The following is a 70,045-nucleotide window of genomic DNA, read 5'->3' as shown; positions in this document are numbered from 1 at the left end:
AGGCCCTCCCAGGTGGTCCTTTAGGTCTGAGGCCTTCCCCATTGAATCACCTAGTCTTAAATCTTTACCCAGTTTTTCTCTGTAGGCTAATGTATTACAGAGGGTCTCACTGATGCCTAAAATTCTCCCCATTTTTCACAGTGTTTATAACATCTGCAACACTGGATCTGAAGACATACCCATGTTATCACTATTCTCTCTGGATCTGAAGGCCTTTTCTAGGTTCTAACTGTTCTCTGAGGCCTTCTTGAAAGTCTCTTTGAGGCCTAGGAGCTACCCTGGGTTCTCAACATTCTACAGTTACTCACTAGGTCCATCTCCAATGTCACATTGCATTGCAACTGTGGCCTATAACCTTGTCCCAGTTTTCATTTGAGATTCAAGCATATTTCAGGGTCTTGATGGGGCCTGTGGTCTTTTCCACATTCTCTCTGGGTCTGAAAGCTTCCTGAGTCTCTCCTTTGGGCCTATGTCCTATCCAATGTTTTAACCAAGGCCTATGTCTTCCCAGATTTTTGATAGTACCTAAGGCCCTCCCAGATTATTACTGGTATCACAGGCCATGTCAGGTTGTCTCTAGGCCATAAGTCTTTCCACATATTTCCACGGGGCCTGATGCCCTGTCTAGCTTCACACTGGATCCTAGAACATTCTAAAGAGTCTTGCTATGCCTAAGATGTTTCCCAAGCTCTCACTGGCTCTACCAGGCCTTGCATAGATTTTTATTGGTTCTTAAGACCTTCCCCGTGTTCTCAATGTTCTCAAAACTTTCTCCATGTTCTCACTGAATGAGAAGTCCTTCTCCAAGTATCTACTGCAGTCTAAGAAGGCTTTCCCCAAAGTCTCCTTGAGAACTGAGGCTATTGGCAAATTCTCACTGGACTTTTGCATTTTCCAAATCATCACTGGTATCTAAGATCTTGTGCATGTTTTTCTTGGGCCTAAGACCTTCCTAGTTTGTTGCTGGGTCTCAAAACCTTGCCTGGGTTCTCATTGTAGCCTAAGGCATAACCTAAAGATTCACTGTGGCCTAAATATATCCCCAAGTCTTCACAGGGTCTAGAAAGCCTTCACCAGGATTTCACTGAAGCTGAAGAATTTCTCCTTGTTCTCACTGTGGCCTAAAATTTTCTGTACATTTTTGCTGGGGTCCAAGGCTTTCTGCAAGTTCTCATCTGGGTCTGAGATCTTCTGTAAATTTTTGAGAGGTTTCCATCACTCCTCCACCCCCAGTAGTGACAGAATCTAAAATTTTCAACAGATTCTCACTGATTCTTCATGGTTTCTCCAGATTTTTTTGCTAACTAAGGATATCCCCCAAAGTATCAGTGAAGACTCAGGTACCCCTAGGTGAAATCACTGGGGCCTAAATGCTTCTCCATGTTGTCAATTGGGCCTAAGACCTTCTGCAGGTTGCCACTGGATCTAAGACCTTCCCAGATTCTCACCGCTGTCTAAGGCCTTGCTCAGGTTCTCACTGGGACTTAATCTTTGACAAGTACTCTATGTGTCTAAAGGCCTTCTCTGTGGTTTTACTTCAGTCTAAGGCTCTGACCAGTCCCATTGACATCTTAGACATATCAGAGATTCCCATTGTGGTCTAAAAACTTCTAATGGTTCTCCCTAGAGTTTAAAGCATCCCTCAGAATCTCAGTAGGGGCTCAGATTTTCCTTATGCTCTCACTGTGCCTTACAGATCACCTAGGATGTCACTGAAGCCTACATCCTTTCCCAGGTTATCCACTGGTCCTGAGGTCTTCCAAGGATTTCACTCTGATGTGAGGTCCTCTCAGGTTCTTACTAGTTCTTAGAGGCCTTCTGAAGGTTCTTCCTGGAGAGGAAGGCCTTCCCAGGTAGCCACTGGTGGCTAAGGCCTTCTCCATGTTCTCTTTGACTCTTCATTTCTACAAGCACCTGAAGCATCACCCCAATCTCACTGGAGGCTGAAAATTTGCTCCAGTTCTCACAAGTTCTATAAGGTCTTCCATTGGACTCACTGGAGTATAAAGGCTATCCCCATGTTCTCATTAAGGCCTCAAACTTACTGCAGGGTCTCTTGGCACATAAGACCTTCTCCAGGTTCTGATTCTGATCAGAGACCTTCTCCAATGTCTTCTTCACATTCTGAGTAGAGCAGAAATATTTTATAGGTTCCCAATGGGGCTCAGGAACTCCACCAGGTTTTCCCCTCTGTTTAAGGCCTTGGCCAAAGGAGCATCATGCATTAGAGAATCCACAGGATGCAATTATCACTGGTGCTTAAGGCCTTTTTCTGCTTGTTCCTGGGTCTTTAAGTTTGGGTTCAGGTTTTCCCTGGATCTTAAAGCCAGACTTTCACCTGGACCTAAAAATTTGCCATGGTTTCATACCATCAAAATTACCTGTAGCAGGTTTTTACCTGGCCTGGATAAGTTCCTCCTGTTCCCACTGTACCCACCAGCACTCTACAGGTTCTCAAGGGGGTACAGGTCTTCCTCAAATTCTTACTGAGGCCATTCTGCCTGCTTCTCCCAGGTTCACACTGGAATCTAATTCTTCTACAAATTCTCACTGGAGCTCTGGCTTTTCAGAGTTTCTCACTGTTAATTAAGGACTTCCCGAAATACTCAAGGAGGCCTGTGCATTCCCCAGGTTTTCACTGGGGATCAGAGGAACATCATGGGTTATCTCTGGAGCCTGAAACCTTCCAAGATATTCCTTGGAGCCTAAGACCTTCCCAGATTCTCCTTGGTGGCTGAGGCTTTATACATGTCCTCGATCAGTCTTAAGATCTTGTCAGGATGTCAAAGGGGTCTCAAGTCTTCCCCATGGTCTGCCTGCATCTACAAATATGCCCAGGTTCTCAGTGGAGCCTAACAAACCCTTTCTCAGAGTCTCACAGGGGCTGCAACATTACACGATTTCTCTCTCTTGCCTAAAACATTCCTTAGTTTCTCCCTTAGGCCTCAAACATCTTACAGGTTCTTAATGGGACTCAAAGTTTTTCTCCATCCACATTTGGATCAAAACCCATGTCCTATGTCACATTGCAGACAGTCCTGTCAGAACTTGGGAAACTTGTTTTTCCTTTTTTTTATTAAGATACTTTCTATTCATTTTACATATCAACCACAGAGTCCAATCCTTGGGTAATATTTTAGCCTTTACTTAGAATTTGGGCAAGGATTTAAGACCCTTTGATAACACAGAAAAGACCTTAGTCCCCAGTTTCAAATTGGGAAGCCTTAATCTCCAGTTAGTACATGTAGAAGGTTTTAGGCCCCAGTGAGAACATGGGAAATGCCTGAGGCCTCAATGACACTGAGGAGAAGTGCTTAGATATCATTGAGAACACAGAGAAGACCTTAAGCCAAAATGAGAATGTGGTGAAAGTTCTAGGCTACAGTGAGAACATGGGAAGGGCTTCAGACCCAGACAAAAGCTTTCATATGTCTTATAGAACCTGCATGAACTTAGGATAATTTTGGCCACCCTGAAACCCTGGGTAATACCTTAGGCTCCAGTGAGAATTGGGGCAAGAATTTAACACAGGTGAGAACATAGGGAATGCCTTAGGCCTTAGTGAGTACTGTAGGAGGTTTTTGGTTCCTGTGAGAATCTGGGAATGGCTTAGTCCCCTGTGACAACCTGGAATGGCCTTAGGCACCAGTTATTACCTTGAAAAAGCCTTAGGTCCTGGTGAGAACCTGAAGAATGCTTTAGTCCACATTGAGATTTTGGAGAAGATTTTAGATCACAGTTACAACCTTAAGAAGGCCTTAAGCTCCAGTGATAACATGTTGGAGCTTTTGGGCCACTGTGAGAACATGGTGACTGTCTTCAGACCTAGTAGAGACCTATCAAAGGCCTAATTTGTAACCTGTGAGAATGTGTGAAAATTTTTAGGTAGCTTGAGACACAAAGTAATTCCTTAGGTTTCAGTGAAAACCTATGCAAAGCTTTAAGATCCATTGAGAACATGAGGAATGTCTTAGACCCCAGTGACAACTGGTGAAGGCTTTGGGCCATATACCAATCTATGGAATGCCTTCAACATTGCTGTAGAAGTAACCGTTTTATTCAATAAGAAACACAGAACCAATGCAAAGAAGAAAGCCAAGAGGTCAGAGCTAAGAGCTAAAAACCTTACCCTTCCTCTTGTGGTGGTCCTACCTCTCCAAAAGAGACATACTTCCTGTGTGTCTGTCTTTATAAAGACTTTCTGTTCTGCCTTCTCATTGGTTGTAAACCCAACCACATGACCGCCTCATCACTGCCTGTCTGTACAGACCTCCAGGTCTTCCATGGTTGGTATTGAGATTAAAGGCATGTGTATCCAATACTGGCTGTATCCTTGAACATACAGAGATCTACCTAGCTCTGCCTACCAGGTGCTGGGATTAAAGGCGTGCACCACCACTGCCTAGCTTTCCTATGGCTTGCTAATAGCTCTGATCCCCAGGCAACTTTATTTATTAACATATAAATAACATTTTAGTACAAATAAAATATCACTATACACTGTGACAACCTGGGAAGGTTTAGGCCCCAGAGATAACTTGAGCAAAGCCTTAGCCCTCAATGAAACTGTGAGGAAGGCCTTAGATCATAGTGAGAACCTAGAGAAGGCCTCAAGCATGAGTGAGAATTTGGAGAACATTTTAGCTCTAATAAGAACACAAAGAAGGTCTCAGGCCTCAATTAGACATTGGAGAAAGCCTTTGATCTCAGTGAAAATCAACAGAAGGTTTGAGGCCACAGTGAGAACATGGGGGAAAGTCTTTAGACACAGTGAAAATCTGATGAAGGATTTATAGAACCTGTGAGAACATGGAAAAATTATGGGGCCCCATGAATTCCATGGGTATTACCTTAGGCTCCATTGCGAGCTTAGGCCAGGCTTTAAGACCCAGTGAGAACATGGGGAACACTGTAGACCATAGTGACAACCTGAGAAGTCCTAAGGCCCCCGTGAGAATCTCAGAAGGCCTTAGGTCCCAATGACAATCTAGGAAGGCCTTAAACCCCAGTGAAAAACTAAGAAACGCCTTAGTCCCCAGTAAGAACCTTGGGAAGGCTTTATGCCCCTGAGAGAACCTGTAGGAAGTTTCAGGCTCCAGTGATAACCTAGGGGAGGCTTAGGGCTCAGTGAGACCTTCAGAATTTCTTAGATCTCAGTCAGAATCTGCAGAAGGCCTTTAGGCCTGCTGAGAAACTCTAGAAGTTGTTAGGCCATAGAGAGAACCTGGGGAAGGTTATAGGTTCCAGTGAGAACCTGGGGAAGGACAAAGGCTTCAATGACACATTGGAGAAATCCCCAGATCACAGTGAGAACCTGGAGACTTCAAGCCACAGTGAAAACATGGTGAAGCCTTACACCCCAGTGACAACCTGAGAAAGCCTTAGGCTACAGTAAGAAACTGCAAAAGGACTTCAAAAATGTGAGAATCTGGGAAGACTTTAGGCCCCACTGACAACCTGTGAAGACCTTAGTACCCACTGATAATCTCACAGAGGCTTTAAATTACACTGAGAAACTGGAGCAGATTTAAGGGCCACTGAGAACATGAGAAGACCTTAGCCACATTTAGACCCTAAGGAATATATTAAACTCCAGTGAGAATCTGTAGAAGGTTTTCGGCCACAGTGAGAACTAGAAAAGGCCTCAATGAGAATTTAGGGAAGGTCTCATTGAAATGAAAATTTAGGGTAAGCCTTATTTCATAGTGAAAAACTGGAGAACTTAATCCCCAGTGAGAACCTGTAGAAAGTTTTAGGTTCCAGTGAGATCCTTAAAAAGTCTTAAGACCTCAAAGAAACCTAGAGAAGACCTTAGATCCCAGTGAGAACCTGAAGAATGCCATTAGCTCCAGTGAGAAAACTGTAGAAGGTAGTAGACCACAGGGAGAACATGGAGAAAGTCTTTAGACACAGTGAGAACCTGTCAAAAACCTTAGAGACATTTCGAGAACTTTGGGAAAATGTAGGCACCCGTAAGATCCTAGGTAATGTCTTAGCACCAGTGAGAACCTCTAGAAACTTTTAAGTCACCATGAGAACATGCAGAAGGGCTACAAACCTAACAAAGACTTTCTGAATGCCTTTGTAGACTTAGTCAGAATTTGACAAAATTATTATATCTCAGTAAGACCCTGGCAATGCCTTAAGCTCCAGTGAAAACCAGGGCAAAGGTTTAAGCATCAGTGAGAACATGTGAAAAATCTTCAGACCCAGAGAAAATATAAAGGTCTTACAGACCCTGTGAGAACTTGGGAAAGATTTTTGGCAGCAGTGAAGCCCTGTGGAAAGACTTAGGCTTCAGTGAGAATATGGGCAAAGTTTGAAGACTCATTGAGAACATGAGGAAGGACTTAGACTCCAGTGACAACCTAGAAAGACCCTAAGCCACTGTCAGAAGCTGTAGACTGCTTTAGGTCTCCGTGATAACTTGGAGAAAGTGTTATGTCTCAATGAGATTTTAGGGAAGGCCTTGGATCACAGTGAGAACCTGGTTAATTCCTTTAGACCCAGTTAATACCTATAGAAAGCCAGAGTGAGAACATGAGGAAAGCCTTCAGACATAGTAAAAACATGTTGAGGGTTTTATAGAAACAAGGGGAACTTGAGAAATATTTTAGGTTCCAGTGAGACCCTGGGTAATACCTTAGGCTCCTGTGAGAAGCTAGACAGGGCTTTAAGACCCATTCAGAACCTGGAGAAGACCTTAAGCCCTGCTGACAACCTAGGAAAGGCATTAGGCCCTAGTGAGAAACTGAAAAATCTTTAAGAACCAGTGAGAACATGGGAAAGACCTTAGGTCCCATTGAGATCCTGATGAATGCCTTAGAATTCAATGAGAGCCTGGGCAAGGATTTTTGACCCAGTGAGTACATGGGAAAGGCCTTATATACCAGTTAAATCCTAGAAAGACCTTAGTCCCCAGGGAGAACCTTTAGAAGATTTTAGATTTCAGTGAAACCTGGAGAAAACAGAAAGCATCAATGAGACTTTGGAAAAGGCTTTAGATACTAGTGAGTACCTAAAAAAGGACTTCAGCACCGGTGAGAATCTGGAGGCCTTCAGACATAGTAAAAACATGTTGAAGACCTTATAGAACCAGTGTGAAATTGAGAAAATTTTTAGGCACCAGTGAGTTCCAGGGTAATACCTTGGGCTCCTGTGAAAACCTGAACAAGGCTTTAAGACACATTGAGAACATGGGAAGGACTTAGACCCCAGTGAGTGTCTGTAGAAAATTTTAGGCACCAGTGAATACATGGGGAAGACCTAAGGCATCAGTGAGACTTTGGAGAAGGCCTCAGATACCTATGAGAACCTGGGAAGGTTTTATGCCAAAGTGAGAATGGGTTCTTTAGACCCAGTGAAAACTAGTTGGAGGCTTTAAAGACCCTGGGAAACCTAGCAAAAAGTTTTGGGTGCTAATGAGACACTCAGTAATGCCTTTGTCTCCAGTGAGAACCTAGGAAAGGCTTTAAGACCCAGTGAGAACACTAGTAAAACATGGGAAGGCCTTGGGCCCCAGTGAGAACCTGCAAAAGGCCTTGGACACAAGTAAGAAATAGGAAGGCACTATGCCCGTGTGACAACAGAGGAAGTCCTTAGGTGCCACTGATAACCTAGGAAAAGCCTTACACCACAGGGAGAACCTGGGGGAAGTTTTAACACTCAATTAGAACATAGGAAAAACCTTAGGCCTCATTGAAACACTCAGGAATGCCTTAAGCTCCAGTGAGAAACTTAGACACTCCTAGGCCTCAGTGAGAACCTGGAGAAGGCCTTATTCCTCAATGAGATTTTGAGGAAGCCTTTAGATTGCAGTAAGAACCTGAGAATGCCCATTAACTCCAGTGAGAACCTATAGAAAGTTTTAGGCACCAGTGAAAACCTGTGGAAGGCCTAAGGCCTCAATGAGACTTTGAAGAAATCCTTAGATGCCTGTGAAGATCTAAGGAAGGCCTTAATTCCCTGAAAGAACCTGTAGAAGGTTTTATGCCAAAGTGAGAACACAGAGAAGATCTAAAGACTCAGTGAAAACTAGTCAAAGGCTTTAAGGACCCTGTGAGACCTAGGAAATTTTTTTAGGTCCTCATAAGACACTTGGGAATGCCTTCGTCTCCAGTGAGAGTGTGGGCAAGATTTAAGACCTACTGAGAACACAAGAAAGGTCTTAGGCCCTAGTGATAACCTGAGTAGGCTTCTGGCTCAGTGAGAACCTGTGAAATGCCTTAAACACCAATGAGAAACAGGAAGGCCCTATGCCCAAGTGGCAACCTGGGAAGGCCTTAGGATGCCACTGATAACTGGAGGAAAGCTTTAGGCCCCAATGAGAACCTGGTGGAAGATTTAAGAACCAGTGAGAATGTAAGAAAGACTTTCGGTCCCACTGAGTACCTGAGGAATGCATTAAGCTCTAGTGAGAAAATGTAGAAGGTTTTAGGCCATGGTGAGTACATGGAGAAGGCCTTCAGACACAGTGAAAATATATTGAAGGCTTATAAACCTTGTGAGAACATGCAGAAATTTTAAGGTTCCTATGAGACACTTACTGATGCCTTTTGTCTCCAGTGAAACCTGGGCAAATCTTTAAAATACAGTGAGAACATGGGGAATGACATAATTTCCAGTTAAAAGCTGGAAAGGCGTTGGGCCTCAGTAAGAACCTGTAGAAGGTTTTAGGCACCAATGAGAAGCTGGGGAAGGCTGTAGGCCTCAATGAAACTATGAAAAAGGACTTAGATCACACTGAGAACATAGAGAATGCCCATCAGTGGGAAGCTGTAGAAGGTTTAGGCCACAGTGAGAAAATGGGGAAGTCTTCAGATGCAAGGAAAATCTGTCAAAGTCTTCTAGACTCTGTGATAACATGGAAAACAATTTAAGCACCATTGAGACCCTAGGTAATGCCTCAGGCACCAGAAGAGACTTGGCAAGGCTTTAAGATTCAGTGATAACATGGGCAAGGCCTTAGACCTCAGTTACAACCTGGAAAGGCCTTAGGCATTAGGCCACAATGAGAACCTGCAGAATATTTTAGGACAGAGTAAGAACCAAGGGAAGGTCTTGAGATCCAGTGAAAACCTGTCAATAGCCTTATAGAACTTGTGAGAACTCATGAAATTTTTATGTATCAGTGAGAACTTGGGTAATGCCTTAATTTCCCATTGAGAACCTGAGCAAGGCTGTAAGACCCAGTGGAAACTTGCATAAGATGTCAGATCCCAGTGAGAACATGGGGAAGGCTTTAGACCACAGTGACAACCTTCAGAAGACTGAAGGCTCCAGTTAGAACCTGTAGTAGGTTTTAGGCTCCACTGAGAACCTGGGGAAGACCAAAGCCTCAATGAGACTTTGGAGAGAGGCTTTGGTCCTGTGAGAATCTCCAGAAGGATTAAACCCCACTGAGAACATTTAGAAGATTAAAATCCACAATGAGAACATGGGGAAGATCTTCAGACCCAGTGAAAATCTGTCAAAGGCCTTAGAAACCCTCTGAGAATGGGAGAAAAATTGCAGGGCCCAGTGAGATCCTGGGTAATGCCTTAGGTTCCAGTGAGAACCCGGGAAGGCCTTGGTCCCTATTGATAACTTGGGGAAGGCCTTAGGTCCTAGTAAGAACCTGAAGCTTTCAGATGCTGTGAGAATATGGGAAAGACCTTAGGCACCATTGAGACACTGAGGAATGCCTTAACCTTCAGTAAGAACCTATAGAATGTTTTAGGCCACAGTGGGAGCATAGGAAAGGCTTTATCCCTCAATGAGACTTTGGGGAAGGCCTTAGATTGCAGTGATAATCTATAAAAGGCCTTAAGTCCCAGTGAGAACCTGTTGAAGATTTTAGGCCACAGTCAAAACATGAGGGAGGTGTAGCTGGAGTTATCTCCAGTCCTGCCTGGGTCCACAGCCACTCAGATCCAAATAAACACACAGATGCTTTTATTAATTAAACTGTTTGGGCTAATAGCTCAGGCTCCTTGCTATCTAGTTCTTACATCTTAAATTAACCCATTTCTATTAATCTATAAGTTGCCATGTGGTTTGTGGCTTGCCAGTACTTTATACAGCTTACCTCTCATGGCGGTGGTAACTGGCAGCATCTCCTGACTCAGCCTTCCACTTCCAAGAATTCTCTTCTCTGCCTATCCTGCCTATACTGTACTTCCTGTCTAGCAACTGGCCAATCAGTGCTCTATCCATCAACCAAACCAGAGCAACACATTCATGGCACACAGAGCCATAATCACAACAGGGAGGCATTCAAACCTAGTAAAAACATGTTGAAGGCCTTACAGTACCTGTAAGAACTTGAGAAAAATTTAGGCACCAGAGAGACCCTGGCTCCTGTGTGAACTTGGTCAATGCTCTAAGACCCATTGAGAACATGAGGAAGGACTTAGATCCTAGTGACAATCTGGGATTGTCACTTGGGCCTCAGTGATAACCTGGAGAAACTTTAGGTCCCAGTGAGACCATGGGAAAGGCCTTAGGCCCCACCAAGACCCTGAGGAATGCCTTAGACTCTAATGAGAACCTAGGCAAGGATTTAAGGCCCAGTGAGAACATGAGCAAAGCCTTAGATTCCAGTGACAACTTGTGAAGGCCTTGAGCCCCCATGAAAACCTGTAAAAGTTTTAGGCTCCAGAGAATACCTGGGGAAGATCTAACTAAGACTTTGGGAAAGGCCTTAAATTGTAAGGGTCTGAGGAAACACTGAAGGAGACCATTGATCCAACTTTCATGAGTTCCCTCTAGTTTGGTTTGGTTGTCCCTGCATGTTTTCCCATCATGATCCTGCTGCACTTGCTCATAGAATCCCTCCTCTCTCTCTCTTTGACTGGACTCCTGGAGCTCTATCTAGTGATTGGATGTGGATTTCTACATCTGCTTCCATCAGTCATTGGAGAAAAGTTCTGTGATGATAGGATATTCACTGATCCGATCTCTGGGGCAAGTCAGTTCAGCTCAGGCACCCTCTCCACTATTGCTAGTAACTCAAGTTGGGGTCATCCTTGGGGATTCCTGGCAACTTCCCTAGCACCGGGTTTCTCTCTATCCCCATGATGTCTTTCTCTATCATGGTATCTCTTTCATTGCTTTTCCCCTCCCTCCCTGTTCCAGCTCAACCATCCCATTCCCTTATGTTCTTTTTTTTCTTTTGTTTTTAAAAGATTTATTAATTTATTATGTATACAGTATTCTGCCTGCATGTGTCCCTGCACGCCAGAAGAGGGCACCAGATCTCATTACAAGTGGTTGTGAGCCACCATGTGGTTGCTGGGAATTGAACTCAGGACCTCTGGAAGAGCAGTTGGTGCTCTTAACCACTGAGCCATCTCTCCAGCCCCTCCCTTATGTTCTTATTCCCTACCCCCTACCCTCCATTGTCCATCCCTCCTCCCCAATTTACTCATGGAGCTCTCATCTATTTCCCCTTCCTAGGGTGGTCCATGCATCCCTCTTTGGATCTGGAGGTGAGTGACTCCTCTCTCACCCAGAGAGTCCGGCCTCTGGAAGCCAGGCCCTGGGACACAGCCAGTCCCTGGGAACCGACACCCAACTCTGCCCCAGTTGCTGGCTTGGGCTTTTGATAATCTCAAAGCCCACTCTCAGTGACACATCCTCCAATAAGGCCACACCTACACTAACAAGCCACACTCCCTAATCCTTTCAGATAGTGCCACTCCATGGGGACAAAGCATTCAAGTATATGAGCCTATGGTGGCCATTCTTATTCATTCAAATCATCACACAGTGAAAACCCATTAAAGGTTTTAAAGACCCTGTGTGAACTAGGAAAAATTTTCAGGCCCAGCGAGACCCTGGGTAATGTCTTAGTACCAGTGAGAACCTGGGCAAGGATTTAAGATCCAGTGAGAACATGGGGAAGGCCTTAGACCTCAGTGTGAACCTATAGAAGGCTAAGTGAGAACGTGAAGAAAACATAAGGCCTCAATGGAACTTTGGGGAAGCCCTTAGGTCCCAGTGAGAACCAGGAGAAGGCTTTTAACCACCAGTGAAAACATGTAGAAACTTTTAGGATAAATGAGAACAGTTGTAAGGCCTAGAGACCCAGTGAAAACAGTTAAAGGTGTTGTAAGAACTTGGGAAATATTTAGTTCCTGGTGAGAGCCTGGGTAATGTCTTAGGCTCCAGTGAGAACCTGGGCAAGGATTTAAGACTCGCTGAGAACACCGGGAAGGCCTTAATATCCAGTGACAACCTGGGAAGGCTTTAAGCCCCAGTAGCAATCTAAGAAAGTTTTAGGCTCCACTGACAATGTGGGGGAGATCAAAAGACTCTAGAGAAAGCCTTAGGTCCTGGGGCTTAGGCCTCTGTGAGAACTGGGAGAAGACCTTAAGCCCCAGTAACAATCTTTAGAAGGTTTTAGGACACAGTGAGAATATGGAGAATGTTTTCAGACCTGCTGAAAACATGTTAAAGGCCTTATAGGCCCTGTGAGAACTTGGAAAAAAATTAGGTCTCTTAGGAGCCTGGGTAATGCCTTAGGCTCCAGTGAGAACCTGGGAAAGGTTTTAAGACCCAGTGAGAATATGTGGAAGGCCTTAATATCCAGTAACAACATGGGAAGACCTTAGGCCCCAGTGATAACTGGGAAATTCTTAAGCCTCAGAGAAAACCTGAAGAAAGCCCTAGACTCCAGAAAGTCCCAGCAGAGGCCTTCAGCTCCATTGAGAATATGGAGAAGGCCTCAGGTCCAGAGAGAACCTGAATAAAGCCTTAGGACCCAGTGAAGACCTGGTAAAGACATTAGGCCCCCATGGGAATGCAATGTAGCCCTTAAGCCATAGAGCAAAAGCCTTAGACCTCAGTAAGTACTGGTAGAAAGCCTTAGGCTCCAGTCAGAATCTGAGAAGGCCTTAGGCCCCAGTGAGAATATGGGGAAGGACTAGAGTGTGTGATACATAAAGTGTGATAACATAAGATCTTGGTCCTCTGTGATATCTTGGATAAGTCTTCAATATCTGTGACATCCTGGAGTTTTCCATTATAAACCTTGGAGGGATGGAGGCCCCTGAGGAAAGCCTGAGTCCTGGAGAGACACTGTGCAGATCTTAAACCACAGAATGGCCCTGAAGAAAACCTTTGACCTCTGTGAGACCCTGGGAATTCATCACGTACCATTAGAATTTGGAGATAAACTTCAGCCACCTTGAGACCCCGTGCAAGATACTATAATCCTGAAGTTGTTATATTCTGGAAAGGCCCAAGGCCCAGGTGAGATCCTGAGGAAGGCTTTAGCTAAGGATGTTATTTGGAGAAATCCTTATGCCTCAGTGAGAATGTGGGAAGATGTTATGTTCTGTTGGGAGGCTTTAAGCACTAGTCAAGTCAGGAAGGCCCAGTGAGACCCTGGTAAAGTCCTTGGGCCCTAGAGTGATCCTGGAGATGCCTTATGTTCCAGAAAGACCTTACTGAATGCCTTAGATCCCCAGAGAGACCATAGAAAGATCTTGAGTCCAGTAAGACCCTGGGAAGTCCTTATACCTTACTGAAGCCCTGAGAAACTCTTAAGCTCAAATCAAACTTTGAAAAAGACCTTAGATCCCAGTGAGTTCCTAGGGAAAGTATAAGGCAAGTTTAAATCCTGGAGACAGCTTTAGGCTCCACCTAGACCTTGGGGAAGACCTGGGATCTCAGAGAGAATCTGGAGAAGACCTCAGGCCCTAGTTAATCCCTTCAGGCCTGAAGGCCTAATGGTAAACTAGGGAAGGTCTTCAAAGTCAGTAATAAGCTAGTGAAAGCATTAAGACCCACTGAGTACCTGGGAAAACCTTAATGAGACCCAGTGAGACTCTCAGAAGTTGCTAAGACCCAGTGAGGCCATCTGGATAGGGCTTCAGACCAGAGAGGGCCTGCAAAATGTCTTAGGCCTTGGTGCAAAGCTGGGAAGGCCTTGAGCCCTAGTACAAATCTGGGAAAGCCTTTGGGCCCAGTGAGAACCTGAGAAAGGTCTTAAGCTCCAGTGAGAACCTGGGGAGAAGGTCTGCTACCCCAGTAAGTACCAGGAGAATGTCTTAGGTCCCAGTCAGATCCTGAGAACACCTTAGGCCCCAGTGAGAATACAGGGAAAGCCTTAGGTGCAATGATACCTGATGTAAGATCTTAATCCTCTGTGATAGTTCAGATAAGTTCAAGGTCTCACACCCCGGAGAAGTTCTCTGCCCCATTACAACTCTTGTAGGATGTAGGCTCCTGGGAAAACTTGGATAAGGATTGTGCCCCAGCGAGACCATGGGAAGGCTTTAGGCTGTAGTGACCCCAGGGGAACCTTTGGAATTAGTGAGACCCTGCTAAGATATTAGACCCCATTTAGACCCTGGTGATAACATTTGGCCACAGTGAGATCCTGAGGAAAGCCTTTGGCTACAGTTAGGCTCTAAGAAAAGCCTTTGGCTTCAGTAAGTTCCTGGAGAAAATCTTAGGCCCCACTGAGAACCTGGTAAAGCCTGGTCCCAATGAGTCTCTGTGAAAGGCCTTAGTGTTTCTGAGACCATGAGGAAGTCCCTTAGGCTCCCATTCAGTCCTTGGAAAGGACTTAGGCCCTGGTAAGTCCATCTACAGGTTTTAGGCTTAAGTGATACCCTTGGGAAGGTTTAACAAGTACTGACATCTGAGCTTAACAAGATGGCTCAGCTTGTACTGGTTACTAAGCCTGATAACCTGTGCTTGCCCCTAGGACTCATTCTATGGAAAGAGGGACCCATGCCCTGTAGATTGTCATTTGACTTCCACATTTGGAAGTAAACAGACAAACAATTCATTAGTTAAAACACAGAGATAAAAGAAGAAGAAAAAGTGCTAAGACTTCAGGCAAGTCTGAGTTTTCCTGAGGCCATGGGATCTTGGACCATGAAAGCCCACAGATACTCTAGAGAAAGTCATCTTCCCTATTGAGACACTTACATAGTGTTTGAGTACTGCTGAGACTCTAGAAGATTCTCATGGTCTGCTGAGGCCTTGGAAAGGGTTGTGAGGCTACTGAGCCCCTGAGGAGGGAGGAGAACACCTTTAGAACACTATAGAAGGGCCTCAAACCTCAGAGATTCTTTTAAAAACCCATGGGCCCCACTGAGACCTGGAGGAGTACCAGGAACAATGTTAAATTTTGAGCAAGCCCTTCAATCCCACGTGATCCAGAGGAAGACTAGCCTTTCCTGAGATCCTAGGGAAGTCTTTGTGTGTGTGTGTGTGTGTGTGTGTGTGTGTGTGTGTGTGTGTGTGTGTGTGTCTGTGTGATTGTTTGATTTTTATTTAATCTTGTACAATATTTTAGAAGCTGTGTTTCTCATGGAGTTCACTTGAGGTAAGATGTAAGATTTCTTTCATAATTCTGATAATAATATTTCATACGATTCTTTCCTCTGTTCCTTCAATCCATAGCGATGTTCTTTTATTTGCTCATATTGATTGAGGTTTTTGCTATTGTTTGATCATTGTTGTGACTTATCAACTTTATTAATTAAAAATGCACTTATAATTAGAACATATTAAAATAATTAAATTAGTTATTTCTATTACCCTTATTTTCTTGTGTTAGTTTCCCCTTCATTTATCTGAAGGTTCTGTTATATGTACACATGTATACATGCCTTCCTGATGCAGTGAATTTTTTTTTTTTTTTTTGGCTGTAACCTTGTCTTGGAGACAACTACTTTTAAAACAATGACACCTGATTTTCTTCTGTTTGTTCTCTGTATACTTAACCTTTTCCTTTTTAACTTTTTTTTATTAAAAAATTTTTTCATTCATTTTACACACCAAAGATCCTCCTCTTCCCTCCTCCTACTCCCCGCTACAAGAAGGCAAGGCCTCCCATGGAGGGTTCTCTGTTCCTTTGAGACCTGAGGAGAAGCTGTAGGTCCCACTGCAACCACGGAGTGTTCCTGGTGTGATGGCTCGAGTGTGGAGCTTTCCCCACAGACTTGTGTGTTTGAAAATCTGGTCCCCAGCGTGTGGTGCTGTTCTGGGAGATTTTATACATGAGGCCTAGCTCATAGGCCTAGGGTCGTCAGAATGAGCCTTAGGGTTATGGGCCAGCCCTGCTTCCAGTCTGACTCTGCATCCTGGCCAGTGCCTCTGCAAGCTCCTGCTGCCACAGACAGACCAACTCCAGCCACCATGCCTTCCGTTCCACGATGGACCATGTCCCCTCAAACCATGAGCTGAAATAAACCTCTCCTCAAAGCTGCTTCTTTGGGAGATTCATTCATGGGGATATGAAAGGAACTAACACGGGGGTGGGGAGTTAGGCCCTTTTCAGGTCTTGGGAAGTCAGTGACGCCCACTGAGACCTTAGGGAAGACCTTAAGTCCCCTTGTGACCCTCAGGAATACCATGAGTTTGGATAAGAGACAGGGAGACAGTGTGAGCCCCACGGAGTACCAAGCAGACCAGGCTTCAGAAACACCTGGAGAAAACCTAAGTCCTTTTAGTACCCTGGGGAAGGCTGTACGAATTTGAAATAGCAGTGATATGTGATATGGCAGGACCATAGTGCTTATTGAGATTCTGAGGAAGGCTGTGAGCTCCAAAAATGCCTAGAGAAGGTCTTAGCCCCACTGAGAAACTGGAGCTGTCTCTGGGTGTCATTGCCCTTAAGGGTGCTCTAAAACTTCACAGAGACTTTGGGGAAGGCATTTGTTCAGTTGAGACTCTAGGGAAGGCCCAGAGCCACAATGAAACCTTCACAGAGAGCCAGATGCTGAACCATGTGAGGCCCCAAGGGAGGCCTTAAGCCACAAGGAAACCTTGAAATAGGCTGTGAGCCCTGCTGCAAACTTGAGATGGGGTAAGCCCATTGCAGTGTTGGCACATCCGTGAGCTCCTTTGAGACTCAAGTTAGGTGTGATCCCCATGGAAACCTTGTTGATGTTTGTGCTCCCATGGTGGTCCTGTGGAGGGCTTAAAGCCCTGCAAGGATGCTCAGCATTATTCCTGTATGTCACTGAAACCCCAGAAAGAGTTTAAATGTGTTTCCTGTCCCAACCACCCAGTCCCAAGTAACCAACTCAAAGGCTGAATATAAATTATAAATGATTGGCCAGTAGCTTGGGCTTGTTACTAACTCTTACATTTAAAATAAACCATACTTCATATGTATGCTTTGCCACGTGGCTCATAGCTTGTTACCTCATTACTACACATCCTGCTTCCCTGGTGGCTGGCTGGCATCTACTCTGACTCTACCCTTCCTCATCCCATTATTCTCAGTTTGGCCCTCCTTCCTAACTTTATCCTGCTCAGCTATTGGCCAGTCAGCTTATTTATTAAACCAATCATAGTGACATATATTCACACAGTATACAGCAGAATTATTACACAGCATAAATGCCACAGGGGGAAAAAGCATAAAGAAAGCCCTTAGCCTTTTTAAGGTCCCAAGAAGAGCCAGAACTGGTGATACATACCTGAATTCCAGAACTTGGGAGGCTGAGACAAGAAGACTGGGAGTTTTTGTTTGTTTGATTGGTTTGATTTGGTTTGGTTTGGTTTTTCAAGACAGGGTTTCTCTGTATAGCTTTGCACCTTTCCTGGAACTCACTTTGTAGACCAGGCTGGCCTCGAACTCACAGAGATCTACCTGCCTCTGCCTCCCAAGTGCTGGAATTAAAGGCGTGCTCCACCACCACCCGGCAGAAGACTGTGAGTTTAAGACAAGCCTAGCTATACCACAGGACTCCTTTCTCAAAAGAACAGACTCCTAGGGAGGTTGGAGCCCCAGTGAGGCCCTCATCAAGGCCCTCTAGCCTCTCTATGGTCCTGAGGATACCCCTCCCCACTGCCCCCATCTTCCCACCTGGATCCTGCTCCTTGCCTGTGCTCCTCTGGAGGTACCCACATATCCCCTGATCCAGTGGATTCACTGTAGTGTCCCAGATACCCTAAGTGTGAACAGCTGCAGCACTTCCTGGGGGACAGGGAGCAGGGAGCAAGGGACCCACGGTTCTAGTATAATGGCTATAAAGCCCTGCATAGGGTAGAGTTCTAGCTCATGCAACTACACCAAGAGTTTTTGCTGATTGTTTGGGGAACAGGGCAGTACCAAATCAGGGATAGGAGGAGTCGGGGGACCTCCAATCACTCCAAGGGGTGTCTGAGAATGGTTTTGTAGCTGGGTAGAGCCTGCACTAAGAGATCAAGGCAGAAACTCCGAGCTCTGTACCTTTGGTGGGGATCTTGATGGCCTTCAGGTGCTTGTCTTGGGGTATTGGGGTAGGAGGGTGTACCACAGGGCTTCAGTGCAGCTGATCCCTGAGTGCTCAATGGGTTTGTGCAAGGATGGATAGAAGGGAAAGGACCAGCAAATGCCTTGGTGCCTGAATTCTGCTTTGTTCTTACCTCTTTGGGTGAGCCGTGGTCTCAGCTGAGCTAAGGACCTGGCTATCAATGGGGACTGTGAAACAGTCCAAGGGACAGAGATATCAGGCCCCCAACAGCTCTAGCTCCCTGGGGAATGATGTGGAAATTGCTCAGTCAAGGCCAAAGAAGGCCTCACTCTCACTGGGACAATACCCCCTGCTGTGAACCGGATCATCAGGCCACCTTGCCCCTTGTTAAGACTCTAATTACCCTAGGGCTAAGTAGAGGAGTTGACGTCCAATGAGAGCTTTCTGCAGACCCAGCACCAGGGAAGTGTTTGGAAACTGCAGCTTCAGCCCCTCTGGCCATCTGCCGACCCACCCCCTGGAGCCCTTAATGGGCCAAACACCAGAGTCCAGGGGGCAGAGAGGAGGTGCTTTAGACTATAAAATTGGTAGGGACCCAGTAACCCCCAGCCCTACGTGACTAGCTACAATCAGAGGCCGTCAGCAAGCAGGTACGTACCCTCCTCGCTGGGCCTGACTCCCTGGCCAAGACTCCAGGGACTTGAGGGAAGATGTGGGCTCCTTTCTCTTTCACATGCCCTTTGCTGGTCTCAACCCTGCCTCTCTTCAGGTCACTGTTCCATCATGGCCCTGTGGATGCGCCTTCTGCCCCTGCTGGCCCTGCTGGTCCTCTGGGAGCCCAAGCCTGCCCAGGCTTTTGTCAACCAGCACCTTTGTGGTTCCCACCTTGTGGAGGCACTCTACCTGGTCTGTGGGGAGCGTGGCTTCTTCTACACACCCAAGTCCCGGCGTGGCGTGGAGGACCCACAAGGTGAGCTCTGCCCCTGAATTTGGTCCCCAGTGCTTACCATTCTGGTTTTCTTCACCCTCACAGATTGTGTCCTGGGTGTGAAGGGTCTCAAGGTAACTGGGGGTGGGGTGTGTGTGTGTGTGCACATTTCCATGGGCAGCGGGACATAGGCAAACTTGGCAGCTGCTGGGAATGAATGACAATCCAGCTTAAGACTCCTAGGTGGTGGAGACCTGTGGGGAGGCCCCACAATAGGCACCTATTGGGGGGGGGCATAAAGCACTGATTGGGGGATGGTGGCAAGATGTGTAGGCTTTGGAGCTCCTTGTGTCCATGCCCAGTGACTTGTCCCACATACATGCGGTCCCTGCCACCTGCCCTAACTTAGCAGGAGGGGCCAAGGTGGAAGAAAGCCTGGGGGAGGCAGGGGGCTGCTCGGCTGCTCCTGACTGGATTGTCCTGTGTGTCTTTGCATCTGTGCTGCTGATGCTCCGGCCTGCTCTGACACTGCCTCCCTGACAGTGGCACAGTTGGAGCTGGGTGGGGGCCCCGGAGCAGGTGACCTTCAGACCTTGGCGCTGGAGGTGGCCCAGCAGAAGCGAGGCATTGTGGACCAGTGCTGCACCAGCATCTGCTCGCTCTACCAGCTGGAGAATTACTGCAACTAGCCACCTCCCCGACCCAGCCCCCCTTTCTGCAATGAATAAAACCTCTGAAGGAGCACTACAAGCTGTGTGTCTGCGTGTGTCTGTGTCAGTAGGATGTGAGCGGGCACTGGCTGGTGTGGCCCCAGCTTAGTCCACCTGTCTGGCCACGATGGCTCCTAAAGAGTCTGCCCAAGGCTCCTTCTTTGGTGCTCTCTGAACTCCCAGCTTCCTCTTGGCTCCCTGGGCAACCACAGGTGTCCACTCCACCAAATCTGGAACATAGACAGTTCCTTCCTCAAAGCGGCCAACACTTCCAGGTAGCCCCATAACCCTTACCCTTAGTTGTCTGGGAGGACCATGATCCCGACCCCTGCTGCTTCTAGCTGAATAGAGAAGAGATGGGAGTCTTTGGAAGGCCTGGGCGATGGCAGCTAGGAGCTGATGCTTCATTGCTTCATAGCTCTGGGCCTTCAGGGGCCCCAGGGAACTTTTAAACAAAAGAGGACCAGAATATTTCAACAGCAGCTTCCACCTAGCTTTCCTGAGTTCTGTCTGCAGAGCTATTTTAGATGGAGTCCTCGATGGGCCAGAAACTAGGCTTAGGAACTTAAACTGGAAGGCTATGGAAATCATTCTCTCAGTGCTTAGCTCTGGGAGGACAGAGGACATCCCCGATCCCTCTCAGACTCTCCAGTGACCCTTAATGCTCTGGACAAGACAGGTATTCCACATGGGTAAAAGGACATACTAAAGGATTCCCATAGGCACTGGGCAGGAGCATCAGAAGCCCGCTTCTCAGGAGTGGTCCAGTAGTGAGTTCTAGGCAATGTGGGCCTTGAGGGAGCCAGATGATGCAAGGCTTAGGGCTGGGATCTCCTGTCACTTCTCAGTCTCTCCTTCCAGCTAGGTGGGGTCTCTCACCAGATTCCTTGAACCTGACTGCTTAGCAATCCCTCTAGAAATATCTTCGGTCCTAAGGAAAGGTCACTTAACATCTAGGTCTTTGGAGAATCTCAACATAGAGTACCTCTCTTCAGCACCAACTGAGCACAGATTGAGTGGTACTTGTCAGTGAGATGAGAGCTTAGGGACCTAGGCAGTGATCCTGGTCACCCCAAGGCCTGGCTGACTTACCTGCCACCCAAGCCAAACTAATCTGTGTCTCCCTGAAAACTGCACCCAGGGCCAGGGATCTTGGTGGCTGGGAAGCTTCCTAAAGCAGTGCTGAGGACCCCTTCCCAGTCACCTCCTCTCTGAGACAATACTACACCTCTACCTAGAGGAGACATGTCAGAAGCCCCTTGCAAGCGCTGCCCCTGAAAAGATGGCCAGAACTGAACAGGGTGGGGGGGTGGATGGCTGGACACTGGGCCTGGAATAGGAGAAAGGAGGTGGCTGCGATCCTTCTAGGGGAACAACACCCCAGTGGTCCGTTAGTACAGCCTGAGATGGGGCACTCTGCTGCAGTGGAGGTGTGTGTGTGTGTGTGTGTGTGTGTGTGTGTGTGTGTGTGTGTGTGTGTAGTCTCTGTAGAGCAAGAGTGGAAGCAAGAACTAGGAAGTGGGCTGGGTGGGGGTCTGCCGAACCTCCAGAAAGCCATTAGCCATGGCTGCCTAGGCCTTGGTGGGTGGGCAGATGTGGCACCCCACCATTCAGGAACCACAAACTCTTGGGAGTGCGTATAAGTCAGAGGTGAAGGAAGCAAGTCTTTGGGTCCTCAGGTCTTGTGGAGCAAGCCCGGCTTTGCAGCATGGGTTGTGAGAACTCAGAAGTGTGGTCCAGATATCAGACTTCACTCCTAGAGCCTTTGACCCAGGCCTCAAGGGAGGGGCAGGTTGTCCTCAGGACCCTTAACCTGCCTAGGCTGAGGCATATCCCTATCAGCTTCCTGGGGCCTCCCGAAACTCTGGTTTGGGGCTCTCCTTCCTATCTCTTCTCATTTGGTCTCCTCTTCTGGACTTGAAGAGGAGAGGAGGCAGAATACTAGAGACAAGCGTGTGCTGCCTCTCACTCCCTGCAGGAGTGGGCAAGAAGCAGCCACTAAAAAAGACCCAGTGCCCAGGGAGCAGAGGTCGGGCCAGACTTGGTCTTTGATCAGCACCACCATGAGTGCTAACTCCAGAGATGTCAGCTGAGAACTTCAGAGGTTCCCCTAAGCCCTCAGATCACCCCATGTAGGTCAGCCATAGACCTGCCCCAGGCGCTCCTGCTGACCTTACCTCACTCAGCCCCTTCTGGGTACAGCACAGAGGTTCCTGCCTGCCCTTAGAGCCTGGACTCCATTTGTCCATGGGGCCTGCAGTAATAATCATTTTCATCAAGCTATGCTGGGGCTGTGTGTTATGGAGACCTGCTCCCTAACAACCCCCACCCCTGCTGGGGCCCCTCACCATCTCTGCCTATCATCCAGGATCCTTTAGGGTATTCCTAAGGACAGCCAGTACGCCTGCGTTGTACTCTTGTCTGGTCTAATGAGATGGTTCAGTTCCATATATGTGGGATGGAGCGACTCAAACTAATGCTCTGCCCGGGGTGACTGAGGCCTGGAGCCAGGGCAGCCACTCTTCTGCTGTGCACTCACAATACAGGTCTCCAGACACCTAAGAGGATCTGCCAATGTAGCTGCCTTCAGGTTGGCTCCCCAAGATTGCATTGGCTCCCAGCACAGATGAACTGGCACCTCAGCCCAGCCCGGGAACGGTATTTGCCTTCTTACATTATCAATAAATATTTACTGTACTCATGTTCTCCAGGCCTGAACCGATCTTGAGTGACATGAGAGGTGGCTACAGGGGGGCTGAAGTCCACTTTTTCTTCTGAGGTTTTTAAGTCAACCTGCCCACTAGCCAGCACCAAATACTGGTTGGTGGGTCTCTGGCCTAGCTGTGAATAAAGGAAATCCCCGAGGAGCCTTCTCAGAGGCTCAAATTGGGTGTCCCTCAGTGTTTTGGAGTAGGTGTTTGTGGATTTTGAACAATGTAGCCAGAAATGGCTAACCATAAAAGTGTCCAGCAGAGGGCAGCAAAGCCTTGCTTTTGAGGCGCTCCGAGTCGGCAGGCCCTACTACCCTTGTTGAAGCTGCAGTTTTCTCCCCTTTGCTCTTCTGCGCTCCCGCGGACCAAGAGGCTTCCCCAAAGGCTGGCTGCTCTGGACTCCGGAAGGTATGATGTTTGAGAAATGAGAGGTGTCTGATCATGCTGGGTGTGACCTTTGGGGGCCTAGACTCCCTAGATGCCCATGGAGCAGAGGAACAAATGTCCAGGGGTCTACAATATTCCTAGAATGTCTCAGGTTACAGTCATCTACTGCCTGCCTTGAATTACCGCTGCCTAGAGCAGAGTATAGGGGCAGTCCATGCAACTCCTCACACTACAGCCAAGCAAACAGGCCAGGGGGCGCAGGCTGTCTGTTTCCAGCTAGGACCTTGGTGGTAGCTCCCCAGAACCCTAGCAGGCGCTGAGACTGGGAGCCAGAGGAGCCAGTGGCCTCTTGCTCTGCTTGGAGTTTTCTTGGGCACACAGGCTGGAAGGCTAAAGCCTGGTTTTCACATGAAGTTGGGTCGACAGGGACCCCAGGGTGTAGGATGCCTCATGCAAGGCCCATCTGGGACAGGGTCAGCCCTTTCCCATGTCTACCTTCTGCCCAGTGCTGAGAGGAAAGGAAGGTCAATTTTGAAAAGAATGCTGGGGGTGGCGTGGCCAGGGGTCTGAGAGTTGAAGAATAGCCTGGACATGGTGTCACTCTTCTCCCCCCCCCCCACTATTGTTTCTGGCTTGGCCACAGAACAGCAAGGCAGATTCCTTCGAAAGTGAAGCTGTGGAGGCGGCCCTGTGTGGTCCAGTCACGCTGTGCTGGCGCCAAGTTACCCAGTGGCGTTGAGCCAGTCCCGTTGGAGTCATTGGCTCACTGCCTGGCCCCCAGGTGGCCCCCTCACCCCCCTACACACACACACACACATTTACCTTGGTACAAACACCTCACCTGCCACCCTTGTGCTGTGGGTAGCCAGAACCCAGCCCTTGATCTGCATACACTTGAGGCTGACCCTTGAATCTGGGCCTGGGCTGAGACATAGGGTTACCAACAAGCCTCTCTCTCCAAAAAGGACCTAAGCCAGGGCTCCTCAGACTGAGAGTTGTCACAGTGATGCAGCATCTGTCCAGTGCCTAATTCATATTCTCAAAATGACTAGATCCAACCTCTGGGCCAAGGCCACTGACTCTGGTTGGCTAAGCCAGTCAGGTCCCAATGGCCATGTGTGCCTCCTCTCGGGGGACTATTGGTGGATTATTTCCTAGACATACTCTATTTTGCCAATGACAGAAGTAGGTCTGAAAGCTGCCAAACCTGGACATCCACAGACCCTCATGGTTCTGTTAGGCCTCATTCCCCCACAGTCCTGCAAAGCTTAGTATCCTATGGCTGACAATGACCCACATTCCACCAGGACCTCCCTCTGACTCTCGCAGCCCATCTGTGTTTGTGGACAGCAGAGTGGGAGCTCTCAGCCCTGCCAGCTTGCGGCTGTTCATGCTGGGGCCCTGGCACTCCCCCTCTGCTCTTCAAAGGGCCACCCTGGCTTAGGACTGAGTTCTACTCCAGCTGGGTCTCTGGTCTTCTGTCCATCCCTAAGACCTACTGTGACCTGGACTGCTGGGGACCTGGAAGACTCCTCATAGCTTCTCTAGGGCACAGGTCCTTAGCATGGGTCAGCAACACCTGGTAACCCAGAAGTAGTGAGAATGGACCTGGGGACCAGGGGTACACTGAGGCACTCAAATCTGTGCTCTGGCCATTGCTGACTGATCTTCTCCAGGCCTGACTTCTGAGGGCCAAGCACAGCTTCCCTTGGCAAGACTAGGGAACTGGTAGAAGGCGAATTGCCTCCACCTGAACCCAGATACTGAAAAGGAGATGGGAGGGGCTGGCTGAGTTAGAAGAAGAGCTGAGAGAGAGCCAACAAAGGAGAGACCCCATATCCCAGCTCCAGCTGCAGAGTCAGACCTTAAAAGCAAGGAGGAAGGGAGTGATGGGAAGGCTTTCTGAAGCAATATCCATGCTCTACAGTCTGCAGCTTTGAGGCAGGTCCACTATGGCCTCCCTATGAGCCCTAGCCAGGCACTGCTAAGAGCCATTGTTGGACTTATGCTGAACTCTTCCCGAAGGCCTGGCATATGGGCTGGCCCTGGTATAAACAGGGGGTGGCTATAGCCACACATTGTACAATGTGTGTGTGTGTGTGTGTGTGTGTGTGTGTGTGTGTGTGTGTGTGTGTGTTGTGGGTGTAAGAAGAGATTCTCACCTCCCCTTTCACCCTCAGCCTCCCTGGGTCAGTGGGGCTAAATCATGAGGGCTAATGGGTCAGACTGGTGGAGGGTTATGTCTTGGATCTGGGAGTCTCTGGCTTTCATCTCCTGGAGCTAGCACTGGCTCCCATGAGGGTTTTGTGGAGAAAAGGGAGCTGGTGTACTTCCTGTGTATGCTCCCAGGAGAGCCATGGTTAGATGGGAGCACCATACTCTAGGGGACAGGATCCCAAGGGATGGAGGACGGAGGCCTCCACTCATCTCAGAGTGGATCAGGGAGAAAGGGTTTGGCCAAGAGCAAGTTCTTGGGAGAGACCAGTAGTCCCATGCTACAGATGAGGGAGTCCTCTGGTGCTGAGGTCCACTGTGTGTGCTGGGGCAAGGAGGTCTTTGCTATTCTTTGAAATCTTTGCTCAGCTCGCAAGGCAGCCCTAGCCAGTTTTCCACCCCAAATCCCAGAGTCCCATCTGGAGTAATGTTTTGTCTGAATAGGTAGAAGAGCCTTTGTGGACAGGTCTCCCATGGTAATAGGTTCTGAATTGTTTCAGCTGCATTTCCACATGGTTCCAGAACAACCTGTGATGTCAGGAGGGAAAATGGAGGCTCTAGGTATATTGCCCAAAGTAATGAGCAGACTAGGTATTTGAACCTAGGCAGGCACCAACCCCTTGTGCCCACTCTATTCCCATATGATGCGCAGTGTGTAGCAGTAGAACGGGTCCCTCATCCCCAGGCACAAAGTTTTCCGGGTTCTCAGCTGTGGCCTTGTAGCTTTTGAGAAGGTGGTCTTAGTCCTTGCCAGTCTGCCAAGGGGAGGAGGTCAATGTGCAGGGGTTAGGAACAAGTTCTATGCAGGTAGGATAAGAGGGGTTTTTTTTTCTGGGCAATGGATTGAATCAGAGCCTCATGCTTGCAAGATACTCTACCACTGAACTACATTCCCAGCCCTAACACCTGCCCTCTTCTCCCCATTCCCAAGGCTTAGTAAAGCACCCTGTAATTATGATTGTGGGGAGAGAGATGTTTTCTGAGGCCTCAGTGTAATTTCTTAAATGACCACCAGATGACAAGCTTGAGCCAGGTTTGCAAATTCCCTTTCCAGGTACAGGGTGGTGGGGTTGCCAATGGGAATTAAGAACAAAATTTAGCCCACCCTAGTTCTTCCCAGGGACCCCACCTCTTATCTGGGATCCTGGAATTATACCTAGAAAGATCCCATAATAAAATTAATTTTAATATAAATATGACAGTTTTCTTAGAACTAAACTTAGAACTTAGATGATTCAAGGTGTTTGAGGTTTATGTAGTTTGGGATGTTTCCAAGCCCTAGGACAGGAAGATATGCAAAGAAAAAATGCCTGATAGGGTAGAAGCAAAAAAAAGCCCCAGTACAAGGCTACATAAGAGTTGCAGCTTTGCCTCTCCCTAATTCCCCTCGCTGAGTACCCCCAAATTCCTGCAGTAAGTACTTTAGATTGTACATTGTAATTACAGATATGGCCACCAGATGTCAGCATGAGGCCACTTTAGTAGCCCAGCAAGGAAAATTAGATGCTAGGAATTTCTAGGGGTACCTCAGCGCTTTTCCATAAATGAGAGCCCAGACAGACCCCCTGAGTTAGATGACTCTCCTCTTTCCAAACCTCAAGTGAGGAAATTGTTTCTGTGCTGTGTCTTCATGGCTGTACCCCAATATTTGTTCTTCTTTTGTGGTCCCTTCCTCTGGGGTCCCCTAGACCGTGTCCCTCAACCATGGAACATCCATGAAATACAATTATGAAAGGTCATTCCCCTCAAACCATAACCCACTGATGCCTAGCACCCCATTCCTGCCTCAGTGGCACCGTGGTTTAGTTGCTCTTTCATGGGCACTCTTCACCTGTATTCTCCCCTTCCTTAAACATTCTGTGTCCTAAGACCCTAATAGAATAAAAATAGCCCTGGGCTTAGTCAGAGGTAAAAATTCAGGGGGACAGAGCTTGGATTCATTTGGAAGGAGTCCAGCTCTGCTTCTCTGAATGTGACCTGTGGGATGTAGCCAGCTTTTCCTTCTAGCCCCCTGGCCTTCTACCTGCTCAGAGGGCACCTCCTCTTGTGGCACTACCAAGGAATCTCTTCATGGGTTTGGAATAAGCCTTTGCCTTCCCCGTGCTAAAACCTCTGGCTTGGTAAATCACAGCCAAATGTTCCCAGAAGGCCCTAGTGATAACATCTTGCAATGTCCAGGCATATTGCAGCAGGCAATGGAGGGGAGCACGTGCTTATTAGGGGAGCACTTCTAATTAGAGGCCCCAAAGTAAAGTTAGAATCTTTACAAGGAAAGGACTGCCTCGCCTCTGTGAAGTGTGAGATGCCCTCTGCTATGTATCTCAGATATGACTTGGGGTTATCCATAAGTATAGTGAGAAATCCCACCTGCCCTTCTCCCATGGAATAGGATGTCTGTATAATGCTGAGCCACCCCCATCAGATATGAATTCCCCTAAAGTTTAATTATCTTCCCCTACAGAAAGTCTCACTCTCCCCAAACATGCCTATCTCTACCACTAAGGAGTTGGGGGGGGGGATTTAGATAACAAAGGGAGAGGGAATAATTAAATCTTAGCTTGGGTTGATAAGCTGAGTAAGATAAAAAGATTAGCTGGAGTGCAAAGGGTACGGACTAGTGGGTTTCTGTGGAGTGAACCGGTGTTTTTGAGTCTTTGCTGTACTCCCTGCTCTCCCTCAAAGCCAGGGACAAAGGTTTCAGAGTACAAACAAGACTTCAGGCAATGCTCGTATCTGAGCCCCGTCCCAGCTGCTGTCAGCCCTCAGGCTGTGCCTTAAATGGAGTTGCGGCTAAGCTAAAATGGGGTGAGAACCCAGCCAATCAACATTCCAAAAAGGACGAACAAGTGTCACTATACATGCCATCTGCACCAGTATACTTAGTGCTTGGCACCACTCATAGAGGGCAGGGGGCCAGGTCAGATGACTGATGACTCTAAGTTGAGTAGCCATGAAACATGAAACGACACCAAGATGGCGCTGTGCCACACAGATGCACCGGAAGTACGTACAAAGTAATTTTAATATTTATTTTGAACCTTGCTTCTAATTTGAATAGGCCACGCCCCCTTTTTACCTGTGCCACGCCCACCACATTCCAGGGTGTCAAGTGACTGCCAAGTGTCACTCTAGTGAAGTCCCACCCATTCCCCACCCCCTGCACATACTCCCACCCCCCTAGCAAATAGGAAGTGTTTCTAGCTTATGTTCCAACCCACATAGAGGTCCTTCCGCTTATCAGGCATGGCCAAAGCCCCACCCCCTAATGCCCGCATACCCTGGGGGGGGGTTGCCATCGTCAGCTGCCCCAGAAGTCTTTGCTGCACTGTGCTAGTATATAATTTTCCAAATTTGGAGGGGTCTGCAGACCAGCGTGGAGAGGACAAGGAGGTGAGTGGCAAAGCCAGTCAGTTAGCATTTGAGCAGGTGCCTTGCTCGGTGGTGGAGAGCAGAGCCTACGGCTAGCGGCCCTGTTATCATGCAAGCTCCAAAAGACCCTCTCATCGGATCTTCAGCCTCCGCTTCAGCCTCGTCCCCTTCCACCTCTCCTTCAACTTCAACTCAGCTGGAGTGTCTGGGCACCACAACTACAGCACCCCCTGCTTTGGAGGAGGTTGCTAATCCTGGCCCAGCCAGCAGCTCATCACCCAAGGAATTACGGAAGAGAATCCTTGGCACCAGTGAGCCCCCGGTCCTCTTTCTCCACCGTCCGGGGACTTCGGGGACTTCAAAGCGACTAGAGTACAGGTAACTAATTGGCTTTTCATTCCTTCTGTGTGTGAGTGAAACTGTAGTTTAAATATTCTGATACCCTTAAGTGGGCTGGGGACTTGGGGCAGTTAGGATCCTGGTCTCTGAAGAGGGAAAGATTGCTGCTGGATCGGACTGGAGTGGGGGGTGGGGGGCTGTAACGTGAACGGGTCTAAGTGTAGCATGGACGGGTCTAAGAGAAACTTTAACTTCTGCAGGGACAGGAAAGACAATTGGGGAGGGGATTTACGGGGCTGCACAAAGCTACAAGGAAAGTAAGTTTCCCTTCACTAATTTACCATGCGAAAGGGGAGAGGCAGGTCTAGTGCTCTTCCCGGCGGGGAGTACACAGCTGTTTTCACAAATGTGGAAGGAAAGAGTTTTTCTGTGTGAAAAATTTTCCCTTGGTGCACACTCGTCTCCACTCCCCACCCCCGCAAATGTGCAGAGGGGCTAGAGATTCTAGAGCAGTGTGGGGTATGTATTATACATACATGCATATATAAAATGTATGTATGTATACATATAATCTTAAAAGCAAAGCTTCCCCGTCTATATCCTATACCTCCTAACTACCACCAGGATACTGGAGAGCAAGGAGAAGGACCAAGAGAGGATGATTTCCCTTGCTATTCTCTAGCAGCGTTTAAAAAACAAAAGCTACTTCTGTCCTGACCATGCCGGCTGCTGTGCGCACCTTCCCTCTAGTGCTCCCGTCCACAAATAGTAATTTGGGGCGGCAGCAGCGCTCCTGGGTGCACATTCATTTGTGCATAAAGGTTTTCTTCCCTGCAACTGGGATCCCAGACACCTCAATCCACCCAGGATAGCATTTATGGGGAGGGGGGCTATTTCCTGGAGAAGCCCTACCACCCTTCCAGAGGCTGCCTTCCCAGAGCAGAGCCATGTGCTCTTTTGACTTTTGTTCCCATCCAAGGTGGGGGTGTGAGGAGAGGAGTGGAAGACTTTCACAGTTTTAGCTGTGACCCCGTGCCAAGGCAGAAGCCCATCCCTAATTAGGAAGGGGCCAGCTTGCCCTTCCCAAAGGAGGGTCTCCTGCCTCTCCCGGAGCAGTTGTCAAACTTGGCAAAGTGACTTCTCACCAACTGCTTTCTCCCTTCTTCTTGGGAGGGTGGGGGTGGGGTGGGGGTAGTTAGGCAGCTGAAGGGACTGGGTGGGGGAGGGGAGCAACCCTGACAAGTTGACTCACAGGCTTCCCTATCCAGCAGCAAGGTGGGAGGGGGGCCAGACTCGCTGGAGAAGACTTGTTTTTTGAGATAATCTCAAAGACTTTTGCTTCTCCTCAGGGGCCGAGTAGTCACCAGCGAGCTCGAGGTCATTGTGCAGGAGGAGGAACCCAAGCCCATAGCCCAGGGTCCTCCATCTCCTTCGGCGTTTAAGGAGGAGGAACCCAAGCCCATAGCCCAGGGTCCTCCATCTCCTTCGGCGTTTAAGGAGGAGGAACCCAAGCCCATAGCCCAGGGTCCTCCATCTCCTTCGGCGTTTAAACCTGTTGCCCAGTATGCAACCAAGCCTGCACCGAGACCTGTGCCGATACCTCCACCAAGGCCTGAGCCAAGGCCTGTGCCGATACCTCCACCAAGGCCTGCGTCTACACTGGAGCCGAGGCCTGAGCCGAGGCCTGAGCCAAGGCCCGTGCCGGTACCTCCACCAAGGCCTGCATCTACACTGGAGCCAAGGCCTGTGCCTAAGTTGGAGCCAAGGCCTGTGCCTAAGTTGGAGCCAAGGCCTGTGCCTAAGTTGGAGCCAAGGCCTGTGCCTAAGCCTGAGCCTAGGCCTGAGCCAAGGCCTGTGCCTAAACCTGAGGCCAGGCTTGAGCCAAAGCGTGAGCCCAGGCGTGAGCCGAGGCGTGAGCCCAGGCGTGAGCCGAGGCATGAGCCCAGGCGTGAGCCGAGGCATGAGCCCAGGCGTGAGCAGAGGCATGAGCCCAGGCGTGAGCCGAGGCATGAGCCCAGGCCTGTGCCTAAGTCTGAGCCGAGGCGTGAGCCAGGGCCTGAGCCTAAGTCTGAGCCGAGGCCTGAGTCAGGGCCTGAGCCAGGGCCTGAGCCGAAGCCTGAGCAGCAACCAGCCAGAGCAGCCCGTGAATCCAGCCCCAGGGCCAGCTGCTGTGGCCTGTGGCCCAGAAGATCTCCACGCTCCCAGAACTGAATCAAGCCGCCCACCAGCCCCAGTCCTTCCCCAGAGGTGAGTGTCCATCATGCACCCAGCAGGGCAGAGGCATCTCTAGCATAGGAGTCACATCTGGACGGCTGCAGATACTGGGCTCAGCCAAGTCCCCTGCAGCCAAGGGACTAGCAGAGGCTAGGAAATCTATTCAGTCACACAGTCGGTATCTGGAATTCAGGTGGGCTCCACGTGCCCCTCCTTGGGAGCACAGGGTGCAGGCAGAGCAGTCATCCAGCAGTCTCTGTAGCCTGTAGATCCTTGAAGCTGCGCTCCCAGGAGTCCCGGAGCAAAGGTGGCAAGGGCTGAGGGTTAAAGGTCACACAGCCCAAGAGGGAAAGGCAGAGGTTCCAGATGAGGGAAGAATCTGAGGAAAGAAAAAAAAGAAGAAGAAGAAACCGTTAGCTAGAAAGAATTGAGAGACTGAGGAAAGCTGGGCATGGGGGGCCCATTCCCCCGTCCCCTGGTTATACAGTTGCAGCTGTGGAGGCCCAGCACTAGTGTCTTGACCTCTCTGTGTCTATCCCCATTTGTCAAAGTGTGTGACAGTCTCGGACCTCCTGGCTGAACTGTGAATAGCAAATGAAATAATGACCAAAGAGACATTGTGGGACCTGTGAAGGGCCTTAGGAGAGCTCGTGTCCTGATTCCATTGTGTTCTGGAGGCCATGGGTTTCCTGTGCGTGAATGGGGATGGGAGGCAGCAAGAAAGGGCCTGGGGCCAGAAGCATTGTGGACTCTGCTGGCATAAGCTCTGCTGCTTGGTGGCCCCTGCAGTTCCCTGCTCAGGTACCGGGGATCAGGAAGGCAAAGGCTCTGTGTCAGGAAGGCAGAGCAGTGGAGGCTGGGGGAGGGGGAGCCGCGTGTGGGTCTGTGTCCTTGTGCCTAAGCCTCAAGTAGTGCAGGCTTCCCAGAGTCGGCAGGGTGGGGCCCAGCAGGTGAACTCCTACCCCTTCCAGGCTATCATGCCCATGCCAAAGAGAAGCCAAAAACCTCCTTTTAAAGGTTGGTTCTGACACTAAAGCAGTTAGGACAGTGGTGTGGCCTCAGTCTATCTCCACCCAGCACACCGGCCTTTTCTGCTGCCCCCACCCACCCACCCAGTGCCCCCACAGCAGCTCTTACTTACTTTTGGTTTGGGGTGTGTTGATCAGCCTGGTGGTGCAGTCCTCATGTCGGTGGTTCCCCTAGTGACTTCCGAGGCTTGCAGGATAACACAGAGCACAGCCTGGGTCTTCCTGGTGTGGGGTCCCAGTGTGGTGGCCAGGTCCCCAGTAGAGTGTGGCCTCTGCAGCAGGCGTCCGTCCCTCCGGCAGGGAATGAGGGAGAGCATACTGGGGACCCTCAGAGAGGAGCTGGGTGTGCAAAATGCTGGGCTTGTTCCCAAGCGAGGGCAACAGCTGAGCTGGGGAAAGACACGGGGAAGTAAGGAAGACAGACCCATGGACTGAAGGGAGACAGACAGAGCCCCTGGCTAAGGGTGCTGGCCAGGCTTAACGGGTGAATCTGAATCTTAAAGGGTATTTAATTTCTTCAGAATTTGAGCTTTTAAGCCCAGAAAGACTTGGACTGCCATGGTGGTGGGGCTGGGAAGGGACTGAGGCGCACTTAGGGTTGAAGTCTGGTGGGTCAAGCCCTGCCTAGAGGAAACCGTAGCCCCCTCCCAATAACATTCTAAGGGTGTAGTAGGTTCCTTCCTACCTCGGGGGGGCGGGGGCAGGGAGTGAAAATAGAGGAAAGGAGAGGGCCTTAGAGGGAGAATCCTGTTGTTGGTCCCTGGCTGAGGGTGGGTTGAGCGCTTTTGAGTCCTAGGTTGACCCGGAACTGTACCAGCCTCTTACCGGCCCCTTGAGCCACACTTTGACTAAATAAGGCCAGGTGAAGGCTCCGTGGAGAGTCATGTAGAGGAAGGAGAACATGCGTGTCCTTTTCCCCACCCTACCCCGCCTGTATGCTCTGGTGGCTCTTCAGTGGGCACCTCAAGATGACCTCAGCGTCTCCTACCTGGCAAAATCCAGGAGTGCATCTCCAGGGGTGATCCCGTGGCTTCTCCAAGGCACCTCTGCAGGGCGGAAAGCAGAGATTAGGCCATGAAACAGGTCACTTTATGACTGCTGTCTTCTCAGTTGCCTCTTAGGAGCAAAGAAGCAGGACTCCGGAAATGGGGCTCTGGTCCCAGTATCTTGTTCACCCCCAATCTGTGCCACTTCTTGGGGAAAGGTAGAGAACCCCCAGCTGGCACTTGGGAGCCAATCTGCCATTTCTTTCTATAAGAGACCCTCAGTAGAGGGCTTGTAGCCTGCCTGCTCTGGCTTCATGAGGACTGGGTGTTCACAGACACCCCCTTTTTTAATGTTTCTTACTCCCAACAAATTTACAAGTATACCCGGAATGGGGATCACCATACCCCTGTCTTCCTAGCTGGAAGCTTCCTCAAGTCTATAGGCACACACCCAGGCAGGCCAAAAAAACGCCAGGGATAGAGGCTGGTGGGAGGGGGGCTGCATGGGTGTGTTGGAGGGGGACAGGGCCAGATGTTCTTGGAATAGGACACGGGGGTGATTGTTGCGGACTGGAATTTGAAAGGGGAACATTCTCCACGTGCCTCATGCTCTGGGTGGAAAATGGGTGTGGGGGGCTCTCTCAGTCTTGCCAAGCTAATATGAAGGAGATGCCTCACCCTGCCTGGGTCCCCACACCTGTCGAAGGACATTAACTCCTGCCTCCCCAGAGTGTCAGGCTTTGAGAATCCAACCCCCCCCCCATACTGTCCTCTATGGGTCTCTCTGTGAGTGATTATAGAGACAAGCAATGCTTATAGTCATGGTCCCAGGGTTTCCCCCCATTCAGCTGCTCCCCAGCACCTCCTCTATCTAACACCCCACCCCACCCCCCAGGTCCCGCTAGAATCGTGGCCCTTCACCTCCAGCATTGCCCAACTATGAGGGGGTGGCCTTGTTCCCAACAACAGCACGGTGAGCCTGTGTGTGGGTTTAATATTTGCCTTTAAGGAGCTGGACTTTCCCCAGCCAGAACCGAGTGGCTAGTCGCAGAAATTTTCTGAGAAAACGAAATGAGGGCCTTGGCACCCAGTCACTGCTCCCACTGTGTCATTATGCGCCCCTCTGCCCCCCACTTTCTTCTCTGCTCCCCCACTTTTTACCCTCTTTCCATACTGTCCAAACAAAACTGATCCCTCCGTTGTTAATTGTTAGGGAGCGAGCAACGCCGGATCGGCGCGTTCGGGGAGCAGGGGCGGGCAGGGGTGGCCACTGGGGGTGCCTCGGGCCCCCAAACAGAGCCAGGGACGAGCCTGCCCCCGGCGGCCGCCGGGCCGCGGCTTCGCCTAGGCTCGCGGCGCCTGAACGCGTGGGGCGCAGGGGCGGCGGGGAGCCGAACGGGGCGCCCGGAGCCCAGGGAGCCTCCGGGAGCAGCGCGCGGCTGCTTGCTCAACATTCGGCTCCCTCGCCGACGCCCGTCCGGCTTGGCCTCCGCCACCCAAAGCCCTCTGGGTGGCTATAAGGCAAAAGAACGAAAAATGCAGCTGGCTCGGGCGTACGCTCCGCCGGCGCCGGTGCTCCCTGTCTGCTCCGCCTGCTCCCCTTCCCCGCGCCCGCGTTCCCCCGTGAGGGCGCCCCTGCTCCGTGTGAGTTCCCTGGCACCGCGGATCCTTGCGCCCCGTCCTTCGCCGCCTGGGAGCTCAGTTTCTCAAATACAGTTCTAGTTCTCTGTAGTCTACGTGCAGCCAGAGCAACTCGGGCAGCTTCTCTGCATCTCAGGCGTTGTTTCCTTGGGATCCTCAAAATTGAAGCATTGCTTTCCAGGGGGCCCTCTAAAATCATTCAGCGTTTGTTTTTCTCACAAGTGAAACTTTTTTTTTTTTTGATATTTGATTTCCAAACATTTCAAAAGGTGGGAATTAAGCCTCCGCTTGCTCCCCAAAATTAGATTATGTGGCCTGGGCCCCCCAGAGTTTGCTTCTGTCTCTTTAGTTTCATATGCAAGATCTTAACTCAGTTTCCTAAAATTTAAACGTAAGCCCGGGGTCTTGAGTCCTTCTGACAATTTTTTCTTACTCGGGAGGGTGGACAGTTTCACAGCATTTAGGGTCTGTATCCACGGGGGGGGGGGGGGCTATTTTCCCGTGTCCCTAGCACATCGTTTTATATCTGCAGCACTGTTGCCGCTAACTCTGTTTCCCCGCCACCCACCCTCCAGTTTCATTAACGTGGAACATAATACACTAGATTCTGTAGTCTGTTGCCCCAACCCCAAATTTTACAAGTTGAAATCCACTCAGACCTCCCAAACAATTTCCTGGAACCCTCGAAATTCTAGCCTTTCTTACTAGGTCCTCCCCTAAAGGTAGGCAATTCAAGCAACCTACACTCTCATTTCCCGGGTTCCAGAAAATCGAGGGAGTGCTTTCACAAATTACCCCTAAAACTCACTCAACAAGAACCCCTGTTTTCCCCCTCCCCAACACACAAGGGTCGCGGGAGTTGGGGTTTTCTAGCACTCTTGAAAGCTTTCTGGCCACTGTTATGTTTTTTAAAATACAGACGCTCTCACTCAAGCTCCCAAAGCAGGCTAAGCAATGATCTTAGGCGTGTGTGCTCACATGTGGCAAGAGAGAGCTTTCCATGCTCTCTCAATTCATACATGTCTCTCTGGGTCACAGAAGGCACAAAATTAACCACTGGCCAAAGCCTTTTTCTTTATACTAGAATGTTGAATGTCCCCAATCCTTGAACATTCTGAGTATTTTCTCTGCACCAAGTATCAAGAGTCCCTGGGTCCTTTTAGCTTTCCAATTAAAAAAAATTTTTTTTTAATTCAAACGCCAGTTGCAAAGTCCAGTACCATCCTGGACCCTTCTCCTCATTCCCCATGTTGGCCCATGCTGAGCACCCTCAAACATTAGGCCATGTTTTCCAGGCCCCAACACACGTTTAGTTAGCCTTGGGTCACGGAAAGTTTCTGCTATGTCCCCCTGCAGTACCAGCCATGCACACACTCAGCCTCTTACATTTCAGCTTTTCTTCCCCAGTCACCCTGCACAATCTCTGCAGATTACAAATTTGGGGCATTGATTCTTAGGTCCTAGGATTTAGGAACTCATAATCTCTATTCCTTGATATGTAGGAATTGCCCCTAAAGTGTTCCAAGGATACTGGGAAACTTTAGATTCAAATATTATTTTCCTGAGGCCCCCAAATTCAGGTACTCCAAAACAAATTGAGACTTTTTTCTTTCAAAGAGTTGGGTTTTTATTAAACTTTAATGAACTTTGTTGAATTTATGACTCCTGCCAGAGTCTCCCTAAATTTAGACAATGTTTTATGGTCCCCCAAAGCACAGTGAAAAACGTCCCAGATCACCCAAATCCTAGGTTTTAAAAGTCTGTGTTTTACACATTTCCTAGCTACTAATTCTACTCCCTGCAATTTGGATTTCAACATCTATTGGGTAATTTTTATTGATCCCTAAAACTCGCGTATGTTTCTCCAAGCGCAAACATTGTCCAAGAAAACAAAGTTCCCCCTTGTTCAACAAAATGACGGACTGAAGTCTGTCTAAGAAATTAAAATATTAAAAGACATTGATTTTCTGTCTTCCTCAAATGGACTGCTTCCTCAAATTCCCCTACATTTAGACAGCATTTCCCCATTTTCTGGAATACTTCTTTGAAGCCACAGAAATTATAGAGGTGATTTTTCCCGGCTGCTACAAGTTCCTCTGGCCTCAAGGGTAAATCTAAATCCCCACTCCTGCCTCCCAAAATAATTGACCTGGATCCCTAAAATCCCATTTCCCAATTTTAAGCAATTAAAATGAAGCTCCCCCAAATTTCATGTTGGGAATTTTCTTTAATTCAACAGCAACAACAAACTACCTAACTTCTACAAATTAATCTAGGTTTTTGTGGGTTTTCCTAAGTTTGCTGACCAAGATGTTGGGTTCCCCAAGTTAGGCTTGGATCAAAATGCCCCCTATTTTTGCATGCAATAATTTCCCTCATTCCCTAACTTGGGAGTCTTTTTTTTTTTTTTTAATCTCAAATTTAGCTGTTAACCAGTTTTTCCATTTGTGGAGTCTCTCCCGAGTCCCCCTACTTCGGGACAGTCATCCACAGGGCTGCAAGTCAAACAAGGGTCTGACTTGGGACCCCCGAAATTTGAGCATTGTTTCCGCTGGCCACTCTCGGCAGCTTCCCCTGTCCTGCGCATAACATTAGTTTCGGCCTCTTCAGTTTCCTACGGGGTCCCAGAGACAGCTCCGATTTTGGCTAAGTCTGTGTGCCCCAAATACGCTCAGGACACTGCGCGACGGCCAGGACGTGGGCAGTGCTGCTCCCTCGTCCAGGAAAACGACTGGGCATTGCCCCCAGTTTCCCCCAAATTTGGGCATTGTCCCCGGGTCTTCCAACGGACTGGGCGTTGCCCCGGGACACTGGGGACTGCCTTGGGGTCTTGCTCACCTTCAGCAACGTCCACTGCGCTCCACAGATCCTCTCCAGCCTTTCTCCTCGGATCCTCTGCGCCTGCGGACGCGACCCTCGGCCTTGCGGTGAGCTCCCCGTGGCGCGCTCCCTGTGCCTCAGCTCTGCAGCTGCGGCTGCGGGCAACAGGCTACCTCGCAGCTAGTCCCCAGGGCTGCTGCCGAGCAGCGCTGGAGCGGGATGCTGCCTTCTCCCTCGGAGGCCGCGCTCCCTTAGGCTGGGTGCCCCGAAACACGCGCCACTTTGCCTGCACTCTGCAAACAACGCAGTGGTAGGGAAAGCGCCTGGCGGCCAGGAAACGGGAAGGGCAGAGCGTTGGGCAAAGCCAAACCCGGGAGAGGCGCTGAGCGCTCCGGTGGCTGGGAGCCTCCAGTCCTACGGGTCGAGGGCTTGGGGAGGCGTGCGGAGCGCGGGCTCAGTGATTGATGGCCGGGCCCGGAGGTTAGCCCGGGGTGCGCGGGTTTCCGCCGGTGATGGCCCCTTCCACTCCTAGAGGTGTGCGGCGTGGGCTGGTGGGGAGCAGGGTGCACCGGTTTATGAGTGGTTTCGACTCCGTAAGAATCACAATGGCTTCTTACATCGTCCGAACCCTCCAGGAGATGGTTTCCTCAGACCCTCAAATTATCGTGGTGGCCCCTGGGGCCAAACCCGCGCCTATGCAAGTTTATCGCACTGATAACAGGGAACTGTTATCCAGGTATTCTGGGTGGGTCCCAAAGGCGTGCTGCTTAGATGCACTCCGGTGAGCTCTGGTTTACAGGTATGGTTTGAGCTACGTTTCCAGCCCTGCTTCTTTTTCTGCGTTAGAATGCAGACTTTGCGCTGGGCTCCACGCAGGGCCCAACTCTGGCGTGGTCAAACCAGCCTTCCCTTCGTGGCGCACCTGGTGGCCCCCCGACACTGCTCAGGTACCCTACGCAAAGCACCGGGGGGCGCTCGGGATCTGGCTGCAACTCGAGGTGCCTCACAGTCCTCCCTGCCTGCTCAGGCAGGTGGCGGCTGCGCGCTCCACCCTAGCCGATCCTGGGAACCGTCCACTGCCTGGGAGGTAGGTCCCTGTGAGGACCCTCGACCCAGCACCTAGCTACTTGCGCCTGAACTCTACATGCCAGGATGCGCCTAACTTTGTAGCCCTCTAACTGAGCACAGGTTCCTTACTACCACTGAGGCCTAGGGTGCCACGCACGTTGATGCACACCGCGCGCCCCAGTCGCACAAGCGCAGGGCACCCCGGAAACATGACATGGGGCCTCGATTTTTTTGGAACGGATACCCGGTATTTCGTGGGCCTGCTGGGGCGCCCCACGCCCCCCCACCCGGCACACCCATGCCCAGGGCCCCCGGCCCGCGTTCCCCCCCCATGGCTCGAGTTGCGGGGGCGGTCCCGGGGCGGGGCGAGGGCCCTACGGGCGCCCATTGGCGCGGGCGTACGGCCAGCGGGGCCCGAGCGGGCGAGGAGCCGCGGAGTGGCGCGGCTATAAGAACCGGGAGTTGGCGCCCGGAGTTTGCCTGCTCTCCGGCGGAGCTGCGTGAGGCCAGGACGGCCCCCGGCCCCCCCTTCCGGCCGCCCCCGCCTCCTGGCCCACGCCCGCCCGCGCTCGGCCCGCCAGCGCCTCCATCCGGGCTGGCGGCCCCGCGTCGACGCCGTCCGCCGCCTCGCTGCTAACTCCCGCGCAGGGCGCCGTCGGCGGGGCCGCGCTCCGTCGGGCCTGCGGATCTCCCAACCGCCTCCTCCTCTATCTACCTCAACACCCCATTCCTGCTTCGCTAGAGGAGGCGGTCCCCACCGCAGGCAGTCCGGCTTGCAGGTCGCCGGCGTTGTCATCCCCCGCGCTCCCCCTCCCAGCCCTCCCCGGCGCGCAGCCCGGCCGCTCCCCTCTTCTCGCTGCTGTCCCGAGTGGCCGCGGCGCCGCCACGCCTGTCCCCCCCAAGAGGCCCGGGCTTACGACGGCCGAGGGCTCCGTCGGCCCTAACCGAGCTGGGTACCCGTGGCCTGGGTGACGCCTCCATTCCTCCCCCCTCAGCACCGTCCTCGGCCCTTCGAAGTTGCGTCCTTTCCTCCGCTCGCGGTGCGCCCCCCCCCCCCGCGCACGCACTTACCCGCCACCTTTCCTAGGCTCCCCTCCTGCCCCCTCCCCGCTCCTCCTCGCCTCAGACTCCCTCCCCCCTCACGTCCGCCCTCTGCCTTCGCCTACCCAAGTGGATTAATTATAAGCTTTCTGTTTCTCTCAGTGCTGTCCTCTCCCGCTGTGAGCCTACCCGCCTCTCGCTGTCCTTTCTTCCTCTTTCCCTCTCTGTGGTCCCCCCCGTTTCACGTTCACTCTGTCTCTCTCACTATCTCTGCCCCCCCACTATCCTTGATACAACAGCTGACCTCATTTCCCGATACCTTTTCCCCCCCAAAGTACAATATCTGGCCCGCCCCAGCCCTAAGACAGCCCATCCTCCCTAAAGAAGCAGAAGAGACGTCGTCCCCCCCCCCACCAAAAAAGCCATCCCCCCGTTCTGGCCCGTCGCACATTCGGCCCCCGCGACTGGGTCGGAGCGGCGCTGGCAGAGGAGTGCCCGGCAGAGGGGCCTTCGCCCGCTCTTCGGTTTGCAAACACGCAGCAGGGAGATTGGGTGGTAACTTCGCCGGCTTCCAGGTAAGGGCTCTCAGGGGCCCCAGACGGGTGCGCAGGGCCCAGCCTGGGCTTGGCGGGACTGGGGCGGCCGGGGGTGGGGGCTGGGGACCCGTTCCCTGTGCAAACTGGCTCTCCCCGTTGCGCCGTGAGGTGGGGGAGGGGGCAGGGGTATGAGGACTGGTGGGGAGGGGGTGTGTAAGTTGAACTCACTGGAGATTTCTGGTCCTTTGGTGCGTGTTGGGGAGGGGGAGTAAGCTGCTTTAAAATGTATGACTGGTGTTGTTCAGGCCCTGTCCCCGCAGGGTGCTGAGTGATGAGGAGGGGGGCAGAGTCTCCAAAGCCCACCCTGGTATGTTGACTTGGTGCCAATGAGACTGAGAGAGGAATAGCGGGTGGGCGGGGCTAGAGCCCCCCCCAAAATTGGCAAAGGAGTCAGGCCAGATGCCACAGTTCGCTGCCCCCCCCCACACACACATGCACACCCCAACTCTGTCCCCAACATTCTCAACCTAGAATGTAGGGAGAGGGGCCAGTTTCGGGCTTAGAAGGGCAGAAATGTTACAGTCCAAAGAGGAATAACTGCCCCTGCCTTTTACTGGGTGGAACTTTCCATAGGAGGATGTGGGAAGGAGCCCCCTCCCCGCCCCCATGAGTCTGTGCAGAGAGGGCTGGGGGCGCACGATGAGGCCCCCCCTCCCACTGGTGGTGCTTTGCTAAGGAATGGTCCAAGGCTAGCTGTTGGGGGGGTGCAGGAGTGAAGGGACTGGCTGGAAGGAGGGAGGGGGCGGGTGCAAAGGGGGCGGGGGGAGTGGTCAGTAGGGAGGGGGGTGGGGGGTAGGGTGGAGCCGGGACTGGGAGGAGCCGACTCAGACATAAAAGCCGAGGCACTGACCAGCTCGCAAACTGGACATTAGCTTCTCCTGTGAGAGCCTTCCAGCCTTCTCCTGCCTTCCACCTCTTGCAGCCCCCGCGGCCTCCTTATCCAACTCCAGGTAACCAGGGCCGTGGAGCCAGAACCCTGCTGCCATCCCGCTCCGGCCTGCCCCATGCGGTGGTCAGGGCATCGGCTAGCCTGGGGCCTCTGCCCTTGCAGCGGGGCCTGCTGCCTCTCACAAGCCTTCGTCCTCCTTCGGCCTCTCCTGTGCTTCGCCTGGCCCCAAGCTTCCTCACCTGCTCCGTTCTCTCCTTTTTCCTTTCCCTCCGCCTGCCCCTTCCAGCAAATTTGGGCCTTCCCTGGGCCCTCACCTATCCCTTGGTCAGTCTCCTGCTTGCTTCTGCTGGCCACCTGGGCTGGACCTGGAGCCAGTGTGATCTGGCTTTGGGAAGGGACTTCGAGGTCAGCTCCGTCTCCCCATCCCCCACCCGCACCCCCAGGACTAATTGTTGCAGCTGATTGCAAAGGCGGTGGTCGTGGCATAAAGGGTGTTAGGCGGGCGGTCTGGCTCTTGTAGAAGAGGTGGGCAAAGGTGACTTTTAGTTACCCGAGGGAGCTCAAACAAGTTTGTTTCTTGACTATACCGCATTGGTCTCTCACATGTCTTCTTTGCAGCAAGAAATCCTCTGGGCCTGTGGAGCAGAGGCTTTGTACCGCAGTCTGGAGGGCATTACTTTCTTCAGGGTCAAGGGTGGCTTACTTTGGGCGGTGGTGGCCTCTCATCTCTAAAGAAAACCATTGCCCCAGCCTGTGACCACACGATTTGTGGCCCGTGGAGGGGGTGTGTCCCTCCAGACTGAAGTGTTCAGCCTCTCCGGGACCCAACTGCTGTCTCTAGTGCCCTGGGTAGAATTTAGTTCCTACCAGAAAGATGATCCTGTGGGCCATAGAGGGACTCTCTAGGGTCGCTGACCCTGGTCAGTAACGGTTGAGACCTGGGGTGGGACTTTAGGCTTTCTCTTGAGCTCTGAGGTGCCTAGGGAAGTCTGGACTTGGAGGGCTGGGTGACCCTGGAGAGCAAGGCTCACAGGAGTGCCAGCAGTCCCGTTGCGCTAACCATTGGATTCTTGGCTTGAGCCTTGCTCAGCATGGCCTGGGAGTGGGGGTTGGATGGGTGGAGGTGTCTCTGCTGCTTAGGGAGGGGTGGCCAGCTTAGGGGGGGCAGGGAGGTTGGCGACTGGTCCCTTTGGATGCACATGCTCCACGGTGGGTGGGGTGGAGCTGTCTGCCATCTTGGCCAGTGCTTGGAGGCCAGAGTAGGAGTGGCAATGGTGATGGGCCCTTGGGCTGGCCCCACCCCCATGATGTCATCACTTGGAAACCAGGTCCAGTGTCCAGCGCTGGCCCCTGCTGCTGTGGGTGTGGTCAAGCTGCAATCGCGCCTATGGGTGGGTGGTCCTCCAGGGTTTCTTACAGTTCAAAGCCACCACGCGGTGCCTTCCCGGGCTCCGTTGAGTTTCTTCACAGGCAAGTGGTCTTTGACCTCAGCCATTCAAGGGCTCCCTCCCGTCTTCTGCAGGTCAAATACAGAATGTGCAAGCTGCCTTTCTAATTTAATTGCGTTTTCGATTAAGAGATGATAGGTGTCTTTGGTGGAGAGGAGCATCTTGGGACCAGGGGCCCCTCACTCAAAGCCTGCATCTCTTTTTTCCAGATACCAATGGGGACCCCAGTGGGGAAGTCGATGTTGGTGCTTCTGGTCTCCTTGGCCTTCGCCTGGTGCTGCATTGCTGCTTACCGCCCCAGCGAGACCCTGTGCGGTGGGGAGCTTGTTGACACGCTTCAGTTTGTCTGTTCGGACCGCGGCTTTTACTTCAGTAAGTCACTCCGGAGAGGTGGGGTGGGGGGGAGGGGGAGGGGGAGGGCCAGGCCTCCCTGGGTGTACATGCAGTTTGAGGTGGCGGGGTGGGGGGCGGGGGTGGGGCGGGACAAGGGAAGAGCCAGACCTTGACCATCCACATTCAGGGGTGCTTATCTGCTTTCAATATTGCTCACACTTCTCTTAATTTCCCAGCCTGGGGGGGCTGGGCATGGGCTCCCTGCTTACAGAAGATGGGGGCACCCAGGTGGGGCATGCCTGGGCGGGCAGGGGCACCAGAATGGATGACTCTCCTTGCTGGCATGGGCCCTTCTATCTTCCTCACCTGGTCCTGGACACGCGGCCTGCCTCCTCCTCTGCACCTCTACCTACCTGCCTGTGAACTGCTCTGAGTATCCTCCCACTTCACACTCTGGAAACTGCTCCTGCTCCTGGGCACTCTGAAACCCTCTGGCACTGCAGGGCCAGCCCTTGCTCAGGGAGCCACTCCTGCACAGAGAGGCTTCCAGAATAGGAGGGTCCAAGGTGGAGCCTTCAGTGGCTCTACCCCTCAGCCTAGCCTCGGACCTGCATATGTGGGGGAGAGGGGAAAGACGGGAGAAGAGAAGGGAGTGGATTTTGGGTACCTCACTCCTCCCCTCCCGTCTTGTTCTCTCCTGCCCTATCTTCCCTGTCTCAGCTCAGTGCTGGGGGGGGGGGTTAGGGGTGGGCCCCTCAGGCTTAAGGTGGCACCAGGCCAGGACCCCAAGTCCAGGGACCACACCTGTGTCCACCATAGCCCCCTTGTGGGGCTCACCCTCTCCTCCCTGTTTTCCAAACTACTCCAGTGTGGCCTCTGGTCTCCATGGAGTTTGTGGGCTGTACCATGTTAATTGCCAGGCAGGAGGCACTAGAGGCCAGGGGCTGGTCCTGCAGCATGCACCTTTATTTCTCCTTTCTGGGCACCTTGGCTCACCTGGCTCACACTTCTACCTCAACCCTGCAGGGTGACCTAGTATGGGAGCAGGGCCTGGTGGGAGGGCAGAGGTAGTTACTTCCTTCTGTAGCCTTCCCTTGGGGAGCTGGGGAGGCCACCCCAATGGGTGCTGCCCCCAGCTGATGATGACTAAAGATCTCTGTCCTGTGGAACTTCCAGGCAGGCCTTCAAGCCGTGCCAACCACCGTCGCAGCCGTGGCATCGTGGAAGAATGTTGCTTCCGCCGCTGTGACCTGGCCCTCCTGGAGACATACTGTGCCACCCCCGCTAAGTCTGAGAGGGACGTGTCAACTTCTCTGGCCGTGCTTCCGGTGAGGCTCGGGACAGGGAAAATTTTTAGGTAGCGGGGTGGGGTTGAGAGAATGGTGGGGGTGGGGCAAGGAGACCATCAGCTTCTTGATTTGGGGTGTTACGGAGTCCACTCACATTTTATTATTGGCCTCTGCCCACAAACATAGATGTTTGTGGGGAGTTGTCATGAGCTGGTGTGACTCTGGGGGGGTGGGGGTGGGGGCGTGAGAGACCTGGCTGGATCCTCAGGCTAACGTGCTACCCTGACACCTGCTGACTAGCGCCTCCTCTTAAGGACGACTTCCCCAGATACCCCGTGGGCAAGTTTTTCCAATATGACACCTGGAGACAGTCCTTCCAACGACTGCGCAGAGGCCTGCCTGCCCTCCTGCGTGCCCGCCGGGGTCGCATGCTCGCCAGAGAGCTCGAAGCGTTCAGAGAGGCCAAGCGTCACCGTCCCCTGATCGCCTTACCACCCATCGATCCCGCCCACGGGGGAGCCTCTTCGGAGATGTCCAGCAGTCATCAGTGAACCAAATTGTTTGGTAATTCTGCAATGTAACACCATCACTCTGTGGCCTCCTCTTGAGCAGGGACAGTTCCATCATGTCCCACACTAAGATCTCTCTGCTCCACTTCCTTCCCTAGGCTTCCCCCCACCTCCCCCCATGCCCCGCCTCCCCACATCAGGCTACTTTGCCCCACACCATCGGGCAAACAAAACCAAATCAATTGGCTCTAAACAACTAAACCAAATTGGCTCTAAAGAACCCAAAAAGTTGACACCCCCCAAATAATTCTAAAAAAAAAAATCTTTAAACAAATTGCCCCTTTAAAACAAATTGGCTTTTTAGAAACACCAGAACCATTAATTTAAAAATTAATTAACAAAAGAAATCAATTGGCTAAAAACAAACTAAAAATTAGCTTAAAAACAATTGGCAAAATAAAATAATTCGGCCCCCCCCTCCTCTTCTTCCCATTTGGATCTTTAGTCAAATTGGCTTAGACTTGGATCTCAGAACCCAAGAAGAAAGGAAGGGGACCCGAAACTCTTCAGGTGGCATGTCATGCTTCAGTGCCCTCTCCTTGTCACCACTCAGATAGGGTGCTTTAGCTTAAGCTGGCTGAGAACAACAAAGGCCACCCAAACTCTTTCTTCACTGGCCATTCCATCACAAATGTCATCATGTCACCACAGGGCTGGGTGAGAGAACCCAAGGAAAGGAACAGAGTATGAAAACTGGAAACAAAACTTAATTGGCACAAGCCCCCAAGTTCCAAAAATCTTACTTATCTGTACTACCTAAAAAGCACTTTTATACTCATCCCTGCAGACACACAGACATGCACGCATGCACACACACACACACACACACACACACACACACACATACACACACACACACATGCACGCACGCGCACACACACACACACACATACACACACACACACATGCACGCACGCGCACACACACACACACACACACACACACACACACTCACTCATATAGGTATGCACACCCCTCACAATTAGATGAGAACATTGAAATTGCTAAATAACTCCTATTAGAACCACATTGCCCAAACCAAGGTTCGTCCCAAATTCCCTGAGCAGTTTGCATCGTTTTAGCCCCCCCCCCAAGTCCATCTAGTTGCTGCTGCTTGTGGGCCCTGTGTATGATCAGGCTGTTAGTTCTGTCTTTCTGAGGGAGGGGGGTGTTCTTACAAGGCTCACTTCCATCTGGGCCAGTGCTCCCCAGCCCCCACAATGTGGGCCAATGCCTAGCCACCTTACGTGTTGGCCTCCCCCAGTGTAGAATAAGTTTGGCCAGATAAGGAGATGGTACTGCCAAGTGAGACATGCTGCCCGAGTAGCCTGACCCTGGGTGTGTTCCTAGGAGGAAAGATCTGGGGGACACCCCCTACCCTGAGCACACCTATGGGCCATCTCTGTCAGTCTCCTGGGGAGCCCCCACCTTTTAGGGGCTCCCCAGGAGACTCACACTGATGGTGGGGAGTGTGGGAAGTCTGGCGGTTGGAGGGGTGGGTGGGGGGCAGTGGGGGCTGGGTGGGGGGAGCTATGGATAGGAAGTGGTCCCAGAGAGGTTTTGGATGGAAGAATCAGGAGGAGGCACAGGTCAACTTGCAGAATTACAGAATTAGGACCCCAAATTTTATGCCAATTGATCTATTCCCCTCTTTTTGTTTCTTGGGGCGTCTTTTCCTTTTTTTTTTTTTTGTTTTTTTTTATCCCTCCTTAGCTTTTTATGCGCTCATAATCAAATTGTACCCACTCCCTAAGTAACAGGGGAGCAGTGACCACGTAATGAATGCATTAAGCTATCATCACCAAGTACCACCATGTCCTGCTCTCCGCCATTTATCACCCTTTATGATTTTTGTTTGTAATCTGTCTCTGTCGCTTGGCCTGAGTTGGGAGTGGAGTCTCTGTTGTGTGCTGGCCACGCACCCACAGAGAAATAAAAGGAATTGAGAAGGCCGCTGCCTGGCCTGGCTTCTGAGGACAGTGGCTGGTCCCAGGAGTTCTGAGAAGTGGAGGGGGCGTGGGGGCAGTGTCCCCTCAAGTGTCAGGACGGTGCTCGGAGGCCACAAAGATGGGGCCCCCAGCTGGCCACTGCCAGTTGGGGGGGAAGGGGATATAGATGTGAGAGTAGACAGGTTCCATCAGGCGGGAGCAAGTGGCCGCCTTCTGAGCATTTGGGGAGTCCTCCTCCCCGTCCCTCAGTGTCATCTTGCCCACTCCTCAGCACCCCACCTTGCCCCCAGGAGGTCTGGAGCTCTACAGACCTCCTGGGGGCAAGGTGGGATGAGGCCTGGAGTTGGGGAAACTGGGAGGCTTAAAGCCTGCAGAGCCAGGAGAGCTGTGTACAAGGGGTCGCCTGGACCCCGAGGCCCGAGGGTCTGGTGAGCCGTAGCAGCCACCCCACGGTACCTAAGACTGTGGCAGGGACCAGGGCGGCTGGAGGTTTACCTCACCCCCACTTCTGCCTCCAGTGCAGTCCCCCTGCCCAACAGTCCACTAGCAGTCTAGAGGCCTGAGGCTTCTGGGCCCAGGTGACAGGACTGGCACCACCCTGGGGGCGGTGTGTGTCAGCCCGACCATGGCACAGAGGGTTCCTCGGCAAGTGCCTGAAGAATGGGCCATTCGGAACATTGGACAGAAACTAAAAGAAGTAAATTGTTATAATTGGAGAATGTGAATTGGCCCGATACCCAAAAGATCTCGAGGCACCCTAAATTACCTGCCCATTCAGCTGGACACCCACCCACTTGATATGCCTCGCGGGAATGGGTGCTTTAGGGGCATTTGCCGACCATCCTCTGTGTCCCCGAATTTGCAGTTCTCCCCAATCATAGATCACCCTGATGCAGGCACCTACCTGGTCTCCCATGCCTAGTGTGGCCCTCCATCTTATCTCTTCCCTGTTGTCTTCGGGGGGTCCCCTCTTGGGCCCCTCCCTTTGTCATCACCTGAAGACCCCCACGCGTCGAACGCCATTTGTCACCTGTGCCACTGCCTGTGTCATCTAGCAGTGGCCCCGGGTGTTTGCCCCAACTCAGTCCCTTTAACATGCTATTTCTGGCAAAATCCAAAGCTGGGTTTTGTTTTTAACCTGTTAACGCTTGCAAGCCTAATAAAGCATTTAAAATACTATTTCCTGAGTTCTTTTCTGTTTTATTTGGGGGGTCAAAAGGAGGGGAAGTTGGGTGGGAAGGAAAAAAGAAGGGTGCCTGGTACCTGGGAGGCAGCAGGTGAAGAGGAAGACCTTTGAAGTATGCATCCCTCTGATTCGTCCACAAGAAGTGGGCTCAGTGAAGCACTCTCTGAGGAACCCAGTGGGTTGGGGACAACATGAGGCCCCAAATATTCAAAGGTGGGGTGCTGTGGGGCTAGAGGGATCGTATGGTGCTTTTCCAATGAGTCCTGTGCCACGGATATCCATCCCAGGGAACATTGCCCTTAGCTTTGGGGGTGGGGGTGGAGACAGAATACTTCAGGAATCCCAGTTAATGATGGACATGGGGACTCAGGGTGACAAATACCTGGGATGGGCTCCCTGCACATGTAGTCACCTCCACTGTTCCGTCTCTGAAGGCTTTGTGGGACCCTGTCCCCAGTATTCACTAGATCCACCTGTCCAGTGGCGATGGTCTTCAGGGTCTCTGACCCTGGGAGAAAAGTGAGGCCAACTCTAGATGCTTAGATTTCTTCATTCTTCCCTAGTGCCCCCTCCCCCGCACCATCACAAGGCAAGTGGGCATCTGCCCTTCCCCCATGTGGGAGGAGCCCAGGCTGAGGCAGTTGGATGAGGCCCTGTGCCTGGGACCCTGCCCTTTCCCCAGTCATTGCTTCCCACCAGCATTTCTTTCTATTGTGTTTGGTTAGTTTTTTGAAATAGGGTCTCACACTCTACCCCAGGCAAGCTTGGAACTGCATATGGATATCCATGCTGGCCTAGAATTCATAACAATCCCAATCCCCCTGTCTCAGCCCCCCAAGTGCTGAAATTACAGGTACAAGACAGCATACCAGTCAGCATTAGCTTTTAGTTTCGTTTTCCCTCCAGGGTCTCTTTGCTGGCCGTGCTGTGGGGTGTGACCACTGGAGGTTTGCAGGGGTATCTCCAGGGCAGCATACATATCCAGGGGCTGCTTCCAAACTCGGGGTGTACAGTGGTCATGGGGACTGCTTGGAAGAAGCAAGCTCATCCTTGAAGAGAAAAACTGGAGAGCAGCAAGGTGGAAATAAAGGGGACCAGGCTCCTGAGACAGCCCTGGCTTGACAGAGTTGAGGCTAGGCTGGGGCCTGGAGCTGAACTCCACACTCTGGGCAGACCACCTTCCCAGCCAGTGAGTCTTCTGAAAGCCTTCAGTGTCTGCTGTGGCTGGAGGGAGGCCCAGAGCTGCCCACCTCCCTGAGGACAGTGCAGTGTGTTCCCACTCATCAGCTCCTGAAAGCCCACTGTGGCCTGTCCACTCCCTGTCAACTCTACAGTGACCTAGGCCCCTGTGGAACTGGCATTAGGGTGTCCAGGCTCCAGATTCTCACCCCCTTTCTCAGGCTGGTCCCTTTCTGACTTGCTAGCCAAGATCACCCAAACCTGGAGTTCTTGGCACCTCCTGCTGCCTCCCTTTGTCCCTTGTTGCACCCCTACAGCTCCCAGGGTGGCTTCTCACTCTCACAGCAATGGACATCTGCCTTCCGGAGTACCTGCATGACATCCTCTGACCTCCATGAAGCCCTGGGTATAATCAACCACTTTGCCCAGACCTTTTGGATTATTCCTTACCTCTCAGAAACCCCTTCAGGGTTGCCTCACCCCCACCCAGGGTTCTCCAGGACAGTCTCGGGCTCTCTTTTCTCTCCTTTTCCTGCTTGGCAAAATCTGTTTGTTAAAGAAGTTCTTCCCTCCACAGATACAGCTATTTATCTGTCTAGTTATCTGTTTGTCTCTCTGCCCAACTTTCTAACTCCTCTTCATCCATCCTCTTGCTTTTTCATCCTCCAACCAACTATCCATCCATCTACCCTCCCACTCATCTGTTCCATACATATATCCACATATCTACCCAAACATCCACCTACCCGCCTACTCATACATTTAACCATTCATCCATCCATCCCTTACCCACTCATCCATTTATCCATCCAGCAGCCCATCCTTCCATCTACTGATTCACTCACTGATGTATACTTTTCCACCCACCCATCTGTCCCTCATCTACCAAGCCCACCTAGGCATCCACCATCCATCTCCCTACCTACACACCCACTAATCTACCTATATCCACACACCCACCCACCTATCCTTGCCCATTTACCCACCCACCACCCATGAACCCATTCACCCATTCACTCATCTATCTCCCGTTTACCGATGTACACACTCATCTACCTATCTATCCACCCACCCATCCATAGCATCCATCCATCCATCCACCCATCCACTCACTCATCCAGCCACCTATCTGCCCACTCATCCCCACACCCACCTACCCATCTACCCATCTACTCATTCATGTAACCACCCATCCACCAACCCATCTACCTGTCTATTCACCTACCCATCTACTTAACCATCCATCCATCCACTCACCTATCTACCCATTCACACATCTCACAATAGCATACTCATCTCTTTATCCACCTTACCTTTCATCCATCTCTCCATCTATCCCACCCACCCATCATTCTACCCACCCATACACTAATCCATTCATCTATCCATTCATTCACCTATTCACCCATTCATCTACCCACCTATCTACCAATTCATCCATGCACATATACCCACTTATTCATCCATCAATCTATCCATCTCCCTACCTACCACTCAACCATCCATCTACCCATCCACAATGACTTATCCACCTATCCACTCATCAACTCATTAGCTCATTAAGCCACCTATTTATCTACCCATCTGCCTACCTGCTCCCCCACCAACCATCCATCTATCCATTACCCATCTACCATCCATCCATCTATCACTTACCTCATCCACATATGTGGGTGTGCACCTATAATGTTCAGGATGCAGGATATCTCAGGAGGAGCTGGGTGAGTGTGGTAGAAGTGCTGAATAGGCCTCATCAAGATGACACACGGAATGTGGCAAGTGTAGAGAACATCATGTAAGGGGAGGAATGCACATGCTGGGCCTGGAGTATTAGAGTATCACTTGGGATGGGGTAGGATTGCAGCAGCAGGAAATACAAATATAAAAGGTGAGGTCAGAGCTAGAGCAAGGTCAGTCACATGGGCCATATAGGTCATTGCTATTCACTCAACCAACACTTACAGACATCTTTTCAGTGGGGTGAATGGTGTCCTCCAGAAAGACATATTTACCTCCTGACCCTGGGACCTATGAACGTGAATGTATTTGGAGAAAGGAAGGGTCTTCGAAAATATATAAGGATTCTGCTATGACATTATTTTTAATTTAGGATAGGCCTAACTCAGAAGATATGAGACAGAAAATGTTACAGAAGGAATAAGGTTATACAAAGACAGAGGCAAGGACTGGAGTGATGTAGTCACAATCTGGGGGATGCCTGAGGGTCCTGGAAGTTGGAAGAGGCACAAAGGACCACCATCTGGATTCTTGGGAAGAAGTGTGACCTTGGTTCTTCTTGGTAGTTGATGTTAGGCTCCTGGTCTCGAAGAGAATGTGTTCCTGTTGTAGAAGCTCCAAGTTTGGGATTGTTTAGGAAAGGAATCGCACTGGAGTGCCCTCACTCTGTTACAGCCCAGTTCTGGATATGGAAGGTTCCACAGCAAGTAACTTCAAGAGGAGCTTCCATTCAGTGGTCTGAGCCCTGCCAAGCCTCACCTCCATTGCCCCACCTGCTCCGCTTGCCTCCTTGCAGCACCAAGGTATGGGAAAAAGACCAGACGCCATTCCACTTTTGTTTAAAAGATGACAGCAGTTTCTAGATAAGCCAACCAACACATGGTGACCTGAAGCCACCCTGACACACCCAGTCAACTACCTCGCAACAACTGTCCCAGCCACAAGAGCCTGACATCTGGGGACCTCTGAACCTTTGCAAGGGCTGTCTTGCCTAGATCAATTCCCTTGAGAGACCTGCCCCAGGTAGCCTTTCTTGACTGGGCCATTCTCCATCAGGCCTACCCTGAGCACCCCCTGAGCACCCCCTGAGCACCCTGTACACAATGGCACTTCATATGCACAGGCCCCACAAAGACTAGGAACAAAGAGAACAGGCTTCAAAATGGTACCTCCTGTGCCCATTTGTTCCCCAGGACATCCTAAAGACCCTTCCATCCATTCTCTCCATGCCCACCAACCACAAGCCAAACTCTCAACTCCCTCTAGACATATTTCCCATGAAACCAGAATGACAGGTCTAGATCTTGCCACTCTACCTGGACTCCTCTGTGGCTCACATGGACTGTCAGATGAAACCCAGAGCTCAAGTAGGCTTTGGGATTCCTCAGCATATGACCTCTTCCCCATATCTTGGTTGTGTCACACCCTTCCTTCATCCCCTGGGTCCTCTCACTTAGTGTCCCCACACCCAGTCCTGTACGGCAGCCCTCGCTCCCAGACCCTTTGGTATCTGTCATTACCCGGTGGCTTTGGCATGCCTTATGCTATCCTGGGCAGTTCTGTTCTGAACCCCTCAAATGTTTGGTCTTCTTTAGATAGCAGTCTGGCCCCCACTTGTACCCCAGAGATGCAGTAACCAAAGCACAAGATGTCTACTGTCAGATCCTTCCAGAGCTTGTCTGGCGTTTTCTGTAGCCTTACTGCAGAGCTGGCCAGAGAGATGGTGCCTCTGGGGACCCCAGGGCACCCACTACAGAGATCCGGGCTTCTCCATGCCCATCTTCAAGAGTGAGTCCTACTCTTCGGTGGGCCTCTTACCCTTGGGCCAATTCCCTGGACCAGGTCATCAGATTCATCTTTAAGTACTTGTTACCACCTGCCCTGGTACCCTGGCTTTCAGGGTCCTCAGGTTCCCCCCAGTCACTGAGGCCTAGCTCCCAGCAGGAGCTCTTGCCCAGGCAGAGGTAGGCTGGGGTTGGGGTGGTGTCATGCTGACAGTACCCCCCAAGCCTGGCCTCTCTACCTGCTTTGCTGAGCCCTGCCCCTGCCCAACCCCCTTCTGGCTGTTGGGCCGAAGGCCTCAGGCCTCATTAGCGCAGCCTGCTGCCTCTCCCGCTCCCAGCCCCAGCCAACCCAGGCCTCCGCCGGCCAGAAACCAAGAAGAAAATGCCTGTTTATGCCAGTTATGCCGAAAGCAAAACAGTTTGTGGTTTGTGACCCAAATTTTTTGCCTTTTTTTTTTTTCAGAACATAACAAAGCCCAAGACAACTCCCTCCCTGCCCCCACCCTCCCCCCAGGCAGACAGAACGGATCTGTTTACAGCTGCTAAGCACCCCCACTGGCCTCTGCTCTGGCTGTGCCCTCATCCTGGGTACTGGGAGCCCCCAGGAAGGGACTGCAGTCCTGGTGAAGTGGTGAGGAGAGTGAAGGAGCCAGAGGAGGCTCTGTCTCCCCTGGAGCAATGCAAGAGGCTAGCAGTGTTAGGACTCAGTCAGATTGGATCCATCCTGGACCGAGCAAGAAGGTGGAGGAAACACTGTCTGATTGTTGACCAGGTCTGCCCTGAAGTACTAAGCGCCCACCTCCATTTCACAGGACTGGTGCCTAGACCGATGGGCCCCACCTGTCCACTGGCCTCCTTCCTGTATCTCCTTCCTCGTCCCTCAAAGCCCATGGTGCCCTGGAGCCCACAGAGCAGGGATGTCCTCTGTCATTGTGGTCTGGGTCAATGGGCCAACAGATGCCCAACCAGGTGTTTCCTGGCTGCTGTTGTGAACGTATTAGCTATCCCTGGGGAGCTGGCTGGGATTGATGGCTTGGGCACTGTGGAAGTTCAGTGGTCAGGGCCCTGGCCATGCAGAAGGAAGGACAGGGTCCCTGCTTGCTCTTTCTCTTAAGGGAGACAGAACACCTAAGCAAGCCTTTCATTTGAGCCTTACCACAGCCTCCAGCTCCCATACCCTCTCACTCCTCCCAGGGAATCCTGGTCTTCATTCGTTGTTACTCTCCTGTGTCTGCACCAGTCTGGATCACAGAAGGGGGCCCCGAGATAAGTTCCACTTACTTACCAGAGGGGCCAGAAAGATGGCACCTGGGCCTGAAAAGGACCTCCCTACCCATGAGAGATCTTCCTCCCTTGCATCTGAAGAGGGCAAAGCAGGAAGTCCTGGACATGGAGGGCTGGAAGAGTCTCTTTTTAGAAGGAACAACCAGGAGCTCAAAGCGCCCCAGGATTGAGTTCTGGCTCTGAACCTCAGCTCACCCTGCCAAGGGCTCTGGGTGGCAACAGGGAGATTTTAGGGAGAGACCAAGACACCCAGATGTAAGTTTAGGAAAGATGCTGTGAATGTGAGGTGCACTGGAGCTAGGGAAGGCTTGTGGGGCGGTGATGGCTGCAACAGGAGGGGCAGGTTGGGGTGGGGAGCAGGGCGGTGCTCCAGTTGGGAGGAGCACAGTATGGACCAACACCACTACACAGACTAGAGTGGGGTGTTCCCACCCCTCCCAGCCCCCATAGAGGGCAGGCCTGGGCTCCTCTGCTGGTGGGGTTGAGGGGCAAGCAGAGAGTACTGTCTTGGAGGCCATTGGGGGCTGCCCTTGGCCAGGCTGGCAGGCTCTCCTTACTGGCCTGGAGCAATGCTTTGGGAAGGTCTGGCCAGTACCTCTACTTCCCCCTCCCCTGCCTGTCATCCCTGGCCTCCCCTCGATCAGGACCAGATGTGCCTTGGAGCAGGAATTCTAGCTATTTGGTTAGCCAGCTGCTTGCTGGACTTTCTGATAAGGCAAATTGGTTCTCTACAGAGTTGGTCGTAGAAGACAAAGAGGAGGAGGAGAGAAAAAGATGCCCACCCTCCCCATCTTCCTGTGCCTATGACACCCCTAGACAGGTCCCTGGCCTAGCTCCAGAAGCTCCTTTCTGATACACACTGGGGTGATGGAAGGTATGCCAGTGCCCAGAATGTGGGGGTAGGCTGAGGCTAGGAGGAGCCTCCCTGTTCCCTGGGTTCAGAGCCTGGTAGGGGGAAAAATGGAGAAATGGAGAGCAGAACTCCTACAGTGTTGGTGTAGCTGTTGCTATGGCCACACTATTCCCTCAATGGTTCTACAACCCCAGATCCAGCTCAGCACAGGGATCCTCTGTGACATCTGGGACTGAGAACTTACTGTATCCCAGATGTGGGACCCACTTTCCTTCCTTCCTTCCTTTTCTTTCCTTTCCTTGTTAGTCAACTTTCCTATCAGACCTCAGAGGAGCCCCTAGAACCATGAGGATGGACGGAATTCTGTTCTTGTCAGAATTTCATTCTGGTCCTCAGGATAATCATAGTGAACAGAACACAATCCATCTTCATAAGCCTGATAGACAGTCAGGCTGAGGAGATAGCCAGGCTAACACTTTACAAAGCCTTGTCATGTCCTCTCCCAAGGTGTTCTTCGAATCCTCCCCAGGTAGAAGCTCTGTGGCTCCCCTGTTGGAGCTGGAGAGCTCCTCCTTCTGGAACCGGGCACTCAGGTCTGCACTTTAGGTCCCTGAATCCCACAAAGGCATATTGTTTCTATTCTGTCAAGGACATTGTCTTGCTAGGACCACTTTGGATCTCAATTTGGTCTTCCAGAACTTGGCTTTTATCTTCCAGCATTGAACCTTCAATAGTTGAACCTAGAATAGTACATAATGGAAAGCAGGAACTCAGTGTGGGCTGAATGAATGGGAGGGAAGGTATATGGATGTATGAACATGTGGATGAATATGTGGGTAGTGAATGTATAGAAAGATAGATGGGTGGACACGTGCATGAACATGGATAGATGCAAGGATAGAGTTATTGTTGGATGGACAAATGCATGTATGGATATGTGGATGGATGGACTGACTGATGGATGGGCTGATGAGATGCAAGGATAGATAGGTAGATGAATGGATGGATGGTTGGATGGATGGATGGATGGATGGATGGATGGGTAGATGGATGGATGGATGGATGGATGGATGGATGTTGGATGGATGGATGGATGGATGGATGGATGGATGGATGGATGGTTGGATGGATGGATGGATGGATGGATGGATGTTGGATGGATGGATGGTTGGGTGGATGGATGGATGGATGGATGGATGGATGGATGGGAGGGTGGGATGGACAGATGCATGAACGTGCAGATATATTGGTGGATTGATGGATGGGTGAGTGGATAGATAGATGCATGATGTGTAGGTAGTTAGATGGATGGATAAAGGATAGGTTGAAGGTTGGATAGATGTGTGAATGTGTGAATGGTTGGATGGATGGATAGATACATTCATGACTGTGTGAATGGGTTGGCAGGTTTGGAAAGGTGAATGAATAGATGTATGAATATATCAATGTATAGAAGGATAGATGGATAGAAAAATGAATGGGAAGGTAGATGGGTGTGTCAACTGTTCACCCATAAGCATCTACCTGAGTTCTCATCTGAGATAGTCAGTGGAGAATGAGTGAAGAGAATAAAAACACTGCAATCTACAGAATACCTGTTCCTATAGTAAGTGTATGTGTTCATTCTGGTTGCATTATATCCTCCTTCTATAGTCTGCCCAAGCATAGGGATGAGATATATTTATTAATTAAATAGAATGTAAGTTAAGTATCTAGATTTTTCTGGAGAACCTAGAAAATCTGAACACATCAACAACTAGGCTTCTACCTGGAAGTTATAAAAATCTCCCAGAGAAAGTATGATAGTTGTATGGTCCGATTTCTGAACTCTAAGGTCATCACTATGTCATACAAAGCACAGAAGACAGTTAGCATAAAATACTGATACCACACCAATTATGGTAGCACACACACAAAAAGGAAATCCACAGTTTAAAGTTACATATGAAGAAAGATACAAAAATTGCATATCATTCAAACCACTACAGACTGAGTTCCTTGTATCCTGACACACCATCCCCCAAGTCTCCTTATAGTCCATCACTTCATCACTCAAATTGTTTGGTATCCCATCTCACCACCCACCATGTTCATCAAGGTCTCTCCAAAGCTTCTCTTTTAAATTAATTTTAATATTCTATATATAAGAGCGTTGGGCTGTGTGTATGTCTATGTACCACATGTGTGTCTGGTGCCCACAGAGGCCAGACAGGGCATCAGATCCCCTGTAACTGGAGTTACAGACATCTATGGGCTGTCATGGGGTTATGGGAATCAAACTAGGGTCCTCTGGAAAAGCAGCCAGTGTTCATAACCTCTGAGCCATCTCTCTCCAATCCACCCCCAGTTTCTTACAGCCAAATGTAGTGGTTCTTTCATTATCAGACTTGCCAGCTCAGCTGCACTTGTAACTGCTAAACTCCTACCCATCCTGAAATTATCTGGGTTCTATCTCCTCACAAACTATCAAAATCCTAACACAGCAGCACTCCCACAGAAAGAAACTATAAGCCCTGAGCTGCAGCAAACAAAATGAGCTAGGATCTCCAGATAACAAGCAAAAGCAGGTAGATCCTGGAAGGAGAGTCAGGGCATGATGTGGTAACCAAAATCTGAGTAGCAGCAAATCAGCTGGCTTTCTGATTGGAGAATGCTCCTGCAGTGATGGAAAGTTATTAAAGAATGAGAAAAGAACCCTCAGAAGCAGTCAGAAGGAAGAGTTACTCGTTGCTTTTGTCATTGCTGTTACCAAATTCCTGACAAGAAGCTACTTAGGGGAAGAAAGATTTGTTCTGGCTAACAGTTTAAGGGAATGTAGTCAATCATGGTGGGGCAGCCACAGTAGCAATTCACGGCAGCATTGGTGGAAGGTTGTTCACATCTAGATGGGCCAGGAAGCAGAGAGGAGATTGGAAAAAGAGCTGGACTATAAACTGAAAGTCTTGCCCCAAAGTGACCCACTATCTCTATCTAGACACTACCTCCCAAACACTCATAGCACCCAAAACAGCACCACAGCTGGAGACCAAGCATTCACACATGTGAACCCACGGGGATTATTTCACATCTAAAGTACAACAAGGCATCCCCTCCGCTCACATTCTGCTGGGGCTGGGCTGAGGAGAGCTGAGAGCTGAGGCAAGACAGTTCACAGGTGGTGCTGATCACGTCAATCACCTGTCCACGCAGATGCCTCAGTGTTCTCCAGAGCAGTGCAGCCGTCTCCACAGGTAATGTTTACAATGCAAGGCACCATGTCAGATCACATGAGACAGTAAGGAGTGAACCTGTGTCTTAGTCCCAGGGGAAAACACAACTGTGAGGCTAGCCCCGGCATTAGGGTGATTAGACAGACTTTAGAATGTCTCTAGGGGGCTGTAAAGGAAGCTAGATAATCAGTGAATAAGAAAGTATGGTATTTCAGCAGGCAAACATTATTTAAAGGTGGTTTGGACTGAAAAAATACAGTTTCTGAAATATTAAAAAGAAAGAAATGTTACTGGAAGGGGTTAGCTACAGCACAGGGAGACAGGAGATACATGTGAAGATATAGAGCAAGACAATACATTCAATATGAATATGAGAATGGGAGCAACAAAGAATAATATGAGGACTGGAGAGATGGCCCAGCAGTTAAGAACACTGACTGCTCTTGCAGAAGACCTGGGTTTGGTTTCTAGTACCCACAGGGAGGCTCACAACCACTAGCTCCAGGGAATTCCATGCCCTCTTCTGACCTCCTTAGGCATCAGGCATACATGTGATATATATATAAAATGTTCATACACATAAAATAAAATAAATAGTTAAAAATTAAAAGTAGTAATATGGAGAAGGACAAATGGATGGTGTCAGAAGTTTTAATCCTTGGTTAACTAACTGGGGTTCCAAGAAAGGAGAGAGCAAGAGATAGGGTGTGTCATAGGACTATGGGACCATATAACTATATAACTATAGTCATAGGACTATAACTAGAAACTTCCCAAGTTAGTTAAAAGCCTACACTTACCATTTCAAGTAGTTCATAAAAACCAAAATAGAATCAGTTTAAAGAAAATTGTGCCTAAACTCACCAAAGTCACATTGATAAAAGAGAAAACACAAAAGAAAATCTCAAGAGAATGACATGGTACCTAACAGGAGGATGAGTCAGAAGACCATAGATAGCTCATCAGGAAACATGGCAATCAGAAAGCAACAGAACCACAGTGATCAGAGCCGTGAACTTGCTTCCATCAGCTGGTGCTGTGCCTACTCTGTCCAGTTGGCCTGTTTGCCCTCTTAGCTGCCAACTTGACACAGCCTAGAATCACCTGAGAAGGGAACCCTAATAGTGATTGCCCAGATCAGATTGACCTGTGGGTGTGTCTTTGGGGGATGGTCTTGGTTGTTCATTGATATAGGATGGCCCAGCAACTGTGGGCGGCACCATTCCCCAGGCAGGTGATCCTGGACTGCATAAGAAAGCTAACTGAGCACAAACCTATGAACAAGTCAGCAAGTGGCATTCCTCCATGGCAACTGCCTTGATTTCCATCAATGGTAGACTATGACCTGGAAGTGTAAGCCAAATAAAACCATTCCTCCTCTAAGTAGCTGTTGGCACAAGTGTTTTATCACAGCCTCCATGAAACTAGAACACCTGCTCATCTTGTTTCATTTTTGGTCCCCCTTTCCTTTAAGGTCATGTGCCTAGTCCTGACCTTTCCTCTTTTTTCTGACTTTCTTAGACCTACATCCTGGAGACCCCTGAGTATGGATCTCTTATTTCATGGTCCTGACTTTGAGTCCAGGTCTCCAAACCTGCTCAGTTCATCTGCCAGAAAATTCTCAGGGTGGTATTCCTCAGGACTACCCACCCTAGTCCTGCAGTTGCCTGAGCCAGGATCCGGGTGGAATATTGTGGGCATGACTCTACCATTGCTATCATTTGTACTCATGAGATCCTTATGAGGTTGGGCCTGTTAACATTCCTTCATTGGAGGGGGAAGGCTGGTCATCAGACTCTCCCCTGAAGTTCCAGCCACTTTCACACACCTGTTCCCCACTCCTCAGGTGTATGTAATCCCACTGACATGATCTTGGGATGTATTAGGTGCAAAGCAAGGGGGTGAGGTTTTGATGATGCAGCTTTGGTCACCCCTCACCCATGTTCCTATAAGTAACCGCAACTAAACCCACTTGTTCACAAAGCTGGGTTTGGACGGAATTAATCCTCCCTTGGGTCTGCTGGTGCTGTCCTATCTGGAGTGAATTTGTTTGTTCACATCACTCCTTCTCTCTTGCCCTTCATCTCAGGCAAAGGACCAGTTGACTCTCCAGCCTTCCTGTCTATAAGCCAGTCTTCACTCAGAAGTTTCCAGGGACCAAGGGCCACTTGATAATACTTGCTGCTCATCTGTCTGTTACTTCATCCTCAAAGTATAGCTCGTTCTCCCTATTCATTGACTGAACCATGAAAGGAAAACTAGTCAGTCGTTTCCTACTTCTGGAGTGGCCCAAGTCAGGCACTGAGCTGGATATCACAGAAGAGCCAAAGAAGGATGGGAATGCTGCATGGGACCTGTCTCTGCAAACTCACCATCTGGAGGGGGGCAGTGACAGCTAATAAGGACTTCAGTGAGCTGATACATAATTATGGGCTGTGGAGAATAACTAGGCCTCTGGGTCTAAACCCTCCTATGCCTGGGTCGGTACTCAACTTTTGCCTCCTAAGTCAGAGATATTTGGGGACCTCTCATCTAGACTGTCTCCAGCCTTTTCTCCTCTATCAGACACAGGCTCTGGAGGTTGAGATGGGGTGGGAACAGATCACTCAACTGCATTCCCTGGCTGGGAATGCATTCTACTGCATTCCTTGAGGTGATAACTCCACGGGATGGCTCCTGGGTAAGTTCTAGGGTTGGCATAGATTCATGTGTCATCTCAAAGCTGCCTCAGGGTTCTCTGGCATCTCAGGGAAGGCCCAAGGACTTCCGTGGTGGGGGTCTATTCTCATGTTCCATTTTCAGCAAATCACTCCCTATGGATGCAGAGGTGACTAGCTTCCATTGCCAAGTTCCCCCACTCTGACTCATATGTCTGTCACATTCCCCCAAGTACTCATGGACTGAGACTGCTCCATACTCACAGGAAAACACTCCTGACATTCCCAGAGGTATCCACCAGCCTCATCCCTCAGCTAGGTAGACTGAAACTCCAGTAGGAGGGCTCAAATTTGAGGATGCTTGGACTCCTGCTGTTGGACATGCGTCATCCTATCCAACAAGCACCTCTGGATTCAGGGATAGGAGGTACTGCCTAGAGCTTGGAGGAGCTAGAAAAGAGGAAAGGTTCCAAGGCCTGTGTTCTTCCCCCCCCCCCCCATGAGCCTGTGGCCTAGGCAGAATGATGGAAGGAAGAGTGATTCCCTCCCCTGCCAAGGTCTATACATGCTCTAGCCTGCTGTCCTTTTGGCTGTTTGTGACCTCCCACCTAGAGGCCCATCTGTATGCACCAACCAAGTCAGATCTGAGCACAGGAGACCTCCTGCAGTGCCATGGCATCATCCATGGTGGAGTTAGGCCTTTGTGCCTCATTCTAGATAAAGGATGAATGGGCACATTAGCTGCCCTGGAGCAAAAGTGCTTCCAGCTCGGGTAAGGAGGAAGGAAAGAGTGGCTGGGTTGGGCGTGACTCCTCCTAGCCTTCCACCCTATGAAAAGCACAGGAACCAGACAAGAAGCTGATGGCACAAGCAGCTTAATCCTGACACATCTCACTCATGGCTGTTCCATAGAAACTCCTCATGGCCACTGTGGGCCACCAAATTTGAATTCATGTAATTCCATGACATTCTAGGAAGCTCTTCATTATTTTGCATGAGAAGAAACTTGGGGCTGGCCTGTCACAGTGAGAAGCCACGAGCTTGCTTTTTGCCACACTCCGTCTGTCATTAGCACAGGATCAGATTTTGCTTCATACAAGTCAAAAGTCCAAGAAACCCCAAACTCTATTGCTGCTGGCTTTGAGCAAGGGGCCTTATGAGAGGCAGCCACAGGTGTGCTGGGTAGGCTGAAGACACTACTTCTAGCTTGGAACAGGAGAAGATGAACATCTCCAGAAAAGGAGATTCTTGTGGGGGCTTTGCAGCAGAAAACTTCATGGAGATAATGGAAAGAAAGGGAAGGCATGTTGGATAACGGAAGGTGGGGCCAAGGAATGGCTAGGACCAAAGTGTGGAGAGCAGGGTAGGTCTATGGTGGTGGTAGTAGTGATGCTGAGACACTCCCACCAAGGACTCCAGCAAGGACAATGTGCTGGGGGTGGAACAAAGGGGCTAGCCTGGAGACCTCTGGGAGCAGAGTAAGCTCCAGGCACCAGCTAGCTGACAGCTAGCTGAGGAATGTCCTTGATGGACATTAAATCTCAATCCTGGAGTATGTCTTTTTAATATTCAATATGTATAGCTTTATTTCAAGAAAAGCTCTTTTAGGGAGCCGATATAATTTCTAGGAATGTAAAGTTCTGAGGGCAGGATGACTGAGAAATGAGGTCACAGAGCACAGAGCTCGGAGGTCACCAGTTCTGCCTAACATGGGTATAAAGAATAGTGTGTTGTCTGTATAAATCTTGGTGGGTTGTCCAGCTTCTGTGTGCCTCAGTTTCCCATTGTGACAAGCAGAGACTCCATGAGGGTGTGCCTCACACAGGATGAGCTGTGTAAACAGCCTGGTTTTTGTGGTTCCCCATGAAGTGGAGCTAGTGGCCTCAGAATCAAATATGTAGTCAATCACTTGACAAGGTAAAATTCTTATTAGGGCCAGCTAGAGAGATGGCTCAATGGTTAAGAGCACTGCTGTTCTTACAGAGGACCTGGGTTTCGTTTCCAGAACCTTCATGGGAGCTCACAACCACAGACATTGGTCCTGGCCTCTGCCTGTGTGGGCAGAATGCATACAAATGCATGCTCCCCCACCTCTAGAGAGTTATTCCCAGCAGTTAAGGGAAATGACCTTACAAATCATCTTGAGATGGTTCACTACCACAGAACCTGCACCCAAAGGCTTATAGCACCTTTGTTCCTAATTGCCTAGATGTCCCTCAGCAGGTAAGTGGGTGAACAGCTGGCATTGGTTGGATGCTCAGGGCTGCTGCTCCATGCTAAAAAGAAGTTAGTTATCAGTCATGGGACTAAGACACATGGGGACAAGAAGCCAAACTGGAAAGACTCCACCATGCTACAACATTCTACAGAGGGCAAAATCACCATAAGGTCAAAGAATCAGTGGCTATCAGGACTCAGGGTAACAATGGGGATGGGTGGAGCCTAAGGGATGTTGAGGATGGTGGAAGTATTCTGTTTGACACTGTAAGGATGGACATGTTGCATTACACATTTGTCTCGTCTATGAGAATGTATGATTCCAAGAGTGACTCCAATGGAAGCATGTACTTTAGTTAATAGTGTGTGTTGACACGGACTGGACCAGGTGAAAGCCAAGTCCCACACCAGTGGAAGCTATTAATGACAGGGGAAGCTGGTTGCTGGGTTCTTCGTGTTGTTTCCAGGTTGACCTTGAACTCAAGACCCAGTAGACTTTGACTTTGAACTTCTGATGCCCCTGCCTCCACCCTGGAATAACAGGTAGGCACTATCACACTCTTTATGCCATGCTAGGCATTGAACCTAGGACTTCTTGCATGCTGGGCAGACATACTACAACTGACCCACACTCCCAGCTCTCTGCACCATTCTATAGACCTAGTGAGGGTTTTAATTTTTTAATACTTACTTAATTTTTTATGTCTGTGAGTGTTTTGTCTGCATGTATGTGCACCACATATGTGCTAGGTGCCCGCAGAAGTGAGTAGAAGGCATTGGATCCCCTGGAACCTAAGGAATCCTCCTGTTTCTACCTCCCCAGCTTTGGGATTATGAGCTAAGGCATGCTTGTCTTCTGATGTAGGGACAGGTCCCAGAACCCAGGTTCAGAGCATTTGCTTCTCTTTAGGGATGGGATCGCTTCCTGGCATTGCATTTGTCTCACCTTCAAACCAGCTGGTTGAGAGCTCTCTGCTGGGCTGGCTCCCCATTCACGCTCCTCCAAGTTTCCTTCTGAGCCTCCTTCGGCCATTTCCCAACCTCAGCACGGCTTCAGTACAGGTCCACTGAGACGCTGCCTCCACCAGAGGTGGGGGGGGGGCTAGTAGAAAGCCATTTTACCCTGCTCTCAGATCAAGTCAACAGTGGGGCTATGGGCAGTAGGAGAGACTGTTGAGAAGGGGCAGGCCCCAGAACCTAGGCTCATTTCCTTCTCTTTTACTGTGGGGGGCTCTATCTTTTATCTACTGGTCTTTATGCTCAACCCTTTTTGGCCCCCATTAGAGAGCTACTGGTGGTAGTCTGCTCAGAGCAACTGACCTCAAAAGTGAATGAGAGAGAGAGAGAGAGAGAGAGAGAGAGAGAGAGAGAGAGAGAGAGAGAGAGAACATGTGCATGCATGCCTTGGGGAAGTCACTCTTCCTGGCCTCACCTGGCCAAATTTAGGAAGCCCAGGGGTCCCCAGGGTCCTGTCTGGACAGGTCCTCAGTGTCTGGGACAGCCCCTAGCCATCTGAGTTCTTGGCTCCAGCACCATCATCTAGACAGTGGGTGTCCTGGAGACCCCAGGCCTCCCCTCACATTTGTAGAACAACAGCTGCTTCCTGTTTGTGTCCAGATTTCAGTTGTTTTCCTGTGCTGAGGGTCTAAGGAACCGTGAGTTGGTTGTCCCGACTCTGCAGGGCCCGCTGCTCTGAGAAGAAACTTAATCACTTTGTTTTCTTGGTTTAGGTTTTGCTTTTTAATAAAAAAATGACCCTGCTCTGCTCCAGCCCTGGGGCCTGCAGCGTTCCTTGCATAATAGGCGTCAATTTAAATGCTCTGCCCCAGCTGGCAGAGCTGGGCCGTGGGCTCCCAGGGGAGGGTGGTGGGCCTCCAGGACTGGACTTGCCAGGACTAGAGCATTTGGGAGGCAAAGAACAGAGCAGAAGGAGCTCCTCACCCCCATCCTTGGCAGCAGAGCCCCAGAAAGCCCTGACCTTTCCCAGCCATGGGTCAGTGCTGAGGAGGACTCTCAGTGTCACGTCAGGTCTGGGCCCCACAGGGAAGGGGGTCAGGGAAAGCAGAGTGGATGACCTCTGGGGCCCCTGACTTCCTGCAGGAGTCTCCTCCTACCTTTTCTTTCCCCTTCCTCCCCCTCTCCTCCCTCCTTTGCCCAAGGAAGACAGGGTGGACCCCCAATCCATGCCATCTCTAATATTCTTTTCTCAGAGTTGTAGTAACTTGGCTTGGACCAGTGGCACTGGCTTACCGCACAGGGTTCCAAAATGTGCCCCGGGGTCTATTGTGTACCCCACAAAGCACCCCAGTTTCCCCTTCCTGTCATTAATGTATCTACCAAGTTGTGGGGCCAGGAGCAAGGGACAGTAGTGAGTATCCTTCCTACATCCCGGGTTTGTTGGGGCTCAGGGCTCAGAAGCTGACTCTCAGAGTATGCACACCCTGTTCTTCGCACTGCTATTCATCATCACCTCGGGAGTGGGGAGGAGCAGACTGCTTCCAGAACGAAGGGCAGGAAGTGACGGCGATGGCTGGCAGAATGGTAGTCGGGTGACAGGGAACTGGGCAGCAGAGGGATGTGTGAGGTGGTACACTCTGAGAGGATAGGAGGGGCCAGAGAGGGCAATAGACAGGAAGTCAGGCCCTGAACAGTGGTGGGGCTGAGGAAGGGCAGGAGGATGGGGAGGGAAATTGGGAGTAGGACTCCTGAGAAGGGAAGGAAAGGGCCTGGGGTGCCAGGTGGGCAAGGCCTTTGGCATGGGAAAAGGATGGTAGATGCCAGGCTATGGATAGCACCTGCTGCTTCTCTCATTCCAAGCTAAGTTGTGGAAGAAGCCAGTGGCCTCTGATCATGGGAGTCATCTTTCAAGATGGCCCTAGGGAGCTTCACTTCTGCCCCTCCCTCTCTGCTACCAGGACAATAGAAACGGCACTTCAAAGGGGAGGTAGGGGTCTTTAAGCAGCCATACAAAACAGCCATGGGCCTTCCTGTCTGTCTGTGTTTCTGTCTGGGTCTGGGCTCACAGACCCTGCGCTGAGTTCTACATGGAAGGAACTGAGACCTCCCACCCATAGCCTGACACCTTGTGGAGCATGGTTCCATTTCAGCAGAACTTTCCTGCCTCAGGGTAGACTGCAAAGTTCCCAGGGCGTAGAGCTCTGAGAAGGAAACCTAGGTGGGTATGGTGGCTCAGGCCCAGGCTCTCTCCAGGCCTATATCTCTGACTGTTCCCCATAAGGAGCTGAGGCAGCTCAGGCCTGCCTAAAAAGGAGTCTCAAGCCAGGTTTCTATAGCACCGGTGACTGGCACACTCTAGGTTCTGGAAACTTGATGGGCTAATCTGGGCACTAATCCTAGCAACAGACTGGACCTGCAGCTGTAAGAAGACCTGAGGGGACACCGACATAAGACCCTCCTATCCAGGGTTGGCTCCCCACAGCTGGTCTGGCTCTACATCTTGCCACTGGGTTAAACCGGCCCCAGAAGCAAGACTTGCTTCGACCTTTCCTGGGCCACTTCTGGGCACCTGAGGACCCTATGGCGGCTCTCACTCAGAGGTTGCCAGGGATCAGAGGAGATTAGCAGGTGAGGGAGGCTGTATGCAGTATGGCTCCTTGTTGTGAGACGTCAGGAGCCTAGTGACCTTTGAGGAGGGCTCAGGGACTCTGGCACATTCACTGGGGGGGGGGGCAGGTTCTAAACTGGGGCAGGGCAACAGAAGAGAGTTTTCTGGGTTGCCGGAGCCCTAAGGAAGGATAGAGCTTGGAGTCTTAGACCAAGGTGGCCTTTACTATGTACAGGCATGCATGGGTGTGTGCATGCATGTGCGGGTGTGGGTGCATGCACATGTGTGCATGCATGTGTGTGAGAAAGAGAGAGAGAGATCAGATGAAAACACATGATAAGTTTCTACACCTTCATCTCTTGAGCTACTCGGGTCTTCTTGTATGCATGCATCTATGAAATTCCCTTCATCTAACGATGATCGAGAAGACGCCGGCTCTGCCTGATGGGGCACAGTCCCTTTGCACTGACTTCAGCTGTGCCCACCTGTGTGACAGCAGCAGACTGAAGGAATGCAGGGCCAGTTCTATGCAGCTTCCCACGTGTTTCTCCAGAACCCTTCAGGCAAGTGGGCAACCATGGGTCTGTGACCAGATTCTCCGACCAATGGCTGGAGGTCTGGGTCTGGGGCTGGAGCTTCTGGCTCTCCCTCAGCCTAGGCAGAAAGAGAAAAAGAGCTACCTGGAGCAGCTTCAGTTCCCTGCCTGGGATATGAGACCACACAGTTGCAACTGTCTCATGCTAGGATGAGAGAGTGAGAACCACCACACTTCCTGGCCATGAAGGAGGCGTGAGGAAAGGGATGCCATGGGCCGAGTCCCTTAAAACAGCCAGAGATAGACAGGGTAAGAGCAGGAGGGCAGCAGGGCCTCTTCCTTTACACTTCTTCTTTCATGTTCTTCTCTAGAGAGGCCCCCGTCCTACCCTGCTCCACAGCAATCCTCCTCTGGGGTCAGTATGTAGGGCTGTATTACATGTACATGGGCCCTAGGTCCTGGGAGGCACAGAGACAGGAAGGGCTCCTAGAGCCATCTCTGAGTTCCTGGAAGCCCCCAAGGAACAGAATCTCTGGTCCTGGGAGTGACCCAGATTTCCTCCAGAGACCTGGCTTCCTTACTCTCCTCCTGTTGTCCCCAGGGGTGGTACGTCTAGGGGCAGAAGCTGGAGGCCAGCCTTGACCTGAGTTTCAACAGGATGCCAAGAGCTGGGACGCCAGCAGGAAGGACTGGACCCAGAACTTCTGTCTTCCTCCCCAGCTGGGCACACTGGCCTGGGAGGCAGAGGATGGGTTGAGGAGGGGGACGAGGAAAGGGAAGGAAGGAGCCGAAGCAGGATGACTGTAAGGAAGAGGATGAAGGGCCTCTAGTTAGGAACTTGAAGAAAAGACAATAATAAGAAACCAGAGTCCCTCCTTGATGAGCGGCTGGGGAAGACAGAGCACCGCCTCTCTTCTCCTTTCTCCCCAGAAGGCAGCCTGGAACAGCTGGCTCCAGCAGTCTCGGTCCCAGGGGAGGCATCACTTCGCGAGGAAGCCTCTGACAGATGTGCTTCCTTGGTCTTTTCTGCTTTCCTGCTCCCACCCCCCAGCTCCATGCATCCCATTCTTAGGGCCCCAGCACCCCCAGCAGATGAGGAGGGAGCTTGGGTGGAGCAGGGTGGAGGTGCGGCAAGACCAAGCCAGGCCCATTGTTTAGAAAAGGAGGAACTGACTTCAGCTCCGGGAGCAGGGCCTCCCACCCTCCCAGGCTTCCTGAGCCCTGGCTGGCCAGAGTGGGCTTTGTCCACCTTATTTGGGGATTGAGAAGCCACACTGCTATGTGGCCTGGGGGTCAAGGCATGAAACCACAAATTTGCAGTATGTGTAGAGGGTATCTTTACAGCCATTCTCTGTGCTCAGAGCTTAGCTAAAGAAAGCACCAGTAGGATATCTATTTAATACTCTATCTAGCTGGCCACAGCTCTTTTGTATGCCCCCTACCCATCCATACATCCTATTCCTCTTCCACCTACTCACATCTTCAATCATATCCAAACACCTATACCTAACATCAATCAATCCATCCATCTCACCTACATCCCTCACTATCCATCTGTCCAAAAATCTACACATCTTACTCACCTATATATCCAGCCAGCCACCATTCATCTACTTCTATCCCTTCATCTACCCACTCATTCATACATCTACCCACTCCCTATCATCCTGTCCATCTACTTATCAGTCTATCCATCCATCCATCCATCCATCCATCCATCCATCCATCCATCCATCCATCCATTCACACGTCAGTCCATTCATCTGTCCACATATCCATCCATCCATATGCCTACCACCTATCATATCCATTCACAAGCCCATGTTTACCAATTCATCTACCTATAATTTATCATCTATTCATCCACCATTACTCCATCCATGCATCATCTGTTCATCCATCCATCTTCATATCAGCCCATACGTCTCTGTAACAGTTTTAATGAGAATGGTGCACGTGTTTGAATGCTTCGTCTCTAGTTGGTGGACTGTTTGGGGAAGGATTAGGAGGGGTGGTCTTGTTGGAGGAAGTGTGTTACTGGGTGTGGGATTTGAAGTTTCAAAAGCCCATGCCAGACCTAGTCAGTCTCAGTCTCAGTCAGTGTCCCTGTCTGTCTGTCTGTCTGTCTGACTTGAGTCTTTGGATCAGATACAAGCTTGCAGCAACTGCTATAACACCATGTCTGCTGCCATGCTCCTCACCATGACAGTCATGGATTCACCTTCTGAAACTGTAAGCAAGCCCCCAATTAAATGCTTTCTTTTATAAGCTGCCTTAGTCATAGTGTCTCTTCAAAGAATAGAAAAGTAACTAAGACAATCTCCCAACACCATTTCTACCATTTTGTAGCGTCTTGATTTGATTTGGTAACTGGAAGTCATTGCTGAGAAAATTTCTTCAGTAAACGTTTTTTGTTTTGTTTTGCTTTGTTCCTTTGTTGTTGTTGTTTGGTGGGGGCGGGGGGGGGCATAATGCTGCCTCCTTTCATGCTCTATATTGATGACTTGCAGATTTGAGCTATTGTGAGTGATGCCTGACATCATGCCCAGGAAATGAGACTGATCCATTATATAGATGGAGATGATGCCATCGTACAGGAGACACTAAGAGAGCTGGGGTTCCCAAGGCTGCCAGTGTGGGGAAGAGTAAGCTTGATCTCTGACAGACCGTGGCAAAGTATCTTTCTCTTCTGGTCTGGCCTTCTCTGTAAGATTGCTGTGAGGGTTGGTAAGAGGAGTCTGCTGGACACCTTCAATATGCTTCCTGGAGGTAAAGGTCACTCCTCTCTTTGACCCTGCTCTAAAGTCCCTTGGGGCTGAGACTAAACTTCCAGCCCCAAATAGAATCTTCGAAATGATTTAGTGAGTTTCTTCTGGGAAGATTCAAGTGAGGAAAGATGGTACATCCAGTTAGGACCACAGTAGCCCTGCTAAGATGTCTGGGCCTGAAGCTACTTCTTCTGGTGCCATGTGTGGAGGGTCTTGAGACTTTTCCTCTTTAATGAGTGGTACTTCTGAGCATGGAATCCTGGGTCTAGCTTGGACCACTCTTTAGGACCCCAGTCCCTCTGCCTCTCAGTCATCCTGACCCTCCCCTCCAACACCCTTGAGTCTTCAAGGATGGCT

General features: G+C 50.7%; 2 protein-coding genes and 1 long non-coding RNA gene across 9 annotated transcripts; 2 read left to right on the top strand and 1 right to left on the bottom strand.

The window, feature by feature from the left end:
• The first annotated feature begins 18,745 nt into the window (after positions 1–18,745).
• Positions 18,746–19,863, top strand: Ins (insulin). Its single transcript, XM_006977291.3, has 3 exons — positions 18,746–18,835; positions 18,955–19,155; positions 19,657–19,863. Exons 2-3 carry the CDS (start codon positions 18,969–18,971, stop codon positions 19,800–19,802), a joined length of 333 nt encoding a protein of 110 aa, XP_006977353.1. The 5' UTR covers positions 18,746–18,835; positions 18,955–18,968; the 3' UTR covers positions 19,803–19,863.
• An 8,491-nt stretch (positions 19,864–28,354) lies between these two features.
• Positions 28,355–47,893, top strand: Igf2 (insulin like growth factor 2). Of its 7 annotated transcripts, none has more exons than XM_076555661.1 (4): positions 31,068–31,090; positions 42,784–42,946; positions 44,084–44,235; positions 44,511–47,893. In XM_076555661.1, exons 2-4 carry the CDS (start codon positions 42,790–42,792, stop codon positions 44,745–44,747), a joined length of 546 nt encoding a protein of 181 aa, XP_076411776.1. In that variant the 5' UTR covers positions 31,068–31,090; positions 42,784–42,789; the 3' UTR covers positions 44,748–47,893. The 7 variants fall into 7 exon arrangements, with proteins under 7 accessions (XP_076411744.1, XP_076411776.1, XP_076411751.1 ...); XM_076555636.1 differs by lacking the exon at positions 31,068–31,090 and adding an exon at positions 31,770–31,858; XM_076555656.1 differs by lacking the exon at positions 31,068–31,090 and adding an exon at positions 37,528–37,639.
• Positions 28,877–38,873, bottom strand: LOC143269639 (uncharacterized). The gene is made up of 4 exons (XR_013046223.1): positions 37,551–38,873; positions 33,074–33,131; positions 32,199–32,474; positions 28,877–31,436 (listed from the first exon to the last, which is right to left on the bottom strand). It is a non-coding gene; the product is annotated as an uncharacterized LOC143269639 (long non-coding RNA).
• Positions 47,894–70,045: the final 22,152 nt, after the last annotated feature.

Source organism: Peromyscus maniculatus, chromosome 1, assembly GCF_049852395.1.
Source record: "Peromyscus maniculatus bairdii isolate BWxNUB_F1_BW_parent chromosome 1, HU_Pman_BW_mat_3.1, whole genome shotgun sequence".
NCBI lineage: Eukaryota > Metazoa > Chordata > Mammalia > Rodentia > Cricetidae > Peromyscus > Peromyscus maniculatus.
Note: the sequence above shows the minus strand (reverse complement) of the source record. Positions and strands in the feature narration are given on the sequence as shown.

What these genes read in the sequence shown, in the direction of transcription:
- Ins (XM_006977291.3), top strand. Translation starts at nt 18,969, where the DNA reads ATGGCCCTGTGGATGCGCCTTCTGCCCCTGCTGGCCCTGCTGGTCCTC. An exon ending in TGGCGTGGAGGACCCACAAG is followed by an intron (nt 19,156 to 19,656) that starts GTGAGCTCTGCC and finishes CCTCCCTGACAG; the next exon opens with TGGCACAGTTGGAGCTGGGT.
- Igf2 (XM_076555629.1), top strand. Translation starts at nt 28,614, where the DNA reads ATGCAAGCTCCAAAAGACCCTCTCATCGGATCTTCAGCCTCCGCTTCA. An exon ending in TCAAAGCGACTAGAGTACAG is followed by an intron (nt 28,883 to 30,192) that starts GTAACTAATTGG and finishes GCTTCTCCTCAG; the next exon opens with GGGCCGAGTAGTCACCAGCG.